The sequence below is a fragment of the Salvia hispanica genome, chromosome 3 (assembly GCF_029641045.1).
Source record: "Salvia hispanica isolate PSC_SH4W2 chromosome 3, Shi_PSC_v1, whole genome shotgun sequence".
Classification (NCBI taxonomy): Eukaryota; Viridiplantae; Streptophyta; class Magnoliopsida; order Lamiales; family Lamiaceae; genus Salvia; species Salvia hispanica.
In genome coordinates this window covers 24,345,112-24,397,668 of record NC_142694.1, presented here as the reverse complement: position 1 = coordinate 24,397,668, position 52,557 = coordinate 24,345,112, and the positions used below count along the sequence as shown (strand labels likewise).

The 52,557-nt window shown below is 36.4% G+C and overlaps 7 protein-coding genes, 1 long non-coding RNA gene, 3 other non-coding genes and 1 pseudogene across 12 annotated transcripts; 8 read left to right on the top strand and 4 right to left on the bottom strand.

The window, feature by feature from the left end:
* The first annotated feature begins 1,403 nt into the window (after positions 1-1,403).
* LOC125215541 (Glycosyl hydrolase family 47 protein) lies at positions 1,404-6,943 on the top strand. Its single transcript, XM_048116980.2, has 15 exons — positions 1,404-1,708; positions 2,662-2,704; positions 2,800-2,865; positions 2,943-3,004; positions 3,143-3,242; positions 3,467-3,649; positions 3,930-3,978; positions 4,064-4,243; positions 4,378-4,498; positions 4,845-4,926; positions 5,014-5,099; positions 5,190-5,290; positions 5,644-5,785; positions 5,941-6,091; positions 6,504-6,943. The coding sequence occupies exons 1-15, from the start codon at positions 1,572-1,574 to the stop codon at positions 6,723-6,725; spliced, it is 1,725 nt and encodes a 574-aa protein (XP_047972937.1). The 5' UTR covers positions 1,404-1,571; the 3' UTR covers positions 6,726-6,943.
* Positions 6,944-7,807: 864 nt separating this feature from the next.
* LOC125209036 (uncharacterized) lies at positions 7,808-10,079 on the top strand. Its single transcript, XM_089066463.1, has 2 exons — positions 7,808-7,918; positions 8,105-10,079. The coding sequence occupies exons 1-2, from the start codon at positions 7,808-7,810 to the stop codon at positions 9,995-9,997; spliced, it is 2,004 nt and encodes a 667-aa protein (XP_088922589.1). The 3' UTR covers positions 9,998-10,079.
* Positions 10,080-20,371: 10,292 nt separating this feature from the next.
* LOC148930413 (calmodulin-binding protein 60 B-like) lies at positions 20,372-22,473 on the top strand. The gene is made up of 6 exons (XM_089066462.1): positions 20,372-20,395; positions 20,492-20,544; positions 20,669-21,102; positions 21,181-21,341; positions 21,701-21,895; positions 21,985-22,473. The coding sequence occupies exons 1-6, from the start codon at positions 20,372-20,374 to the stop codon at positions 22,471-22,473; spliced, it is 1,356 nt and encodes a 451-aa protein (XP_088922588.1).
* Positions 22,474-23,203: 730 nt separating this feature from the next.
* On the top strand, positions 23,204-23,323 carry LOC125217297 (U5 spliceosomal RNA). The gene has a single exon (XR_007175709.1). It is a non-coding gene; the product is annotated as a U5 spliceosomal RNA (small nuclear RNA).
* A 793-nt stretch (positions 23,324-24,116) lies between these two features.
* LOC125217302 (U6 spliceosomal RNA) lies at positions 24,117-24,219 on the bottom strand. Its single transcript, XR_007175715.2, has one exon. It is a non-coding gene; the product is annotated as a U6 spliceosomal RNA (small nuclear RNA).
* Positions 24,220-26,568: 2,349 nt separating this feature from the next.
* Positions 26,569-28,797, top strand: LOC125212175 (calmodulin-binding protein 60 C-like). Of its 2 annotated transcripts, none has more exons than XM_048112266.2 (6): positions 26,569-26,702; positions 26,771-26,822; positions 26,901-27,331; positions 27,408-27,568; positions 27,877-28,071; positions 28,150-28,797. In XM_048112266.2, exons 3-6 carry the CDS (start codon positions 26,923-26,925, stop codon positions 28,546-28,548), a joined length of 1,164 nt encoding a protein of 387 aa, XP_047968223.2. In that variant the 5' UTR covers positions 26,569-26,702; positions 26,771-26,822; positions 26,901-26,922; the 3' UTR covers positions 28,549-28,797. The 2 variants fall into 2 exon arrangements, with proteins under 2 accessions (XP_047968223.2, XP_047968221.2); XM_048112264.2 differs by having other exon boundaries at positions 26,771-26,826.
* A 7,025-nt stretch (positions 28,798-35,822) lies between these two features.
* On the bottom strand, positions 35,823-37,205 carry LOC125204466 (uncharacterized). The gene is made up of 2 exons (XR_007173574.2): positions 36,726-37,205; positions 35,823-36,416 (listed from the first exon to the last, which is right to left on the bottom strand). It is a non-coding gene; the product is annotated as an uncharacterized LOC125204466 (long non-coding RNA).
* A 1,890-nt stretch (positions 37,206-39,095) lies between these two features.
* On the top strand, positions 39,096-42,851 carry LOC125204461 (calmodulin-binding protein 60 A-like). The gene is made up of 9 exons (XM_048103126.2): positions 39,096-39,254; positions 39,854-39,977; positions 40,289-40,344; positions 40,465-40,934; positions 41,087-41,250; positions 41,483-41,683; positions 41,760-42,060; positions 42,145-42,212; positions 42,294-42,851. The coding sequence occupies exons 1-9, from the start codon at positions 39,121-39,123 to the stop codon at positions 42,678-42,680; spliced, it is 1,905 nt and encodes a 634-aa protein (XP_047959083.2). The 5' UTR covers positions 39,096-39,120; the 3' UTR covers positions 42,681-42,851.
* A 116-nt stretch (positions 42,852-42,967) lies between these two features.
* On the bottom strand, positions 42,968-43,052 carry TRNAM-CAU (transfer RNA methionine (anticodon CAU)). Its single transcript is given in 2 exon segments — positions 42,968-43,003; positions 43,015-43,052. It is a non-coding gene; the product is annotated as a tRNA-Met (tRNA).
* A 1,163-nt stretch (positions 43,053-44,215) lies between these two features.
* LOC125204463 (LIM domain-containing protein WLIM1-like) lies at positions 44,216-45,785 on the top strand. Its single transcript, XM_048103128.2, has 4 exons — positions 44,216-44,545; positions 45,004-45,100; positions 45,187-45,308; positions 45,382-45,785. The coding sequence occupies exons 1-4, from the start codon at positions 44,408-44,410 to the stop codon at positions 45,649-45,651; spliced, it is 627 nt and encodes a 208-aa protein (XP_047959085.1). The 5' UTR covers positions 44,216-44,407; the 3' UTR covers positions 45,652-45,785.
* Positions 45,786-46,040: 255 nt separating this feature from the next.
* Positions 46,041-48,540, top strand: LOC125212874 (pentatricopeptide repeat-containing protein At5g66520 pseudogene; annotated as a pseudogene).
* Positions 48,541-49,918: 1,378 nt separating this feature from the next.
* On the bottom strand, positions 49,919-51,061 carry LOC125216951 (uncharacterized). Its single transcript, XM_048118742.2, has 3 exons — positions 50,682-51,061; positions 50,501-50,595; positions 49,919-50,240 (listed from the first exon to the last, which is right to left on the bottom strand). Exons 1-3 carry the CDS (start codon positions 50,965-50,967, stop codon positions 50,142-50,144), a joined length of 480 nt encoding a protein of 159 aa, XP_047974699.2. The 5' UTR covers positions 50,968-51,061; the 3' UTR covers positions 49,919-50,141.
* Between the last annotated feature and the right edge of the window lie 1,496 nt (positions 51,062-52,557).

Here is a 52,557-nt window from a genome sequence, read left to right as displayed (position 1 = left end):
CACGCATAAACAACTCTCTCCGCATTCTAAAACGCCGCCTGAACATGTTGGCGGAAAACCGCGGGTTCTCTGAGAAGTAGTCGTCAAATAGCCGCTGATGTGCAGCTACGTGATCTCGATCAATCACTGCTCGACGGTGGACAACGGGAGGAGGGCGAGGTACCGCCTGCTGTTCGACCATTCGCATGTACCGCTCTAGCTCGCGGTTCATGTAGGCCTCCATAGCCTAGTTCATCTGTCGTTCGTACTCCTCAGTATCCCCACCACTACCACCACTGCTACCACTCGCGTTACTCATCGCTCGATGTTGCTCTTGTACAGAAATTTAGAGAGAGAGAAAACTCGTTAAAACAAGTGGTGCATATGAAAATGAAACTAAAATCGCGTATATATAAGTTTTCAAAAAAAAAATTTTAAAAAATGAAAATTGGGGACTGGCCGATCGGCACGCCACAATGGCGGCCAACGCACTCAAATCGGCTAGCCCACGCCGATTTATTCGCCGATTCGCGGCTGGCCGTTTCCAATAGTTCGGCTAGCCGCTATTGGAGATACTCCAAGCAGAACTCGGATTTTGAAGCTTGAAATCGATAGTTATTTATCACACCTCAAATAAAATATTCTAGAATTTTGAGCTAACCGCTTCAGGTATTCAATAAAAAAAAAATTAGATGAAACATCAGATGCACGAATTCACCCTTTTTCGGAGTACCCAATTTGACATACCAACTTTTCAAACCTATTTTTGGATACGGGAATCCAATTTTTTAAGTTGGATATCAAAACAATTCCAAATTCCAAATTTTCAAGCTAAAAATCATTTGCATACAGAAAAGGGCGTTCTCATTTAACACATGTAAAATGTATTCTCATTCAATACATTGACATTCCACATATTATGATATTTTGACGAATTAACGATGAAATTCCGATGGTTGACTCTCTTATACTTATATCAAAATCGAAGGGAAATAAACCTAAATGCTTATTTTTTTTATTACCAACAACAAAAGGAAAATAAAACTAAATTCACATATTTTATGCCAAAACATATTTAGATTTAGATATTTTTACTCGAATTGAAATATGAGGTATTACATATCTTAATCTTATCTATTCAATTAATAATGGATTAAACGATTTGCTATACGCATTACTCATTCAATTTATGTGGTTTATCGTTTTCCGGATTTGTTATACTACTATTATGTGTTTCTAACTTTTTCATAAGAAAATGCAAATAATATTTAAAATAACCATCTGTAATTTGACGCAATTTTTTATAAGATGGCGATTTTTTACGAACAAAATCAATTATTTGTTTCTTAATATATTTCTGTAAAAAAAAAAAGAAAAAAAAAACACCTTGAATAGTTTTTAAAGCGAAAAAAAGTTTTTTTTCTGAAAAAGAGAGATGAACTCAAAACCAAACAAAAAAAATCTAAAAAGCCCTACCGCAACACCTTGAATCCCCCAAATTCATATTAATCGTAACTTCCAATTGCAATTTGGAAGTCCCTTTTGCTCAAATACTATTCTGGGCTTCCGATTTATGCGCAAACGGATAATCTATGTTGCTTGGAAAGAGATGGGCATCGTTTCTCATATTTATGCTGATTTTTTCCACATTTTACTCCCAAATCGCTTCCTCAAAGTCTGACCCTTATGCTGCTAAGAAGAAGCGGATGAGCCAAAAAGTCCGCCAGATGTAATTTTCTATCTCTTCTAAATTCTATCTTTCAATTGGGATTACAAATACTAGAACCGAGCAATTCATCCAGCTGATTGTTAGTTAAACTGATTCATGTCTTGTTTGGGGAGTTTTTTAGTTTTTAATTTGTTTTGCTGTTTTTGATATGTGATGTGTGTTTGCCTTGCTTCCGGATTTGATCACTTGCTATATGCTGCATTGAGTAATTGATTAATTGGGCGTTGATTTGCTCAGTTTTAGATAGGGCATTTGGAGGTAATAGATTTTCAGTTTGATTTGAGTGTTTGAGAAAGGGGAAATGATGATGTTGTTGTCATGAATTTGTTAGATTCACAACTTTTATATGTTGAGAGCAGTGAGCACCGGTGGACTAGAAATGTGTGCTAGAGCTACACCACTCCCGTGTGATTGTATGTTTATGAAAGGCACTCATAGAGATGGACCTGCACCTTCACGATTTTCATAACGACCAAATTATCCCATATAGTTCGATATCCATATTCTCAATTTAGTACTCCTACTAAGTATTTAGAATAGAATTGCACCTTTAGTTTTCCGATGCATGACAGGTTATGTAAGGTGTATTTCGGGTCTTGTTTACTTCTATGCATGTATAGTTTAGTGGATATGTGGTAGGATATACTAATAAAAAAGATACATTCCTTGGTTACTTTGACGTTTTGAGAAGAAAGAGAAGGACAGTTACAAACCATATCCCACATAGATATTTTTCATTTAGTCTTCCATTTAAAATGAAGGAAAGTAAACAATGGATGGGGTTGGATTTTAGTAATCAACGCTAATCCACTAAGGTAAACAAGGCTTTATGATATTGGAACATGCTTAAGGAACAAAGTAAGTTTACTGAACCTGAAATTAGTTTGAGAAAAGATAAGTAACCAAGGCATGTATTGTGTAGTGTATACTCACTCATCTCATCTCCATAACAGGTTTTACCATGCCTATGACAACTATATGACGTATGCTTTCCCGGTTAGTCTTTGATTATATGATAATTACAGATTCTGTGAGATTACTCTACTATTCAGCATGGCTCAAAAATTTAATTCAGATGACTTGTGTTTCAGCATGATGAATTGAAGCCTCTGACAAAATCATTCACGAATTCTCTAAGTGAGCTTGGAAATCTGAAGGTAAGTATTATTCTTGGAGAAGTATATATTAATATAAAGTCCTATTAAAATAACACTGAATTCTTTCTGAGTTTTAGCTTGAACGTCTGCCACAAGAATATAATGGTTCAGCACTCACTCTCATTGAATCTCTGTCCAGGTTCGATGTGCACCTTTAACTTAATCTGGCTTTAAAGTTTAAACCAATTCTGGTTATCTCGTCCTGGTATCATTTTAGTGGTGACATCATATTGTCTTGGAAATGGTTGATGGTTCTGATGTCCTCTTTTACTTTCAGCCTTGTAATTCTGGGAAACAATACCGAGTTTGAGAAGGGAGTTCTTTGGTTATCTGAGAATCTTACATTTGATGTTGATGCCAGGATAAACCTCTTTGAGGTAATGAATTAATTTTTCGGTTTTGTGTATTTGAATATAATCTTGGTCTTACTGCTTAAAACCTTATCTGTTGAGGCTTTTTCTTGTTGTACAACCATTATTATTGAATTTTAGTGGCTATATCTAATATGACCATAGCACACTGTAGAAATAACATTTCCATCATTGATTGTGCTTTTGGGCGTTTTAATCATATTCTTTGCCTTTTGCTTGATATCATGTAGTGCAACATAAGAGTACTTGGAGGACTTGTGTCTGCTCATATTCTTGCAACTGATTCTACAAACAGGTTAACTAAAGGAACTTATTGTAATCAACTTCTTGTCCTCGCTGAGGAGCTAGGAAGACGTTTTTTACCTGCATTTGATACCCCCACTGGACTGCCTTACGCATGGATCAACTTGAAGGTAACTGATTGAATTGTGCATTAAATAGCTGAATACTAACTTTAGTTTATGTAATGAAATTGTGAACCTTAACCTCAAGACAGTAACTTTGATTGTAGAAGTGCATGAACCATGAATATGTAAATGGTTGAAATTACGTTTGTTTTTTGAACATAAGAAGGTTCTTCTCTAGTGTAGTTTTGATATTACTTATAGCATGATTACCGATTAGTGTGTATATATTACACACTTGCACTTATATTGTTTCTCATATTGTATATGAACAAAATTGTGTGTGCAGCACGGTGTGATGGAGAACGAGATAACAGAAACAAGCACATCTGGTTGTGGTATGAACTCCCTCGGAGAAACCCTTTCAAATTTGGTGCTTATACGATATCGTGTTAGATGCTAATTTCCTTTGTTTGGTACTAGGTTCTCTAATTCTTGAAATGGGAGCACTGTCACGTTTAACCGGTGACCCAAGATTTGAGTCTGCTGCTTTACGTGCTCTGCGCAAGTTATGGAGCATGAGGAGCTCTTTAAATCTCATGGGAACAACACTTGATGTAGAAACTGGGGAATGGATAGAGTTTTCTTCTGGAATTGGAGCTGGTATGGTTCTTTGCAGCCCATATTCGGACTACCTCGGAACACACATTACCTTTTTTCAGAAGCTATTGCTTAAAATCAAGTAATCAAAGCATCATTTCTTTACGCAATTCTAAACCACTTTCTTGTCCTTCAAGGTGTTGATTCGTTCTACGAGTATCTAGTTAAAGCTCACATTTTATTCGGAAGGGATGAATTCTGGAGGATGTTTCAGCCTGCTTACACTGCTGTGCAAAAATACTTTCGACATGGTCCTTGGTAAACCCTTCAGTCCAAAAGTGTTTATTCCGTACATATCTGCTTCACATTTCTTCATTGTTTGAGGTTTGAAATTTCCCCTTCCCCTAATCTGCAATCATCTGAATGAATAAAAGAAAGTCTGAAAGGGTTCTCTTCCTACTTATTCTTTTACCTTTTTTGGGATGCTATTTTTCTCTTTATTCTTCAGTATTTCACCCTTGTACGTTTTGTACCCCCACCAACTTTAAATGTTGGTATGGCGGTTATCTTGCTATCATTTCTGTCCCATTATTGTTTATTAGGCAGAGATATTTTACTGTATTATGCTTTGAAGAAGTTTTACTAAGTATTTACCTGTCACTAGGTACCATGAAGCTGATATGAGGACAGGAAGAGCAACGTACTGGCAACTTACGAGCCTACAAGCATTTTGGCCTGGCCTTCAGGTATATATTAGCAAATCGTAGATTCGTAGGATTTCCTCACCAATTTTAATGTGGAAGTTCATTCTTGATTTTTGTTGTGGTAGCTAGGTTCTTGTTGGGGATATCACTGCCGCTAACTCGTCACATCGCGAATTTTTCTATGTATGGCAGAAGTTTGGAGTAATACCAGAGAGGTATTGCTTTTTGTTCTACTTCTATACTATTTGTTGTTCTTTTCTTCCTGCATATTTGTACTTATTTTTTTGAGGTTTTCTGCTATTCAGATATCTCCTGGATCATCAAATGCTGCATCCTACTGAGAAATACTATCCCTTACGCCCAGAGTTGGCAGAATCGACATTTTACCTGTATCAAGCAACCAAAGGTAAACTATTGCAGTGGTATTTACATTCAAAGTTTATATTTTACAAAGCATTACTTATAGAGCTAAATTGATCTTAAATGAGCTTGACAAGTTATATATTGTTAAATTATGTTATTTGTTGTTAAACAAGATCAACACTAGTGTTCGAGTCAAACTGATCTTAAACAAGCTTTGATAGTTATATTAGACAAGGTAAATTTGATATTCTAAAAAACGTACAGTATATCTAAGCAAAGCAACGAGTTTTGTTCTAAAAAATAAATTTAATATGTTATATAATTGGCATAGGTAAAAGTACCTGCACCATATTCGTCATCAAGCTAATATAAAGCCACCTGCACCATATTTGTCAGATCCGTGGTATCTACAAGTGGGGGAGTCAATAGTGGATTCTATCAATTTGCACACACGAGTCGAAGGTGGCTTTGCCAGCATTAGAGATGTAACAACCATGGAGCTGGAAGATCATCAGCACAGCTTTTTCCTCGCTGAGACGTGAGTACTCTAATCATCGATGGATACTGCCAGTTTGTTATAACCTTTTCTTTCTAGCATTTTATATAGTCACAGAATTTTTACAAATATTTTCATTAGTAACTCCAGCATTTGTGAATACTCTGAGATGCATCTGATCTTTTGTCGTTGTGTAGGTGCAAATACCTCTATCTTCTGTTTGACGATTCATTTTTGGTCAACCGAAATTATGTATTTACAACTGAAGGCCACCCACTGCCTATTTTAAGCTCTTGGCATGAGAGACTTCCGGAGGCATATATTCCCAGTAATTGGACATCAGTTAAGGTATTGCTTACTTTCTGTGCCTTTGGATTACTTGATAATTTTCTTCCATTTTTCATATTTGCTCATACCAAATAGTAATATTTTGATATCTAGTTGTTAGTCCTTGAGAGTTGGAGATGTTCATCTTTATCTTTCATTGGACTTATATATGTAAATATGGCCCAGAAGGAAAGCCACACACTGTGAGCAGAATTTTGTGTAAAATGATCGGACATGCCATTTGTGACAGGCTTGAATCCCCAGATTTGACACGTGTGATGGATGTTCTGCCATCAGATTATCTTACAGAAGTCTTTTGTATTTGGTTATTAAGTTTGGTTGAATGCAGTGAGTTAACCATTGGCTGCAGATGTGTAAAACCAACACTGTCCACTAATCACAAGATCTGAAACGGTTCTCAACTTATTTGCAGAGCGAGGAGTGCCGAAAACGAGCCAGTGCAATGTCACAACGGATATGTCCAGCATCGCCAAACTGCAGGCACGACCACGAGCAGCTCGAAAGTGTTTGTCACATCCCAGACACTCGTGCTGATTACAGATGTCTCACTGATGACGACTGTGGTGTCGATTCTATGTCGTGCAGGCGAAGATCGTGCAGCGTGGCTGGTTACTGCGGTCTGTGGCTCTCGTGAGAGCGCCCCGCAACAAATTCTTTTGTTTGTGACAGGAAATAACAGACGCCCGTTTCTGGGAACCACAGGCTTAAACTCACTCACACAAACATTAGTAGGGAAAAGGAAAAAAGCAAGACTAAACACATGTATCTCAATTCTCACACATATTGTAGCATATAACTGTATCATATTTATTTGTAGATGATTGTGCTTCAAAAAAGTTATTGATTACCATACACTGAGGCATTGATTCTTACAGATGAAGTTTGTATTTGTTGAAATTATAGTCCCTTTGTCTATGAAGGATAGTCTTGTAGTAGATTTTTATTATTATCTATTTATAATAAATTTTCTTTCTAATAAGGTGTATTTTATTTTTCACTACCAACATACCAACCACTTTTCTTTGTCTCTTTTTTATTTTATTAATTTTGCATTAAAGCATGTCTTCCATAACTAAGATTATTTTTTTAAACGGGAGTAATATTATACTTTTCGTTCCATATCCCACAAAATAGTCCATTTTTATTTGTTCTTTATTAATAATATTCTAATCAAATTTTTTTGGTCTCTTTCCTATTTTATCAACTATGAATTTGATCAACAAAAGTGTATTTTTATAGGACTACCACACTTATCTAATTTTGGGATTTCTAGGACAATCATCAGTTACTAATAAAATAGAATGTAGTAATTGACAGAACAAAAATACTACAAGATATAAATAGGGGATGCAATGGCGTGTTGCTTATAAATTGACGTTACTAGATTTAGGAGTATAGAAATAAGATTAATCGAGCATGGGCAATTGCTTCAAAGATTTGCTACCAATATAATGGAAGTAGCAATTAATTACTCGTGTGGGGGATTTGTAATGCTTGGGAGTTTAAAGGTCGATGAAGCATCATCGTCCCTATTAATAAGGTTGTAACAGCCTCTCTTTCTTTTTCTGGTTTTAATGCAAACCAAAAAAAACACCACAGAAAGAGACAACAATTACGTTTCACCACTCCCATCTCCACCACCACGGCCACCACCACCTCCTCCGTCGTGAATGGTGTGAAGAGAATAATCGTGACCGAATCGGGAGGTGAGTGATCATGGCGGACATAGTGAAGCAGATCCTCACAAAGCCGATCCAATACGCAGATGAGGTGATCAAGCTCGCGGATCAGGCTAATTTCATGAAAAGCGACTGCAGCGAGATCAAGGTGAGCATCGACAGATCCTCCCATTCTTCGCCTTTATATATTGAGCGATTTCAGAAAAACAGATTACATTCGCTGACCTTTCGTAATTTGGGATTAAAATCGCTGTTTATTACAAATTTTCAGATATATATGGTATAAAATTATACCAAATGCGCCTTCTCAAATATATAAAATTTTTGTTTATATAATGAAATCCTAGCTACGTCCTTGAAGGTGAGAACGGAGAAGCTTGCGGTCCTCCTCCGCCAGGCCGCTCGCGCGAGCGGGGACCTCTACGAGCGCCCCACGCGCCGCATCATCGAGGACACAGAGCAGGTCCTCGACAAGGCCCTCACCCTCGTCTTCAAGTGCCGCTCCAACGGCCTCCGCCGCATCTTCATCATCACCCCTGCCGCTGCCTTCAAGAAGGTCCACCAGCAGCTCGACAACTCCATCGGCGACGTCTCCTGGCTCCTCCGCGTCTCAGCCCCTGCAGACGACCGCGACGACGAGTACCTCGGCCTCCCCCCCATCGCCGCCAACGAGCCCATTTTATGCCTCATTTGGGAGCAGATCGCCATCCTCTGCTCCGGCAGTTTGGATGACCGCGCTGACGCCGCTGCCTCTCTAGTCTCCCTCGCCCGCGACAACGACCGCTACGGCAGCCTGATTATCGAGGAGAGCGGCGTGGTGCCGCTGCTGAAGCTGCTCAAGGAAGGCCGGATGGAGGGGCAGGAACACGCGGCCCGGGCTATCGGGTTGCTCGGGAGGGATCCGGAGAGTGTGGAGATCATCGTCAACGCCGGCGTGTGTGGGGTAGTGGCGAAGATTTTAAAAGAAGGCCACATGAAGGTGCAGATTGTGGTGGCGTGGGCGCTGTCGGAGCTCGCCGCGAACCACCGGAAATGCCAGGATCCTTTCGCACAGCACAACGTCATCCGCCTCCTCGTCAGCCACCTCGCCTTCGAAACCATCCCCGAGCACAGCAAATACGCCATCGCCACCAACAAACAATCGATCCACTCGCTTGTAATGGCGAATTCAAACCCTAACCCTAACCATAAAAGCAACGAAACAGAGGAAAAGCACCACGGCGTCGCCGATCACCCCATGGACAATCAAATGCCTAGCCAAATGCACAATATCGTCACCAACACCTTGGCTATGAAATCAACAATGTTGCCGGTGCCGCACAAATCCGCCGCATCTCCATCTCCGATCAGCCACTCCGACATCGGCGAAAAAAGCGGAAAAACGAATAAACAACAGAGTCACCAGTTCATCAAACAAAACAAAGGCAATGGATTACCAGGATCCAGCATCAAACGCAGAGAATTCGAAGATCCGGCTACAAAAGCAGAGATGAAAGCGATGGCAGCCAGAGCCCTACGCTACCTCTGCGCAGGAAACGTATCCGTATGCAAAAGCATAACAGAGTCACGCGCTCTGCTCTGCCTCGCCGTACTCCTAGAAAAGGGGGAAACCGAAGTGAAGTACAATTCCGCCATGGCGTTGATGGAAATCACCGCCGTGGCCGAGCAGGACTCAGATCTGAGGCGATCGGCGTTCAAACCAACCGCTCCGGTGGCGAGAGCGGTGGTGGATCAGTTCCTCCGAATCGTGGAAAAGGCAGATTGCGAGCTCCTGATCCCTAGCATAATGTCAATTGGAAACCTAGCGAGAACGTTCAGAGCAACGGAGACGAGATTCATACCGGCATTGGTGAATCTGCTGGACGACAGGGAGCCGGAGGTGAGCTGCGAGGCGGCGGCGGCGCTGAACAAGTTCGTGTGCTCGGAGAATTTCCTGCACGAGACGCACAGCAAGGCGATCATCAATAGCGGAGGGCACAGGCATCTGATCCCGCTGATCTACTTCGGGGAGCAGATGGTGCAGATTCCGTCGTTCATACTGCTGTGCTATCTGGCGATGCACGTGCCGGATAGCGAGACGCTGGCGCAGGAAGACGTGTTGATAGCGCTGGAGTGGTCGACGAAGCAGCAGCATCTGATGCAGGATGAGGGCATTGTTACGCTCGTTTATGAAGCTAAGAAGAGATTCGAGCTCTATCAATCTAGAGTCTCCAAACAGTACCACTGATTTTAAGTTTGTGTGTAAATATATATGGGCGTTTGGTTTGATGGATTAGATTACATTATTCTAATGATATGTTGTTTATCAACACGGATTTGGCCCGAGACTCTATCTAACGTGACAAAATTAATTTCGGGTGATACCGGATAAATTTAATTCCATCATACACTCTCGGATTAATTTAATCTCAAATAAACCACTGCTAAATTAAGAATCAAAATAGTGTTTTGGCCTACTGGTAGAGTTACTACTTACTAGTATGACGTTAATATTGCCCACCATTTTTTGTATTTAAACAGTACGTGGGATCCAAAATAGTTACTCACTTTTTAACTACAACAAAGTTATTAATTATACATGTGATACAAACATTCATATTAAGTTGATTAGATTGCAACTTAGCAAGTCCTAATCCAACTAGAAGTCAATACGGAAATGGATCCCCTTGAAATCAACAGAACCTCATGCGGTGCATGAAACGCAAACATCTATTCATCAACCGATAAGTAAGAGCATCCACATCCGTGCTCTTAGCTAAGAGCACGGAAGTGGGTCCGGATCCACTTTTACAGTTTGTCCTTAGCTAAGAGCACAACACCCACATCCGTGTTCTTAGCTAAGGACAAGCTCAAGAGTCCCACCATTCTATTATTCAATTTAAATAAAAACATTTCCACAATATTATAATGCATTAAAAATACTCGAAATACTATTACAAATTACAAAATAATTAAAAATTACATAATTAAAATCCTAAAAATTAAAAATTACATAATTAAAATCCTAAAAATTAAAAATTACATAATTAAAATCTGAAAAATTAAAAATTACACTACTCGTTGCCGAATTTCGCCCAAATGTGATTGATTAGATCTTTTTGTAGCTCAGTGTGGGCTCTTGTATCGCGCATTGTGTGTCTTCTTTCCATCCTCTCGTTCACCGTCGTATGCACACCTCGGCGTGGGGAGACCTCGCGGTTGAACTTCCGGCTTCATCCTCGTCGTAAAAGTTAGTCGTCATCGGTCCTTCGTCAGCTATAATCATGTTGTGCAAGATAATACACGTGTACATGATGTCGGCGATATTCTTAACGTACCAAAGCCGAGAAGGGGACTTCACAATGTTGAATCGGCCTTGAAGGACACCAAAAGCTCTTTCGACGTCTTTCCGAGCAGACTCTTGACGCTGCGCAAAAAGAATCCGTCTTTGCTCTTGTGGATTGCTGAACGACTTCACAAAAGTCGACCACCTTGGGTAGATACCATCGGCGAGATAGTAACCCATGTGGTATGCATTTCCGTTGACGGTGAAGTCGATCGCTGGTGCTACACCATTCAAAACATCATCGAAGAGTGGTGAAGAATATAACACGTTCAAGTCGTTGTTGGATCCGGCAACACCGAAATATGTATGCCAAATCCATAGGCGGTAGTCGGCGACCGCTTCAAGGATAAGCGTTGGGCCGCCACCTTTGTGGCCGCTTAAGTGTTGCCCCCTCCAAGCAGTCGGGCAATTCTTCCACTTCCAATACATGCAGTCAATGCTGCCTAGCATACCGGAAAAACCGTGGACTGTTTCGTGAAGACGAAGCAACCGTTGACAATCATCGGTGGTGGGTGCTCGAAGGAATTCTTCACCGAAAGCAGAACGAACGCCGTCGCAAAAATTCTTGAGGCATAGGATTCCAGTTGACTCACCGACATGCAAATACTCGTCGAAGAGGTCAGCCGTTTGCCCAGTAGCAAGTTGTCGGATGGCACAAGTACACTTTTGCAACGCCGTGAGACTTTGCTGACCGGTTGCGTCTGCACCTTCTTGAAAATATTCAACGCGGGTGGACAATGTGTTGACAATACGCATAAACAATCGTTTTGACATGCGAAAACGGCGCCGAAAGTAATCTTCTGGATACCGCGGCTGGTCGGAAAAATAGTCGGCAAAGAGCCTTTCATGGGCTCCCTGTCGATCACGAGGGATGTAGCGACGTTTTGCTCTAGTTGGTTGAGGAGGAGGGGCGTTGACATAGGCTTCATAGGCGGCACGATATTGTTCATAATATTCTTGTTCTTCGCGCTCCGCTTCCGCAATGAGATTGGTGAAATCCATTTTTGAATTTTTTAGAGAGAGTTTGGGTGAGAGAGGAAGATGTAGATGATTTAGTATGAAAAAGTATGAATGAGAGATAATTTGATGTGAAAAGTGGATGATGAATGTGTGTATTTATAGATGATTTTGGGATAAAAAAATTCACAAAAATCCAAAAAAAACGTCTATAAACGGCTCTATTTTTTTGGGAATCCAAAAATATTTTTTTTATTTTTTGGTATTATTTTAAATTATTTATGAATTTTAAAAAAAATAAAAATAAAAATCGAATTTGCCAACGGCTATGCCGTTGGCCAATAAGAAGACGCCACGTATGGCTGCTCAGCGGCACGGACGTGCTCTTAGCTAAGAGCAGCGCCGTGCCGCTGGCACGGACGGACAGCTCGCAGCGACAGACGGATGAGCTCGTGCTCAGCGGCACGGACGGACGGACAGCAAAACTCCACCGCTGCGGATGCTCTAATTAGTTGGCACAATTGCATTTAACTTGGTTAGATTTTATATTTGATTTTAACATTGTTAATTAATATTTCTCTATGTTTATTTTGTCATGATTAAGGAGTACACCATTTAGTGATACTAGTATATACTACCTCCGTTTTTTAAAAATAGCAATTATTTCTTTTTTAGTCCGTTCTTTAAAAATAACAATTTTCAAACTTTCTATTTTAGGAAATCTATACACTCCTATACATCAATTTATTTACCACTTATACCACTACAAGTAACAACTTAAAGTGGATCTCATGATCCATTGACATTAATTTCATTACTTTTTTCTCTCCCTCTCTCTTACTATACCAATTTTTCTCTCATTCTTTCTTACTTTACCAATTTTTCTCTTCATCTTTCTTCTTTACCAAATTATGTATTAAAACCCGTGCCGTTTCAAACCTCCCTATTTTTAAAAAACGAAGAGAGTATTTAATTTTTAATATCTATTTTATTAATAATCAATTTTAAGTCATTTATAATTGAATTGATAGTATTAATACTAAATAACAATACAAGTGTAGTAAATTAAATACAATTGTGCCAACTAATTATCTATCATTTGATGAGTAGATGTTTGCGTTTCATGCACCGCGTGAGGTGCTGTGGATTTCCCCACTGCAGGGGATCCATTCCCAGGCCAATACACATGTGATTATGATATGTTGTTGGATCTGATAAACTAGGAGCTTCTTGGTATGATGAAATAGAATGAGAACGGAATGGAATGGAGATGAGAATGGAATGAGGATGGAAATGGAATGGGGCATTCTTGTGCTTGGTGAATGTAAGGTTTATAGATGGATTGGAATTGTTAATCCTTGGTTGATTTCATTCCTAAGCTTGGTAACTACAAATAATATAAGAATGGAATGAAATGAAATATGAATAATTAATATGTTAATTTTATAAAAAAATATTTATTTTTAATTATTATTGTCAAATATTTGGATCATATTAATTTGAACCATACACGTAAATGAGCGTGTGCATATATAGTGTATGTGGTGTTGACGAGTGTGTATGTATGTGCTGGTGTGTCTGTGTGTACACATATATGCGCATGTGTTGCCATAGGTATGTGTGTGTGTGCACATATATGTGCATGTGTTGCCATAGGTATGTGTTGCTATGTGCGTGAGTTTGTGCTGCTGTGTGTGCGCGTATGTGTTTCTGTGTGTGTGGATTTCTTTTTCAATTATTAAAAATTTTAAAATTTAATTTTATCATAACATTGAGATGATATTAAATTCAAATATAATATAAAATCATATTTATATAATTTTGTTAAAATTTAAAATAAGAATAAAAGAAAAATAAAATGGAATGGAATAATGTCCATTCCTTAGCTAAATGAAAGGAATGGATATTTCCATGTAGAATGGAATGGTGATTTCTGGGAAAGAAAATATCAAGCAAAGGAATGAAATGGAGATATAAATGTTATTTTTATTTCCTCATTCCATTCCACCATACCAAGTAGCCCCTAAAGTCTACAACCCAATAATTTGAAAATGTTTGCAGAAAGAAACTAAGAAAAAGTGAAAATCATCAAAGCATCTGTAACTATCGGCAAACTATGCTATACGAGAAATAGTTTTGAGTCTTGTTGATAATATTGTTTGAGATGATTTTTTTTTCTTATTTCATGGGTGAATTTGGAATTAGAGTTTCATCACGAATTTGTATTGAAATCAATATGCGACTTTTATAGCAGTAGTACTTTTTCAGGGACATAAAATTTGAAACGCAATTACTATGTTTGAAAATTTTAAAAATAATACTCCCTCCGTCCCTGATTAGGAGTCACAGTTTGACCGAACACAGATTTTAAGAAATGTAAAGAAAAATTGGTTGAATAAGTTAGTGGAACCTGAGACCCATCTTTTTATATTGGTTTTATAATAAAATGTGTGTGAAGTGAGTTAGTGGAATGTGGGACCTACTTACCATTTATGGTAAAAATGAAGTGTGACTCTTAATTGGGGACGGACCGAAATGAAAAAATGTGACTCTTAATGGGGTACGGAGGGAGTAATAATTAAGAACGCAAATTAAGAAAGTGCTCTTAAATTAGTGATAAATTAACTTAAATTTTTTGTCTTTTTAGGACGCTTTTATTTGCGTCCTTTAATTTTAGTTGGGACACCAATAAAGATATTTTTTTAAGCGTTGGTGGTATATTTAGAAATACGAACTAACATCCTTAAATGCTTTAAAAAACGTTCTTAAATGAGTTTTTTTTGTTGTAGTGTATGCTAATTAATAGTAGTATTCCTTAGATTGTTCAGTTATTTAATTTTTTTGTAGCTATATGAATTTTTTGTTCAGTTATGCGTAGTGAATTTAATTACTTGCTTTATGTTTCCAAGATTAAAATGTTAGCTCCATGATAATATTGTTCATTGGGAAAGAAGATTGATGCTCAAAGATTTGGTATTAGAATTTCTCAATAAAAGAACTTGTATCTGGATGGGGGGCAAAAAAATTTCTCGACCATTTCTCGATTTATAAAATGGAACCATATTGTGTCGCAGAGGTACCATGCCAATAACACAACTAAAATGTCTTTATTTCGAGTAGAAATTATCTTCATGCTTTCAACTTTTAAAGATACAATATATAACTTTTAAATGATACAATAACATATCCGTTAGTACATTTTGTAATTTATTTTCTTAAAAGTTTTGTACATTCATTTAATTAAAATCTAATCGTGCAAGTTAAAATAATAATAATAAAAATAATAACAAATCATATATAGATAATATAGAGGAGATTAAAATTCTACCAAAACTAACATAATTTCGACAATTGAAGCATAAAATCATAATAGTGGAGTAGAAGTTTAAAATAGTCAGATGCTACCAAAAATGATACTAGTAACATATAGGAACTTGAATCTTAATTGGTCGTAGGCTATAAATGAACCTAGTATCATTTCTAATTGTCTATTTACAATTGATTATTAGATTCCATTTATTATTAATTATACAAGACAATTGTTCATTCGAATAACATATACATCGATATAGCTAGCCTAATTACGTTCATTTCATAAAGAATTAGATTTCTTGTATTTATGTTATTATTAGGAGCCGTAGTGCAGCTTCCTCGTGATTTCATTGGAATTTCAGTCTTTGACTTTAACAACCATCATCCTTCCAGTGACGGCCCTACATATTGGGAGGGTGTTGGAACCCCCAATAATTTTGATTATCCCAAATTTATGTTTCACAGTATTAGCATAACTGATAATTTTGATTATCCCAAATTTATGTTTCATAGTATTAGCATAACGTCTTGAAATATGTCGTAAAATGATAAAACATGACTATTGTTATGAGATAAATGGAGTATTATACATATATATTATATATATATTATAATTATTCATTGTTTCGATCCCACGAGTAGTAAAAAATAAGAGTGAATAGTTTGAGGCCAATGATGTAATTTGAGTTAGTTATCATGGTTATATTTTCAATGTAAATTAATTAACTGAAATTTACTAGGTTATTTTTGAAGTACTTATTTTATTTACTAACATTTTACCAAATTACCAACCACTAATGTCAATCTATTCATATAAATTAAATAACTTATCTTATTTATTAACTAAAATAGTACTACTAATTCTGCTTGGGATCTAAATATCTTGAGCTGAAGTATAGCGTCTCCTCCTCCTTATAGGAGATAGATTTGTGGATAATGTTGTATGTTGAAGAATATTGCTGGGGACAAATATTTTGTGCCAACTCTTTCTCGGATGGGGGCAGCAAAAATAATTTGGACCAATCTCTGGTTTGCTCCTTATTTAAAAATTAAGTAAGTATATTGTGTCCTAGGAGGGATGTGATTTCTCTCCTTCGTCCACCATTTAAATAATTCTTTTGACTTGGCACATATTTTAAGAAATTAATTACTTTTATAAAGAAAAATATAGGAAGAAATTGTGTGGAATGTGGACATTAGAATGTATAGAAGTAATTAAAAGTATTAAGATTCTCAGTAATAGTTAGAGAATGAAGCATTATATTCTGATGCTCAGAAGAAACAGAATAGCTAGAGAATGAAGCATTAGAATGTATATAAGTAATTAAAAGTATTAAGATTCTATAATTGATGTACATAAAGAAAGAAAAAGAATAACTTGAAAAATTCTATTTGTAGGCAATACATACACATTTTTTATTTAGTCTATTTCCAATTGATTGTTGTTGCCCTTATTATTTATAGAACTCACAATAGACGTGACATATGTTTAATTCGGAATAAGTCAGCGATTTACTTAGTTGAATGCATCCACTATACAATATTTGCAGTTCTCCTGACATTACTAAAATCATGTTGTGTGGTCAAAAGTGGTGCAGCGATATCAAATCAATAGTGATACGCTTTTGCAGTTTTGGGGTAGTCGATTGTGAGAGACGGCCTAGATTGGGAGGTATGGACACACACTAGATAATTTTGTGGTAGGTTTTACACTTTTTAGTATATTCCTCTCATTATTAATATGGTGGAAATGCAGCACAAACCATGGTTTCATTGGCCGATTGTGGGATACGAGGTTGATGCTAGGGTACCATTTAAAAATCTAATCGGGCAAGTAAAAATAAAACAAATTATTGGTACATAATACAGAAAAGATTACAGTTCTACATTCAAATCTAGCATAGAAGTTAAATTATTGAGATGTTCAATAGTTTTATGTAACAAGAAAGATAAAAAGAAATTACGAAAACCAATTTTGAAAGTTTCTATTTTAGAGCAACCACCTCTAGCATTGTGATTTTAATATTACAATTGTCATCACTAGATCTCACATTTGCTTTTGGAAAATGTTGTACCCTTGTCGGTAGTATGAAGTCAGTTTGAGGATGTTGATGATAAATTGTCACTTCCTCATTAATTGTCATCCAACTTTAATTGCCATCCCATCCATCTTTTTAAACTTATGAGAAGTCCTTTCTTCGATTCCAATTAAGTTAGAGTTTATCTTTTCTAAAAATATTCCAACTAAATTAAATCATTTTATTTTTTATTATAAAACAAAATATTTAATTATCTTATAGTATTAGTTTAGCATTTACTTTACTCTCTTTTATCCCTAATACTATATTTATTTCTCGTATTTTATTCTATTTTTATTTAATTCAATCAACACATTGTCTTAATTTTCGTGCCCACGGAAGGAGTACTCAATAAGAAAGTGAGTGTAAAAGTTAGTAAATTATGATTAAATGGAATGAGTTAATGGAATATATATATATGATTTGTTATTAAAATTAGTAAAAATAAGTGTGACAAATATTAATGGATAAATTGAAAAAGAAATTAATGATAAATACGAGCATCTCCAATGCAAATAGGTCAGCCATATGTCAGCCACTCTCCCTCCCTGCCACGTCAGCAGCACTAAAAATTCACCTGCCACATCAAATTTAGGCCAACCGCAATAAAAATAATTCAAAAAATACTACATTTATGGAATTAAAATAACGATTAAATTACGGAATTAAATTTACGACACAGATACGGGAAAATTAATTCATTTCATTAAAAAAAGTACAAAGATTAAAAAAAAATACATGATTTTTTTTAAAAAAAAAGGGCTTCCACACACGAGCCCTCTCTACTCCTCGTCGCCGTCGCCGCCGCCGCCCGGGGTATCTGAGCCACGTCGGAACCCCCCATATGTGCCCTCGCGGCATCCAAATCAACTTGCATGCTCTCGAGCATCGAGTGAAGAAACATCTTCTCCGTGGGGTCAGTGGCGGTCCTCCAATCTTGGAAGACCTTGTACATCTGCTCCCGCGTTTTTTGACGCGAGAAGAAGGTGTACTCGCGTGGGGGGGGGGGGTGCCGAGACGACCTCCTGGGGCGATAGGGGGGATCCTCCCCTCGCTGCCCGTTGCGCCCGCTTTTGTCTAACCGGGCGAGGGCGACGAGCATAGGATGGAGGGGCCGGAAACTCCTCAGCATCCGGGGAAAGGTCGTGGGATCCGCCGCTGCTGCCGCTGTAGTCGCCGGAATAGTTCAGCCTCTGCTTCTTCGGCCACCCAGCGTCGCACCCCGCCCGGAACTTCTCGGAGTTCTTCAGCAACTCATAGCATTCCCAGAAGTGGAAATCGATGTACTTCCCCTCCAAGGGGAACTGACTCTCGGCTATCCTCCGGGCCTCCTCCTCATTCTGCCCACTAGTGAGCTGACGGAGGGCGTTGGCGTACAACGCCGAAAAATGGCCGACCGCGGCCCTGATGCGCGCCCACCCCTTCCGGACCTCCTCCCCGCTGAAGTCCTTCCCACCCGTGCAGTTCCTCCTGTAGGCAGCTCTAATCTTCGCCCACATGTTGACGACCCGCTGGTTGTTCGCAACCAGAGGATCGTCGCACACCTCCAACCACCCCCTGGCCACCCCGGCGTACCCATCCTCCGTCCACTTCCTCCGGGCGGGGGTGTCGTCAACAGCGAGCTGCGACGACTCACCTACCGCCTTGGCCTTCCCCTTCGTCTTCTTCTTCTTCGCCGCGGCCCGCCCCGCTAGAACGAGAGTGTCCGGATCCCCGAGATCGATCCCCATGTCATGCAATGACAAAAGGTCATCGCCAATGAACTGCGTCTCCACCTGGATCGACGTGTGAGACTAAGCCGTCAAAAAATCCAGAGAGGGACGATAGACCGTGTCCCTCCCCCCCCCCCCCCCCCCCCCGTTGACCCCTGCAGCCCGGGATGCATACCCATCATCTGCTGCATCATCTGCTACTGCATCTGGGGCATACCTCCTCACCCCTGCCCCTCGCTGGCCTCTCCGCCACCCGGCATACCCCACGGCATCCCTCCCTAGTTCCCGCCCCCCTGCGCTCCGGCCATCATCCCCATCAGCTGATTCCAAGGGACGTTAAACCCTGGGCCCATCTGGCCCCATCCAGATCCCACGGGTACCATGGGAGTTTGAGATCCACTCGTCGCTGGACTGGACTCGTTGTTGTGATCCATCGCTCGATGATGCTCTTGTACAGAAATTTAGAGAGAGAGAAAACTCGTTAAAACAAGTGGTGCAAATGAAAATGAAACTAAAATCGCGTTTATATAGGTTTTAAAAAAAAAATAAAATCGAAATACGGCGTTGGCCGATCGGCACGCCACAATGGCGGCCAGCGCCACGCGATCGGCCAGCCTACGCCGCTTTTTTCGCCGATTTGGCGCTGGCCTGCTCCAATGGTTCGGCTAGCCGACCGGCTAGCCACGCGAATCCGGCTAGTCGGCATTGGAGATGCTCTAATAGCAGAAGGAGGAGTACATTACATACGAAATTTATTGACTAAATAATTAATCTTAACGATGCAATGACACAACGTTTTTGGATCTGAATGCATGTACACTAAAATAAAATGTAGTAACACATTAATAGAAAGAGAAAATTAGAAGCACTGAAAATCTCCAAACTAATGACTAAATAATTGAGATCTTAGTGTTGAGATAAAAATCTACAGATTCGACCACGCACTATACGTTGATGAGTTATCATACCATATTAAACGAAACATTATCTTTAACACAGGACCTAATGTCGTATCCCTCTGTATCACATCAGCTCTTTGTTCCTAAACCCTAAACCCTAATACTTACACAAGCTCTAGATACTTACACAAGATACTTACACATACTTACACAAGCTCTAGTTTCGTGTGGCATGACCCTATTCTTGGACCACAAACTTTGGCTCTGTATATAGAAATAGCAAAGGTTTACAGGAGTGTTGAAGCGTAGTTGGAATCGATGGATGATCAACATATGCAAATTGTAAGTACTTATCTGAACAATCTTAGTATGCACTTATCTATTTTAAACAATCTGAATTGTTTCATTTAATACATATCTCATGAATCTGCTGCTCAGGTGAAAGAGGAATGGGAGTTAGTGAAGCAGAGCATTTTAGCTATGGCCACAAAGTTTATTGAATCGACAGAACGAAGGATATATGCTACAATGAAGATGTGGGAGGAAATAAATTTTGTTTCTTGATCAAGACTAGATTCCATTACTGAATTAGTGTGCTTTGTTTGAAATGATCAGATATTCGAAAGATGGGAGCATGATGACTCTGCAGCTGAGGCACGGCATTGCTCCAACGATCTTGACCGGAGAGGAGATCAAAGGAGAAGGAGGTGTTCCTATTGAGGTTGCTCTTGTTGATGATGTGACAGGAGATGTTGTAGTTGATGAACCTGAGGCCTCTGCAAAAGTCGAGTTCTATCTTATCAATGTTTCTGGAGCTGAAGAATCGATAGTCCCTCAAGAGGAAGGTAAACTCCCTATTCTTGAAGGAAATGTACCTCTGCAGCTACACAGAGGCGTTGCTAAAGTCAATAACCTCAAGATCAGAAACTGGGCCACCATGATTAAGCCACAGGTGTTCAAGCTAGGCGCGAGGGCTGTTGGTGCTTATCGACATCGTATCAAGGAAGCCATGACAGAGGCCTTCGCCCTCAAAGATTATCGCACCAAATATAACTCTCCTTCATTCTGATTCTATGCTTAATCACCAATGACACGTTTTTTTACTACTTTTTCCACTCCATCTTCAGACTTCAAGAAATCTGAGAATCCATTGCTATCTGATCAAGTATCGCGATTGGTTTGTGTTGTCAAAGGTGGTGTTATCCACAAACGTCTTCAAGAAAACAACATCTTTACAGTGGAGGATTTTCTAATTCGACTTCTCATAGATCCTCAAGGCCTCAAGAGTGTAACTTCTTTTTTTTTCTTGATTTGTATTATACTATTCCTCTCTGATTCATATTAAGTAGGAGTGAGTATTAAACTAGTTGATTTAAAGTGTGTGTGATTTAGCCAAGAGGTAATGCATGAATATATATTGAGTAATCTCCAAATTTATCCTGCCTCACCAGATGCCAATCGATCTCCTCATCGAACTAAGAATGTTCTCTTAATATTTGAAGGTTTGCAATAAAGCTTTTGTAATCCTACCGTTGATTGAAAAAGTTTATTAGCATCCAGTCTTGACAAAATTATTTGAAGATTTTGGGCTGAAATTGAGTTTAAAATGTGTATATTTAAGTTAGTCATGGTTGGCTTATTATATAGATTGTGAACACCCAAGCAAAGATGTGGAAGGCCATTGTCGACAATGCTAAAGCATGCCAAGACGGCGACAGGGTGTTCTGTTACATAGAACCGAACCAGAAGATAGGAGTCGTCTTCAACATCCTAGGACGTGTGCTAGGATTATGTTCGGGAAGCCACTGCTCTCAGGTAAACACGCTGTCTGAAAAACACAAGGCATATTTCAGATGAACAGAGCTTCTCCTAGCTCCCTATTTTTAGGATATTGACTAGATTTGCTTACTAAATCAAGATGTAGATAAGAGGTTGATGCTGCTGAGGCACTATTGGCATCAGCTTACCGCAACTGGAAGGAGGTGAAGGACTTTGATGATCTGATTTCTCTCCATCAGCATTTATATTCTATGAAGGGGGCGGCAATGGCATATCCCGACGACCTTAAGAGAAAACCAGATCCTCCTTATAGCTCCTCTGACTGCATTGATGGCAGAGTCATTCCAAACAACCGCAACCGCCCCCTCCTACCTAGATCCACCACCACCGACTGCATTGGTGGCAGAAACATTCCAAACAGCATCTTCCTTCCCCCACCTAGAACAACCGATGAGTGCATTGGTGGCACAATCATTTCAAACAATGGCAACGTCCATGGGTGGGAGAACCATTCCAAACAACAAACTCGTTTTGGGAAAATTTTTGTTGGGATCCACCGCAGCCTCAAAATGTGGCAGAATCATTCCAAACAACGAACTCGTTATGGGAACATTTTAATAAATTCACGGATGATGGAATAACCACTATATATGATGCTACCGTGAATAGGATGACTAACTCAAATGACGATCAGTGATGGACACGCCTCAGCGCATCAAATCTTTTATGAGTTTTTAGATTTCATTCTGTCTTATGAGTTTTCTTTCCAAATAGTATAACGTTTGTAGATTCGAGGGGAAGAATTTTAAAAATAAAAAAGACTCATATTGTGGAACCCACACTCTTTTGGTTTAGTGATAAATAACATACTAGAAGTTAAAGTATTCAGATGCAATGTAACGATGAAAGACAAAAAATTACAAAAAGGAACTTGATAGTTTCTAGTTTGTAGGCTATACATGAACCTATATTTAATTTAGTCTATTCACAATTGACAGTTAGATTGCTTTTATCATTATACAACACGACTAACTAACGTGTGTTCAATCACTAGATCACATGGGAGAAAATGGCAGGGAACTAGATTTTCCCCAACCTTCTTCATCACTTTGCAACCTATCTCAAACCATCACAACTTCATAGAGCAATCGGCAGAATCTCCTCTCCACCTTGGAAATCTTAGCCGGTGGCTCTCGCGGTCGGGATTAGGCCAAATTTGGATTTGCAGGAGGGATGAAAGGAGAGGGCAGAGAATGCGCCCAGTTTCTGGAGTTTGAATAAGTTATATTTCCCACATCGACAGCTACACACACAAGAATACCAAAGTGCCACTATATAATAAGGGCAGCATTTTTACATTTAAAATCATGCAGTCGCGCGTTGAGCACATAGCGAACTATTCTTTCGCCTTTTACTAAAGAATACCGTGTGCTCGTCGCTTATAAGCGGCATACACCACTTTTTGGAGGGGTGTCTTCTTTCGAGGAGGCCCTCTACAATATTTATGTTTAAATTTTTTTTTATCAAATATTCCCACTGTCCTGTAAAATATGGATATTTGGGATATATATATTGCCAACATATGATACAAATCAAGTGCTAAATTATTTTTTATACAACCAACTTTTAAGTTTTGCAATTATATTTTCTTAACGTTCCCGAAAGCCCACAAATAGATTATCCAACTAGAGGCCCAATACGCATGTGGTTAGGAAAGAAATGTAGATAGAAACCAAAATCTACGTATATGCAGATAGAAACTAAGAAAAACTGAAAATTTATCTGTAAAAGATTTTTAATTATCTGCAAACCAGAATATAGGAAAAAATGTCTCTTATTGCTAATTTATTTCTCATTTCATTGGATATCACAGATTTGTATTGAAAATCAATATTTGACTTATGCTAATTGAAACTAGTATCTTTACACTGTTCATATATTTTAATTTTTTTGTAGCTATTTGAATTTTTGTTTAGTTATGTATAGTGAATTAACTTGCTTTATTTTTCCAAGATAAGATAACTGTAATTAATTACTAAAAATCATTAGCAAGGCATATTAGAAAAGAAATGTAGTCACAAGTACTCATTCATAAGGGATACCAATTCAAACGTTTGAGGAAGGAAAGAGTCACTACCGTGGACGATTTGAGAAAGTCAGGGCACTACTCTTACAACTGTAGACGTTTTGTTGGAGATCATCTGCATCTTCATGGGATGAGATTTTACAAGAAGGTATGAGAGACTCTGAATAAAGGAGCTTTTATCCGGATGGGGGAAGGAAAAAAAATTTGAACCATTTCTCGATTTGTGCGTGTCATCCTTGCGCAGGGGCCATGCTAATCTTCTCTGTATCGTTCCAATTTTATCGGATGTCCCCGAAGGGACAATTTATAATGCTTTGCTGCTTATTATAAATGGCAGTATATTGTGTTTCAGGGGCGATGTGGGATAGTTGAGCATGTACTAATTTGCCTTTTCGTTTTCAACTTTTTCTTCAATGTTCTAACGCTATGCCAATAACACAACACATTTTTGAAAATTTCTTTATTTCGTCTAGAAATTATTTCAGATTTTTAACTTTTAAATGCTTTAGATTGGAAAGAATTTTCTTACAGATGAATTGACAAAAGATGGAAAAAAAGCGAGTTTTAAAATGGACAATTGTTATCTATTGTATTTTTTAAATTGATTTTTCTAAAAGTTTTATCCTTTCTTAGTAAAAATAAAACAAATTATTAGTAGATAATACAGAACTTAAAAGATCACAGTTCTACTATAAAGTTAAAACATTCGTAACAACAGTGATATAAAGAAAGATAAAAAGAATTACAAAAAGTAGCTTGAAAGTGTTTAGTTTGTAGGCAACATGTGCAAATTTATCATTTTGAATTTAGTTTATTGACAATTAATTATAAGTTTTGCCTTTACTATTTTTATATAATACAAATAACGTGCATGTGTTTAATAATCACTAGATCACATAAGGAACTAGATTTTCTTGTAAATCTTGTAATTATATTTTTATATATGCTTGAGAATATTCGTCTCTTTCTTTTACTTATATTCATTAAATAAGGACAATATTAATTCAGGTTAATTGCTTTTGCTGCTTATTTTGATCACTTAGAATTAAGAAGCTGCTGCGAAGCTCCCTTGTCATTTCTGTTATAATCAAATTCCAATCTTTTAAACTATAAACACAATCGTAATCCTAACTAGATTTTGCATTTCTAATAATTTCATGATTTTGCCATAGTTGGCACATTTATGTTGTAGGAAATGAGACGGCTATTCCTAGGAAAGTGCAATCTATCTAGATTATTAATGATGAGATAAAACTAATTAACGACAAAAGAAAACAAACCAAGATTTGATTATGCCAAATGTGGGACGATGTCGGTGCTACACGTCGACAAGAAACAAAATAGTCAGACAATGATGTCGAAGTTGATGTTGTTGATAGTTCTAGTTGGTAGCCTCAATTATTTTAGTACTTATTTTATAAAACTCGTTTTGGTATATCTTTCTTTTTCTTCTTTTTTTTGGCTCAATAGTTTATGTAATAAAGAAAAAATTAAAAATTACAAAAAAGGGAACTTGAAAGTCTATAGTTTAATTGTAGGCTAATCATATTTAATTTAGTCTATTTGCAATGGATTATAAGATTGCATTTATTATTTATTCTATACAAATACAACTAGCATCTGTGTCAATCACTAGATCACATGGAAATAAATGGATTTTCTTGAATTTGTATCATTATGCTTGAGAATATTCATCTGTTTATGGAAGAAGTACTATTTTTGTTCACTTGAATGGTCAATATTCAGGTTGCTCTTGGCACATGCTAAACTGATTTTGACTTATTAATTAAGAAGCTGCTGCGAAGCTCTGCTCACTTGTCATTTCTTTTACAAGAAAAATTCCAAAATTTGACTTTAACACAACCGTCACCGATCACCGTAATCAGATTGCAGTAGTAAATAGTAATCATTTCTTGATTTTGCCATATTTTGGCACTTTTGTTTTTTGCAGGAAATTCTGGGAAAGTGGCCAAACGTGGTACGATTTCGGCGCTACCGCACACCACACGCTGTGGCTACTACCTATATTTATTTACAAAAGTTTCATGCTATAATTGCCATTGTTTCACGCTGTGGCTACTATTTACTGAAACAAAAATTATAGCTTTATTGATTCTAATTCTGATTATAATAAAATTGCTGTTGGTTTGATAGCTATATTTTGCTACAACATCCTAGGTCTAGCTGTTGTTTGGTATCTGTACTTAAAGTTAAATTATTTAATTTTTCGTGTTATTTCATCGGCTTGCCTTATTTTCTATATTTTGAGGTGTTAAATAAATTCACTAAATAAGTGATTTAATTAATTTACATTGAAAATATAACCATGATAACTGACTCAAATTACATCATTGGCCTCAAACCGTTCACTTTTATAAGTACTACTATGAGATTATTTTGAAGTAGTTATTTATTTATTTAACATACCAAATTACCAATCACTAATGTCAATCTATTCATATAAAATTAAATAACTTATCTTATTTATGAACTAAAATAGTACTACTAATTCTGCTTGAGAGCTAATTAATATGTTGAGCTGAAGCACAGCGTCTCCTCCTTCTTCATAGTCAATATTTCACACCAAAACACAATTGTGTTGCTTGTTCCAATCCACTATTAATCTTGGACCCACACGCTTTTGACTCGGATATACAGCTTTATATAATCCCCCCGCTTTATCATCTCATTTGAAATAACAAAAAAGGCTTGATTTTGAAATAACAAAAAAGGCTTGATTTTCAAGCCATGTTAAGACCAATGGAAGATGAATATATGAAAATTGTAAGTATATAAACAATCTGAATTGTGTGTTTAGATATCTATCATTTGTCTTAATCAGTGCTGCTCAGGTGGAAGAGGAATTGGAGCTGGCCAAAAGAAGGATAGATGCCAGAATGAAGAGTAGGTGAGAGGAAATGCTGTAAAAAAAATTTCTTTGATCAAGATTCATTACTGAATATCCTTTTATATGATTTTCAGCTGTTGGAATGATGCGAGCACGATGAAGCTGGAGTTTAGGAACAGGATTGCTCGAATGATCTTGACCAGAGAGGAGATCAAAGGAGAAGGAGATGTTCCTATAGAGGTGGCTCTTGTTGATGATGTGACAGGAGATGTTGTAGTTGATGAACCTGAGGCCTCTGCCAAAGTCGAATTCTATCTTCTCAATGTTTCTGGAGCTGAAGAATCGATAGTCCCTCCAGAGGAAGGTAAAAAGGCTATTCTTGCAGGAAATGAACCTCTGCAGCTACACAGAGGCGTTGCTAAAATCAACAACCTCAAGATCAGAAACAAGGCCACCAAGATTAAGCCACCCGTGTTCAAGCTAGGCGCCAGGGTTGTTGGTGCTTCTGTTCGTGTCAAGGAAGCCAAGACAGAGGCCTTCACCCTCAAAGATTTTCGCATCAAATGTAGCTTTCCTTCATACTGACTTGTACTTTTATACTATGTTCAATGACTAATGACACATTTTTTGATGATCTTCAGATTTCAAGAAGCACAAGAATCCATCTCTATCTGATGAAGTATCGCGTTTGGTGTTTATTCGCAGAGGTGGTAAGATCAACGAACGTCTTCAAGACAACAACATCTACACCGTGGAGGAGTTTCTGATTCGACTTCTCATAGATCCTCAAAGCCTCAAGAGTGTAACTTTTTCTCTTTTTCTTGATTTGTACATTATACTATAAAGATAAATAACTCATCATATATGATGAGTTATTTATTTATTGAGTAATCTCCAAATCCATCCTTCCTCACCAGATGCCAAATCAATCACCTCCATCGAACTAAGAACGTTCTCCTAATCATCTAAGGTTCGATATAAAGCTTTGTAATTTGCAGTCCAAAGCTGATCTTGCCTTTCTACCACTAGGCTTGATTATTTGCAAAAAAGGGCTTGGAATAGGTATGTATATATGTGTACAACTTAACTTAGTTTGTTGGTTGATTGTAGATTGTGAAGACCCAAGCAAAGAAGTGGAAGGCCATTGTGAACAATGCTCAAGCATGCCTAAGCAGTGAAAGGGTGTACTGTTACATAGACCCGAAGCAGAAGACAGGTGTCGTCTTCAACATTCTAGGACGCGTGCAAGGATTATGTTGGGGCAGCCACTACTCTCAGACAAGCACGCTCTCTGAAAAACATAAGGCATATATCATATAATCTGAGCTTTTTTCCCCTTGCTCCCTATTTTGAGCATATTTACTAAATCTGTTGAATTAACAGGTTGATGCTGAGAAACTGTTAGCCTCTGCTTACCAAAACTGGAATGAAGTGAAGGGCTTCGATGATCAGAATTCTGTCCAACAACATTTACATGAGTTAGTTGAAATGGTGGGGGAATCGACCTCAGCAATGAACTCGTGCGGGGAAGATGTAGTTGATGAAATAGACGTTGTATATGATGCTGCGTTGCAATTACTTCACGCCTGGCCTTGCAGTCCGAGCCTCTTTGAAGGCTTGAGGAGCGAGTCGAATGGTGATGAGCCTCGGATTGTTGATGGTAGTGGCAATTCACCAAGAATGTGGAGAAAAGTGGTGTGTGTATCCAAATGGTTATCTCTGAGGAGAAGAGTGGCCTTGTTGCATCCTACCCCGACTCCAAAGAAGCAGAGGATCGTTTAACGACACGTATTTTATATACGAGGCTGGTTAGCTGCCCGGTGAAAACTGTGCGCAGGACGAGTAACATTTATACACCACAAATTTTTTTCTTCTTTTTTAGGCTCCCAAAATGGGATTTTTTTTTATTTTTTTTTTCGGATTTGGTAATCCCGAGTTTGGGAAACTAGGCTTTAAAGCCAAGTTTCTTTAAGTTTGAAGTTTAATGAATATCCAAGCAATACAAACGCATTGGGCAAAAATTTATTTATTTGTACTAAAATTTTATCTAAATTTTTTGATTGTCTTCATTAACAAGCACTACTAAGATTCATATCTCTCATCAACAGATTTATTATTTATTTTATATGTGTACAATCGTGTTCTTCGTGTTTTTTTTTCTTGTATTCCTATTGTTTTAATTCATGAAGAATTTGAGAAATATGTTCTCCAATCAATTGCGACGAATCCATAGAGACGATGGCTGAAAGTTGGTCGTTATTGTGATTGCCATTCTAGATTCTATTTTATGAAAAATATTTGATTCCAATTCACTACTCATTTTCTTTTCCTTTTTAGTTTATTTGGTTGATCATTCATCAACATTTGGGATATCCGATTGTGATTCTGCACAATAATTTGATTTAAGTTTGGTTTGAAAATTGTTGATCTATTATAAGTTGATGATTGGTAGGTGTAATCAGTGTTTATTGGTTGAGTTTTAAACTAAACACAAAATTTAGAATCTTGGAATTTTCCCAAAGTACATTAAGTTTCTAAGAAGAATCCTAAAAACCATTTTTCTAGAAATTATAATTTCCATGTCAATTTTATTTTTCCACCAAACAAACATGGTTTGCCCGTTATTAATGGAGTAACTGATTTGTAAGCTGAACAATTTTTTTATTTTTTTTTCAAATCAAGTTAGAAAAAATGGGCCAATTTTGTTTAAAAAACATAAAGCGTAAATCCACATTATATATGCACTTTTTCCACACGCTGCTGATTAAAAAACATTCCGTTAATGGCAGTGGGTGAGAAGCCAATCATAACCGTACAGAAAAGATACTTCCAGTTATCCAATAACGAAATTTTTGCTATTTATAAATTATAACCATAAGCCAATCATCGTAACACACTACTTATTTTATCTGCACCCCAAATTTAAGGGCACGCGTTTACGAGCGCGTGAATCAGTTACTCGTACGGGACGTGTATGAATTTTTAAATTCATTGATAATGGACGGTCCCGATTGGCTGAAATGGTCAAACTTTTCGGCAATGTAGTTTTATATACTCTCTCCATCAATAAAGATAGTCAACTTTCTTGGACATGACATGATTTTATATAACTTTATTTTGTATTTTCTCCTAAAAAAGTTGAGACAAAATTTTTAAGTGCGGAGGTTAAGAATTTATATTAAATAAATAAGAGAGATGAAAAAAGTAGGAAAGATAAGAAAGAGTAAAGTAAATGATGGAATAAAAAAAAGAGTGATTAGATGTTTTGTTTTTTGTTAAAAAAGGAAATGACTCAACTTTGTTGGGACAGACTAAAAAGGAATACAACTCAACTCTTTTGAGACAGAGGGAGTATGTAAAATGAAGAGAGTTAAATAAGAGATAGTGAATAAAGTTGAGATAAATATATTTCTAATTTTAGTAATGGACCATCTTTGTTGGGACAACTAAAAAGGAAAGTGAGTTATCTTCAGTGGTACGGAGGAGTATTACTCCTTCCGTATCACAATAAAAGTCACATTTCACTTTTATCATAAATGTTTAGTAGGTCTCACGTTCCATTAACCCACTTCACTAACATTTTAATTTAATATCAATAAAAAAGTGGACCTCATATTAAACTAATTTTTCCAACTCATTATTCTTTATACTCCCTCCGTCCAACAATAGGAGTCCCGTTTTTCCGTTTTAGGACGTCCGAGAATAGGAGTCCCGGTTCTCCTTACCATATTTGGACAATCTAATTACCCTACTTATTCACTTAAATTTCAAAATTGCCATTAAAAAACCCCCAAATTCACCCCCTCCCCAATCTAATTTCCCTCATTTACGAGAATTCTCTTTCTCTCTCTATCCCATTCTCTCTCGGAAAACCGCCGCCTCCACCGCCTCCACCGCTTTCACCACGCTGCCTCCACCGCGCCGCCGCCATCGCTTCCTTATCGCCCGTCGCCTGCACCACGCTGCCTCTACCACACCGCCTCCGCCGTCTCCTTATCACCGACCGCCTCCACCGCGCCGCCTCCATCACCCCATATCAAACCCTAATCGGTCGTCTCCTCTCTTTCTCTGAAATGGAATACAGTCCAAACATTTTCCCTTATTTCTCTCTCTCTCACGGCGAACCCTAATCCCCATCCTCTTCTTGAAATTAATTGTTGTGTAAAGTGTAATTAGTATTTTTCGACTGGTTGTGTGCCTGATTTGGACTACGATCCAAAACTTTGTTGTATCGGAGTATTAATTTCATAAAATTTTGTTCTTGAAAAATCTGTTTTTGTGCGGTTTTTGATATTTGATTTAAGTTTGGTGCTTGATTTGATTCATTAATCTTATCTTTTGAATTGATTCACATTGGGTTTGTATTAAAGTGTGGATTTTGCAGTGTGAATTGACTAGAGCTGTTCTTGGTGTTTAAATCTTCAGATTGTGCAGATTGTGACTGCAATTAGCGAGAGCTTTGTGTTTATCTTGATTGTGGGATATTTGGAATTGGGATATTTGGAATAAAAAATAGTGATACAATGAAAACTAAAATCAGAAAATTATTGTGCTATAAAAGATGAATTTATAAATTAAACATTTTAAGTGGGCCCAAAATTCCACTATCATACACCATTTATTACACACTCTACAATTTCTTAAAACCCGTGCCCTCTAGAAATGGGACTGCTATTGTTGGACGGAGGGAGTATTTCTTAAAATTTGTACTCAAATCAGACGTGACTCTGAATCCTTTTATTAGACGAAGAGAGTAAAAATTACGTGCTTATCTATTTATATATATATATATATATATATATATATATATATAGGGTTGCATTATACTCCTTATCACCCCTTAGTATAAAACATAGGACTAATGTAATCCCTTGGATCTATAAATCTGATTGCTTTGATTAAATATCAGTCGGTACATTATAATAGGGTTTTCGTACATTAAAGGGCAAAATTGGATACAAACAATTATATAATTCAGTTTTTAAACTGCAACTCCATGATTTCAGCGAGACATTATGATTCTGATTCTTAATATGGATTGACACCATTCTCTCTCTCTCTCTCATTTCATCTCTCACGTCTCCCTCAATTCTACTCTCCACCAAAACCCTAGCCGCCCTAAATTGACAAAGAAAAACAGTTTTCTCCTCCATTTGTCGCCGTCAAGATGAAGTGAAATACACAGTAGGCGGCACAATCGTCCAGTCTTTTCTGTAGACGGCGAAAGTAGGTAATTTTCACTCTAATCACTCTATCAATTTTTTGATTTTCAATCTACTCCACTTGTTCCTTAAATCGAGATTTCACTACTCACGATTGGGCTTCTGTTAATTAATGTTTTTTCTGCAATTTGAAGCTTTTCTTAATTGATGTTGTAGTACAATTCCCGTTTTGATTTCGTTCCTTTTTGCATTTTTTTGGGATACGAGTATTTTTAATTTGGCGTGGATTTGATTTTACAGTTGGGATTCGTCATTGAAAATTCCTTCATTCTATGCTCTGTTTTTTCCCCTCTTGTTTTCGTATATTGCATTGATACAGTATCATATTCAACATGTTACATCATGTAGGCAGTTTAGTACATGAATAGCTTCTATTATATGGAGTATCTTTTTGTGCTACATCATGGTGGTTTACGAATACATCATTAGTTAATACATTATTCTTTGATAAATGTACATTATTGTAAACCAAACTGTTAATTTATTCCTGCTCTCACTGTACATTATTCTATGCAGTATTTTGATTATAAAGCTTCATTTCGTGGTTGTATTTGTACATTATTTCAATAGGAAACAATGCTACATTATACATGCATAGTGGTACATGACTTACACATAATTTACTGTTACAACATTGAGATAGATAAGTACATCAATCGATGCTGATTTTATGTATAATGTTCTGTTACATCATGTACCTAGATCTGTACATCATGTTCTATTACATTGTTTAGCTGTAGATGTACATTAACTGATATTTTATTGTATGTGTTTATAATAGGTTCAACGAGTGCAAGAATCAATTTCGAGGATGACTTTGACGGTGACATGCCCATTACTTTAGCGCAATGACTGGCTTTAAAGATGTTTAAAGATGTGCTACATTATTATTTTGTTGTAGATTATAATGTACGAAAAATTGTAATTTAATGTATATGTCACCTACTAAGTAATGTAGATTATAATTTGTTTGATGAAGGGCAGAAGTTATATCCAATCCCCAAGGGTTTAGTAGTCCATGGGGCTAGGGTGTAGTACAAACCCACTAGCACAACGTTCACTAAGGGAAAAGAGTTAGAGTTGTTCTCGTAGGGTTCAATTATTTATTGTTTGGTGTAGTAGTCATTGTTGTACTCTTAAACTTATTAGGTTACATTATACATGTTAATTGTTACATTATTTGCTACTGATGTATTGTACATTAAAATCATAAATATGTTACATTATATATGCATACTTGTACATGACTTCAAACTTTCTTTACTGTACATAATGTTGTATTACATTATTCTGTCATATTCCATGTACATTAATGTGTGAGATTCATACATTTAAATATCATTTTCATACATTAACATTCATATGAAACAAAAACCCAACAATAAAAATACAAATTATATGAAAGTGTTGGTAATATGCCCTAGCCTAATGGATTGATAAATCCTTGGGGAAAGGATTCATCTCTCTGGCCTTGGTGAAGTTTTCGTTTGACAGTCGGTACTACAACCTAGCTCGATGGATTGATAAACCCGAAGGGCATGGATTCAAATAGACTCAAACATTAACCTACTTCTTTCGTACATTACTCAGAGAATGCATATACATTACAAAACCGTCTTCGTACATTACTCAGAGAGCACATTTACATTACAAAACTATCTTCGTACATCAAGGATTATATGAAACCAAAAATAAAGAGTAAAAACATAATTCTAGGAAAATGATGGTAATATGCCATAACCAAATGGATTACTAAACCCTTGGGGAAATGATTCATCTCTCTGGCTCTGTACATTAATGGATGTGAGTCAGACAATCAAATACCATTTTCATACAATAACATTTGTATGAAACCAAACCCCACCAATTAAAACACAAATTATAGGAAAGTATTGGTAATATGCCCTAGCCAAATGGATTGCTAAACCCTTGGGAAAAGGATTCATCTCTCTGGCCTTGGTGATGTTTTCGTTTGATAGTCGGTACTACAACCTAGCCCGATGAATTGCTAAACCCAAGGGGCATGAATTCAAATAGACCCAAACATTAAACTAGTTTTTTCGTACATTACTCAGACGCATATACATTACAAAGTCATTTTCGTACATCAAAATCAAAGAGTAAAAATATTATATTTTTATAATAATAAATTAACAAGTGAGCGAAATTTATGGTAAATTTTTTTACGAGAAATCAAACTAAGATATTGTAATCTTTATAGATTAGTCTAAGTAAATTAAAGATTGACTATTCAATGTGGCTTGATAAAGTGGCGTGATTTTAGGTAATGAAAAAACTGATGAAATATTGACTTCCAATACTAACCTTTTCGATTTTTTTATTAATTATTTTAATTACAAGTGGCTTACATATTAACCATCAGATTGCACTAATCAATGGATGAGATTAGTTTTCCTTTTTAACAGGTTTTTACACATTAATCTGAATACATCCCTATATATATATATATATATATATATATATATATATATATATATATATATATATATATATATATATATATATATACATCCCTATATATATATATATATATATATATATATATATAGGGTCTTGTTAGGATGAGATTTTTTGGCATAATTGAGAAATGAGATGCAATCTCAGCCACTAATTCACAAGATTAACTTAATGTCAACAACTATCACATTATGTCAACACGGGGGTATAATTGTCTTTTCATTAAATTGTGTTTGAAATCATTTTCTAAAATCCTCTCTAAAACTCTAGCTGCAAAGTCTTCAAATATTCAAATCTTCAAATCTTCAAATCTTCAACAGTCAAATCTTCAAATCTTCAAATCTTCAATATTCAAATCTTCAACATTCAAATCTTCAAATCTTCAACAATCAATAAAATAACACTTATTAAAATTTTAACAACTAAAAAATAACACTTATAATTCACATATCAATACCGAGAATATCGAATGTCAACAACTCGTATTAAAATGTCAACAACTAACAAATAATACTTACTATTCACATATCAATATCGAGAATATCGAATGTCAACAACTCGTATTAAAATGTCAACAACTAACAAATAACACTTACAATTCACATATCAATATCGAGAATATCGAATGTCAACAACTCGTATTAAAATGTCAACAACTAAAAAATAACACTTACAATTCACATATCAATACCGAGAATATCGAATGTCAACAACTCGTATTAAAATGTCAACAACTAACAAATAAACTTTACAATTCACATATCAATACCGAGAATATCGAATGTCAACAACCCGTATTAAAATGTCAACAACTAACAAATAATACTTATAATTCACATATCAATATCGAGAATATCGAATGTCAACAACTCCTATTAAAATGTCAACAACTAACAAATAACACTTATAATTTACATATCAATACCGAGAAAATCGAATGTCAACAACTCGTATTAAATTGTCAACAACTAACAAATAACACTTACAATTCACTTATCAACTACGATGTCAAAAGCAAATATTATTCATGTCAACTATGATGTCAACAACAAACATTATTCATGTCAACTACGATGTCAACAACAAACGTTATTTATGTCAACTATTATGTCAACAACAACATTTTACAAATAATTAATGTCAATAACAAATATTTTCATGTCTAACGTTCTATATTATTTATGTCAACAACAACGTATTACATATAATAGTTGACATTATATGTATGTAGTTGACATGAATTGTAACTAACTATTAGCAACTAATTTCCAACTGGAGAATTTCACCAAACACCTAGAGTGCATCATGATTAAGCTTGATTCTCCAATCCAGCTCACATCCCAATTTCCACAAATATAAACTCAAATCTCAATCTTAATTTCAATTTCAAACTCAATCGAAGAATTAGCCCCAGAATTAACTAGAATTGTCAAATATCCCAACCATGTCTTCGTCGCGAAGTTCTCTCTATCCTGAAATTTATCAAACAAATCCAAAATCCAACTCTCAATTCATCCCCAAAAATTCATCCTCATCCACCAAACTTAGCAGCTCGATGAGGAGACGCAGCCTGAATAGCTGCTCTAAAATTGCAGAATCTCAACGCGCCGCCGCAGACAAATTCCAACGCCGAAACCACCGCTGATTTTGCCTTCACCGGTGCCTTCTTCAGCTTCCGACTCCTCAGCAGCTTCTCGCCATCGGAATAGCCTAATTTGTAAGTATGCAGAAAAAATTCGCCTCTTTCTCTCCCGATCGAGGCGGTAGCTCCATGAAGTCATTAGATTCTGGCCGCTCCGCCGCGTCGAGAAGATTCTCCAGCCTCCGCCGCCGCTTCTCGTTCCAGATTCTATCCTGCCGCCGCTTCTCCAACCATGTCGGAATATCTCACAGTATTGCCGCTCATAACCTTCAAATACTTGACTCATCCTTTAACTCCTCATCAATCTCCTGCAATCCTCAACAACAATTCTCAATTCTAAAATTAATTAAATAATCCTAAACACTACAGATTCTCATTTCTCAAATTTTATTCGTCGCCAGAGATCCGATCAAATTTTAAACTACCAGCCGATTCTAGTTTCTTAAAATCATACACCATACTCATTCCGTCAACACCGGTATCTACCAATCCAAATAGATATTAAAGCACTGATTCGATAAATAGAAGCTATTAATCACCGGAACTCAATGAAATTCGAGAATGTGAATTGTGAAATGAGGAGAGCTTGAATTTTGATCAATTGATACGATTTTTACCTTCAATTGCTCAGATCGGCGCGGGAAATTAACAGGCAATGATCGGAGAATGCACTCTGGAATGATCGGAGAACGCACTCTGTCCGATTTCGCGCATGATTTGCTAGCGCCACTTATCGGCCTCTGCCAGATCGCGACACTCTGATGCCAGGTAAGGGCGGCGCTACTTAGGCGGCTTCTTCTCCTCTTTCATGGTGATGAAACGATTCAGGATGGACTGCGCTTTCTATTCGTTGCCATGGCGGAAAAATTGGGGAGGAATTAGGATTTTTGGTGGAAGGAGTTGTGTGTGGGAGATTGGGAATTGCGGTTATATTGTTTAAATTACCATTTTGTCCTTTCATAATTAATTAATCTAAAACTATTTTCCAAGTGGCAAATTTTGGACCACCCATTTAATAAAAATAAGTGGCTGAAAATGAATCTCAATTCTCAATTAAGCTAAAAGTTCTCAATTGATCACAACCCTATATATATATATATATATATATATATATATATATATATATATATATAGTACAAGAGGCTGTGGATACACTTCTTGATAATGGAATCCGTGGGCAACCAATGAGGGACGGTCATAATAAAGTTTACAAGTCATTTTCAGATGTAATTGAAGGCAAAGAGGGAAGATTTCGCGAGACTCTACTTGGCAAACGGGTCGATTATTCAGGGCGTTCCGTCATTGTCGTAGGCCCTTCACTTTCATTACACCGGTGTGGATTGCCGCGCGAAATAGCAATAGAGCTTTTCCAGACATTTGTAATTCGTGGTCTAATTAGACACCATGTTGCTTCGAACATAGGAGTTGCTAAGAGTAAAATTCGTGGAAAAGAACGGATTGTATGGGAAATACTGCAGGAAGTTATGCAGGGGCATCCTGTATTGCTGAATAGAGCTCCCACTCTGCATAAATTGGGGATACAGGCATTCCAGCCCGTTTTAGTGGAGGGGCGTGCTATTTGTTTACATCCATTAGTTTGTAAAGGATTCAATGCAGATTTTGATGAGGATCAAATGGCTGTTCATGTACCCTTATCTTTGGAGGCTCAAGCGGAGGCCCGTTTACTTATGTTTTCTCATATGAATCTTTTGTCTCCAGCTATTGGAGATCCCATTTCCGTACCAACCCAAGATATGCTTATTGGACTCTATGTATTAACGAGCGGGAATCGTCAAGGTATTTGTGTAAATAGGTATAATCCATGGAATCACAAAAACTGTCAAAATAAAAGAAGTGACAATAATAAATATAAGCATATGAAAGAAGCTTTTTTTTCTAATTCCTATGATGCAATTGGAGCTTATCGGCAAAAACGAATCAATTTAGATAGCCCTTTGTGGATATATATATATATATATATATATATATATATATATATATATATATATATATATATATCTCGATCAAGTAATTGGGTTTGTATGGAAGTTTTTTTTTAACATATTACAATATTTTTAATAAAATATCTAGCTTACTTAAATCTAACACCAGCAGATATCACTAATCACCACACCTTAGTACAGCCTAAATTAATGATATTGTCATATTGACAAGATAAAGCTGTTTTCACCGTGATGATTAAATTCAATATTCTTCCATTCTATTCAAATTGGTTTGATTGGATTGAATTTCATTAAATTCGGTTAAAATGCACTATGTTTTTTTTTCTTACAAGGATAGCTAAAATCTACTATTTGACATTTATTATTGGCAAGAGTTGGACAAAATAAATGCATATATTTTTGCTCATTTAAGAAATGAAAAAGACTCATTATTACTGCCTACGTCCATGCACTTATATGCAAAACGGTCCCTAAATTAGTTATATCCACCGAATTGGAATGTACTCCTTCCGTTCCCTGATAGTTGAGGTGGAACTTTTCGGCACGGAGTTTAAGAAATGAATGTTGAGTGTGTTAAATAAATAGATAAAAAAGTAAGAAAGAGAAAAAGGTAGAGAGAATAAAGTAAAAAGTGAATAAAGTAGAGAGAATAAAGTAAGAGAGAGTAAAGTAAGAAAGAGGAAAAAGTTACTATATATGGAAATGACTCAACTATGAGGGAACTTCTTAAAATGAAAAAATGACTCAACTATGAAGGAACGGAGGGAATAGTACTATAGTTTTCTTTTCAAAATTACTACAATTCCCTTTCGTTTTATGTTAAAAGAGTTACTTTACTATTTTAAGAAATTTCAAATTCGTAAAAAAGTATATCTCTCTTGCTTTATTTAGCGTGCAGTTGGCATCCTATTATTAAACTACGAGTAATTCATAAATTTACTGCCAAGTGAAGTTGTAAAATTACACGTAGGCCTCAACAATCCCAATGTACTCGAGTGTAGGTAGACGTATCACTCAATTCAACGCGTTTAGGCCGCCACTTTCCAACATGTATAAACACTTCCAAGATCAAAGCCATTTGTTGTTAGTAGTTGCCAATTTTGTGGAGATGGAGAGTGATGAATTCGAAAATGGTGGTTCATCAGAGCAGCTTGGGCAAGCTCTTGATCAAACCATTAAAAGGTAAGTCGATTCTGAGCTAACATTCCTCTTTGATTTGGGTGTTTCTTACTGATTTACTTCTGCTTACTTCATTTCTTCTTTTTTTGTGAAGTTGATTCATGAATTCAGAACTTACATGAACTTGTGTTTTTATCTGTATATAGCCGTTGACTTACCTTTTGCTTAGCTCCGAATCTTCAATTTATGGGTTCTTGATCTTAATTTAGTAGTACCATTGTGTGTGTGTTTTTGAATTGTACAAGTGATTTGGGCTCAGCTTATTAAAGGAGAATTGTTGTTATCATCACTTTAGAATTTAGACTAAATTCCCTTTTTCTTTTTTAGTTTCCCTTTCTGATAAGTATATGTTTAGATACTATTACAACTTTCTGATTTATCATACTTTTGAGGATCTAAAAGAACCTCATGTGGATTCAGATGCTGCCCAATTTTGGCTTTTAGAAAGTGTATATTCTCCTCCTTGTGTTTATTTAATGATTTGTTCAATCTTTAGGTAAATAGAAAGCTGGAAGTTGTCATAGTTGGGAATCTTTCATGTATTCATTCTTGATCTTATTGTTACTACTTTTTTACCTTGCTCGGTACTCCCTTTATGATAGGATAATGGAGAAACATATTAAACCTATGGTGTTACCAATGGTTATACAACAAGTAAGGTCAATGGTCATCACTATCCTTCAACAAGAGATAGTGCCGGTTGCTGAGGATCTAATTCATAAAGTAGTGAGTTTCACATCTTCTTTTCCGAGTCTGTTTAGTGCTATATTTCCATTTTGTAGAGATGTCTCAACATCATGATTTGGTTATTACTCCTTGTTACAAAAGATATCACTTCAGGAGAGTCGGCCTAAGGTATCCCTTAGCCTGGCTTGAGTCACGTCTCAACCTTTGCCGACTGTCCCATCTCAAATTTCTTTTTTACATTAGATTGGTACAGTTGAGATTCATGAATCAGAGCCTATTGTATCTCAATGTATAGATAGCTTTCTTGAAATCATCAAGTTGTTATGAAGCTCAATGTTTCTTTGTTTTAGGTACAAGAGGTTCTTAAAGAGCATGTTGAAGAGAGGCCTTCGAATGGAGGGACACGGTGAGAATTTACGCTATTGGTTATCTCTTATATTCCAATCAACAGCACTGACAAGATCAAGAAAAAGGCCCATACTTGTGATTGATAACGAATTCTTGTATCGTTTCAATGTGCTCGTAGGAATGACTTGCCAGAGGAAAGGAGTTTCCAGCTGAAGTTCTTATATGATAAAGTATCCAACACTGTGACAGGCGAGGAGCTTAAAGGAATAAACGACGAATGCCTGAAGGTGGCTCTGGTTGATTCAGATGGGAATATCGTGACCTGTGGCAGTGGATCTGATGCAAAGGTGGAGATACTACTTCTTGACGTCAATGAAAATGGTGGTGAAGAAAACATGAGTCTTGAAAATTTCGAAAGACGCATCATTCAGACGGGAGAAAAGAAGAAGCCTCACTTTGCTAAAAGTGTCTATAAATCTCTCAAGGAGGGCGTTGCAGATTTGAATGGTCTCAAACTGGGACATGACAAAGACCGGATTAAGAAGTACAGCTGCAGGCTTGGGGCGAGGATCGTGCAGAACCTTGACAGAACTACAGTGCTAGAGGCATGGACCGCACCATTTATGGTCGTAGATAAGCATGACACATGTAAGTCGTCCCCACTCACTGTTGCATTTTCTGCTCTTACAAAGTTTCTGCAACAAGTAATAACTGTTTTATTTATAGATTATGTAAAGATCAAGGCATTAAAATTTACTCTTAAAGAAGATATCCATATAACATCTGGTTTCATTTTGCAGACAATGACAAATTTCCCTGTCCATCTCTTTCTTCTGAGGTTTGGAGATTGGAGGGAATCGGCAGGAATGGCAAACCATGTGGTCGCCTGAAAAAGGAAAGCATCAAGACTATGCAAGATTTTCTGTTTTGGCTCCATGTTAATCCTGAGAAGCTCCAAAATGAAGTAATAGTCCTCGTCTACTATATACTCGTTCGATATACCAACTGTTGAAACCATATTTTGCTTGTTTGTCGCTCGTGCTATTGTTTTAGCTTCAGAATTCATAGTCTGTCAGTAGCTTCTAAAGCCTACTTGAAATTTATGCCAAAAAGAAAAAATTCTTCTCACTTAGAGTGCATTCGATATTAAAAATATCTGCATGAGAAATATATAAATCTTTGTAATATGTGTACAGTTATTATGTGCTGGTGATAGCAACTGGAATAAGATAGTCGGTCATGCTCAGAAATGCAACATTGATTGTAAAAGGATGTTTTCTCACAAATCTTTGACCGAACCTCAAACATGTGTTATTTACGATGCTGTGGGGAAACTCAAGGGTGGAATCATCGAGTCCCACTTTGTTCCGATTGATGATATGTCTGCTGATGAAAAGGTGGCACCCTTTTTGTGATTAGCTTTCTTTGTGCAACTGTGGTATCTCCTACTGATGAATTGTTGAGTCCTAATAGGTTCGTGCACGTGAGTTACTCAGATCTGTGTTAGAGGAACCGTCTGCATTTGTAGAACGATACTCCTCCTCCTTGGAAGACGAAGATTCCCTCTTAAAGGAGTTTCCATACAGATCATTGCAGCACAGTGGTCTCACTGTTTCTGAAGATATGAATGGAAATCATACTTCATCGTCTCAGACCATCATCGCTGCTAATAACTTGTATGCTTCTGGGCCATCCGAGTCTCTTGGATCAATAGAAATGGGAGAGCTATCGAACCCTGCATCTCGTGCCTTTCCACCTGATCTTGACATATCAGGTCAGTTCATCACTGAATTATTATACTATAATTAGTGAGTGCCAAAACTAGTTAGATCTTTAATCTGAAGCTGTTGAATTCCAGATTATGAGCCATTATGTTTAGAGAACAATTCATCATCAATAAATATGCTGGTCTCCGGAAACGACAAGGTATGCCCTGAGATAAGCTCCCTATTTTCAACATCATGACTCATGACTGATGAGCAGTTGTTGGCATCTCCGTGTATGCAGCATACAGCCGAGATGGGTGGAGGGTCGAGCAGCGGACGCTCAAACGCCTCGTTTCAAAGTGCAAGGGGGCATTGGGTTGACGAGGAGGAGCCCTACTGTCCTGCCCCTCTCTGCCCAGAACCCATGCTTCCCGACGTCAGCAGTCACAACGTTACTGTCGGACAGTGGTTTGAAGATGAGCCCAACCGTCCTGGCTCTCTCAGCCCAGACCCCATGGACCTTTATGATGAGGACGTTGACATTCACAGCGCCCATGCCCATGGAGACGAGACGTGTGGGGCTGATCTGCCAAAGGGGCTGAAGAAATTGTCCAGGATATGGAACTCATTTAGCAAGTTGATGACCGGAGACGCCGGTCCTAGCTGCAAGAAGAGGAGAGATGCTTAACCATGTAGATAGCAGCAACTCCCACTTTCATGCTCACAGAGTTAAGCTTCATCATTTATTTATTTGTGATTCATGTTGTCATTTGATTGTGTGTAAATATGTGGTCTCCATCAAAACTTGTCTGTTTATCTGCTTTGGCAATCAATGGAAATGTTATCTGTTTTGTGGATAGTTTCTTGGTTAGATGGTCGATTTTATCCTATCGTTTAAAGCAATTACTCAAAAAATTCATACTTTAAGTGCTTAAAATAGAGTATTATTGGATTTATGGTTGGTTAAAAATTAAATGGGGTGAGAGAGACTCGAACTCTCGACCTCAGGATTTCTCTAAAGCTATGAGACCTACGCGCTAGCCAACTGCGCCACCACCCCAATATGCTATATGTATGAATACAAGTAATTTATAGACAATCAATTAATTAGGAAATTACTGTTTCCCTGCTGTTCATTTTATGCTCAAGATCGAAACACGGTTATGTGGATTAGCCATCAAAATCATAATTTTTGAAAAAATTTAAAAGATAGTTTTAACCCGGAGAAAATACACTTATTAGTATTTGGTACTAATTGCTTATACACGAGTTGGGATATTTTTGAATAATCGTCTTAAAATGATGAGATAAAATCGACATGTATTCTTTTTGTAGTTACATGACATAAGCCTCGATTTGAAAAGTATTGAAAAGCCTATTAAGCTAAACTATTTTTTTTCTCTTACATGCCATTAAGGCTTAAGCTCAACCCTTGACTTTTAATCCCATGAAAGTGATTAAAGACAATAATCAGATGAGAGACCAAATAGTTGGTAGATGATCTTTATAAAATATCAAAAGGCATGATAAAAAAAAGCAAAAAAAAAAAAAAAAAAGGCAAAAGAGAAGAATTTGATTTTAGGAATAAAAAAGTGAATTTTTATCAACCGTATGTCCGTATTAGTGGCTAACGACCTAATTATTATTTTGAATCTCTTAAACTAGCCTCGCCAGTTATCAACCAAAAAAGTTCTTCATTTAAAAATTAAAAAGGTCATAGTGTAGAGACAAATGTCTTTATCATAATCAAACTATACTTTAATTTTGATTAATTATGAAAATCTTATTGATTATCTGACAATCTAATCAAAATAAATTGTGATTTTAGAATCCAAAGCTTATTTATTGTTACTACTATATTAACTATGTATTAAAAATTTACATAATTAATTTTAGAATTCACATGAATTTCAGATCACGTATTAAAATAAGATTTCATAAAAGAAATCAATGCATAGTTTTGATATTTCACTAATGTGATTTTTTGAATAAATGTATTCAATTAAATTTGATTATCTCTATCCAAAATAAGATACTCCTATCATATAAATACATTAATTAAGATTTAAAAACCATTCTTCTTTAAAAAAATCAATATGATTAGAGAATCAAATAAATATATTCAAATCACCAATCATTCTTACAGAAAAGCTTTCCTTATGGACAGCTAAAACTAATTTGAAAATTTTCTGACCTGTACATCCATATTCTCTCTCTCCCTCTCAAAATATATATGTATATGACTCAAATGAGACTTCAATGAGATAATATATAAAAGAGGGAGAGAGAGAATTTTGAAGAATTCATTTCTCTGAATTCTGGTATTCTTTTGGTTTTTTTTATTGGTTGCTACTGCTGCAAGCATCAAGATCAAAGAATTTGGATTGATTAAGATACTGAAATAAATCAAGAAATATGGTTAGTTATGGAGAGACAACGCAGAAATGCAAGGTATGTGAAAAAAAAGTGTATTTGGTGGAAGAACTCACTGCTGACAGCAAGGTCTATCACAAGTTCTGTTTTAGATGCCACCACTGCAAAGGCACCCTCAAGGTTTGATTTTTTTCACACCCTTTTGCTGTTTTTCCATTAATTATACAAACAATCACTCTTTTTGTTGGTGTTGGTGTTGGTGTGTAAGAAAGTTGGTGTTTTTGAAGCCCTTTTGATGTTTTATGCATCATAACTCATGCTTGATTCATTCAAGAACTGTTTTTGGATAGATCATGATTTCAAAGATGATAACTTTGCTGGATTTTTTTACATTTAAGTGATCCAGTTGTTGCAATTTGGTTATATGTATAAACTCTTAAAAAATCTACATCTGATTCCGTTGTCTGAATATCAATAACTTGATTTTATATATCCAAAACAGCATGTTACTAATATCTGTCCAGCTGTACAAATTAAGGCACTTAGAAGTACTCCATATAGAATTCAATTAGCATCTTATCTTCCCTTGTGTATTTGGTATTTTGCCTTCTCATTATAGTGCACTCTCTCGTTCTCAGCTGAGTAATTACTCTTCCTATGAAGGCGTTGTGTACTGCAAACCTCATTTCGATCAGCTATTCAAGAGGACCGGCAGCTTGAGTAAGAGCTTTAAAGGTAATCAAGCCTATTTCATGCTAATTTCCACATCCAAAAATGCAATAGTTGAATGATACTTAACATTGTTTGCTTTTCTCTTACAGGAGCTCCAAGAACTGCTATAACTGACAGATCTACTGAGCTGAACACAAAAATGTCAAATTTGTTTTCAGGAACTCAAGATAAATGCATTGCTTGCGACAACAAAGTATACCCTCTGGAAAAGGTATTAATTGTTATCATTTATCAATGGTTTTCATCCAAAAAATGTTGATGGATTTATGTGTCATGTTGTGTAGGTAGCAGTTGATGAGAAGCTGTACCACAAGGCTTGTTTCAAGTGCAGCCACGGCAGGTGTGTGATAAGCCCTTCGAACTACGTTGCACACGAGCAACGCATCTACTGCAGGCATCACCACGCGCAGCTCTTCATGCAGAAGGGCAACTTCAGCAAATTGGACAGATACGATCCATCTACCGCGGTAAATGGGACGCAACCGAGCTTGCTTCACGACGTCGTCCAGACTGAAGCTACACCAATGGCCTTAGATCAAGAAACTCTTCCATGAGGCATTTGCTTGTGGTTTTTTTGCATTATATCCTACAAAATTTTTCTTAGTAAGAATTGGCTTCTTGTGTGGGATCTCAGAGTTCATTTAAACTACATTAAATAGTTAGCACATTCATGACACTTTGCTGTTTAGACATACATGTACTATTTCTTTTATGTTTAATTACTACTACTATTTGTTAATTAAACTCATTGAAAATAAGATTTTTATTGAAATAAGAATGATACAACTAAATTGAAAATTACATCAAAATGTTAGATTACATACTTAAAACTGAAATTTACACAATTAAAATCTCATGATTGAATTGAATTTTCGAATTTAATTAAAAAATTAAATCTTCAGATTAAATAAAAAAATGAATTTCGAATTTAGTTAAATTTGAATAGGGGTTCTCGGTGGTTCCGGCAGCGGAAAATCGTCGGCGAAATCCATCGCTACCGAATTCAGCGAAATTGGGAACTAGGGTTCCATCTTCTCTTAGTTGGGACCAAAATTAAAGTGGGTTTCTTGATGCAATCGAGCACAATTTTCCCGCCATTCCGAAATCAATTAGATGCAACCCTTTGCAGTCTCTCACATCTCCGGAAGATTCATCTCTCAGCTACTAAGCAAACGCCCCGGAATCTCTCAAATTAAGCAGATTCACGCGCAGATCATCCTCCAATCACTTGCATCGACGCGCCTCTCTTTGATTGATTCGCTCATTCACTGCTATCTTCACTCCAAGAGCCTCAGCTCCGCGAGAATCTTATTCGATAACCATCGGTCTTCACCGCCCCCGCCGGTTCTGCTATGGAATCTCGTGATGCGCGCTTACTCGAAGCTCCGGAACTCTTCAGAGCCCATCAATCTTTTGCGTCGAATGATAGACGCTCAAGCGAAACCAGACGAGTACACATTCACTTTCGTGATCACTTCCTGCGCTCATCAAGATACGGTTTTGTGTGGCCAGGTCGTTCATGGAATGGCGGCAAAGAATGGGAATTTATTGAACTTATACGTGGCTAACTCTTTGATTGGTATGTATGCTGCTTTTGCTAGGGTGGATGATGCGTGTGAGGTGTTCGACGGAATGTCTAAAAGAGACGTGTTTTCATGGACTAGTTTAGTGTCTGCGTATGCTAAGAATGGAGATATGTTTAAAGCAGGTGAGGCTTTTCGGAGAATGCCGTTGAGAAATGATGTTTCTTGGGCTGTAATGATTTCGGGTTTCGTTAGCTCTGGAATGTACACTGAGGCCCTCGGATATTTTCATGACATGTTTCGTGAATCCAACCCTAACGAATCTGTTATCGTCTGTGCTCTCTCTGCCTGTGCTAATCTCGGGGCTTTCGATCAAGGGAAGTGGATCCATGGCTATATCGATAGTAATCGGGCTTTGCAAAGTTCTAAGACTATGACAGCACTCATTGATATGTATGCCAAGTGTGGGAGGATAGATTGTGCGTATCTTGTTTTCGACAAGATCACGAAACGAGACATTCACAACTACACTAGTATGATATCGGGTTTGTCTATCCATGGGCGTGGCGAGGAAGCTGTACGCGTGTTTCAGCGAATGTTATCTGAGAAGCTGAAACCTAACGATATCACTATTTTGGGGGTTCTCAATGGATGCAGCCATTCAGGCCTTGTGCAGCATGGCTCGTTGATATTTTACAGCATGGAGAGTTCGTGGGGGGTCGTGCCAAAGATTGAGCACTATGGTTGCTATGTCGATCTGCTTGGCCGTGCTGGCTATCTGGCTAAGGCGTTTGGAATAGTCAAGCCCATGCCTATTAATCCCGATGTGGTTGTATGGAGGGCTTTACTCAGTGCCTGCAGAATCCATTCGAATCTGAGTTTTGGAGAGCGCGTAATCAGTTATTTAGAGCAACTCGACTGTGGTAGTTACTCTGGGACTAAAGTGCTGCTTTCAAACTTGTATGCTTCTCTTGGTAAATGGGGAAAAGTCTCTCAAGTTCGGAAGATGATGGGAAGGCAGAAGAATCCAGCAGATATCGGATGTAGTTGGATAGAGGTGGACGGTGTTGTGCATGAGTTCCGAGTTTCTGATGTGCTTCATCCTCAGATAGCTGAGATTCGGGAGAAGTTGGGTGAGATATTGAAAAGAGTTGGTTATGCTGCTGATGCCACACGTGTCTCGTTTGATCTAAGTGAGGAGGATAGAGAGCAAGCGGTGGCTTGGCATAGTGAGAAGCTAGCAATTGCTTATGGGCTGATGAATACTGCTTCTGGTGCTTCGATTCGAATAATGAAGAATCTGAGGACATGTGAGGACTGCCATGCTCTTCTGAAGGCCATCTCCAAAGTTTATTACAGAGAAATCATAGTTAGAGATCGTGCTCGTTTCCATACCTTTAGACAAGGCAAGTGTTCGTGCAACGACTACTGGTAGTACTCGGTTATCTAACATCAGAAATGGAGAATTATTGCACTTCAGCAAGATTGGTGACTGGGAAAACTTTCCTAATTGGTGATAAGTTATTAATGTTTATCTTGTGGAGTGACGAACAATATTCGTGATCTGGGCTTCATAGATGATGCTATGAGTTGTTTGGCACGTTTACAACGACGGTCAGTGAATCGAGAAAAGGGCATCTTGTGCAGTAACCAAAGGTAGATTGAAAAACATTATCACTGCATTAAGCTTGCTCTTGAAATTTTGTGCTTTTCCACTGAAGAATGTTATGACAAGAAACACATTCTGCTCTTTGTGGATGAACTCAATGTAGATTAATGTTTTAAGTAATTCTTAAAAGATTTTGAGAGGCAGAGTTTATATATGTACATAAGCTGTTTTAAATTCTTTATCTTGTTTGGCAAATTAATTGTTTTGCTAGTAATATCATATCAATCAACAGGGTGAGTGTCCATTGGATTCCAACTTTATGAAATATTTTCGGCAAAACATATTCTCAGGTCCTTATACTTTAATCAAAATGTTCATTAGGTCCTCATACAATTTTTTCGTTTTAATAGGTCCTTATACCTTTCTCATAAATTTCATCACATCCTCGTACAATTTTTTCGTTTTAGTAGGTCCTTATACTTTAATTATAACTTTTATTAGGTCCTTATACAATTTTTTATTTTAAGATATTCTTTTACTTTTATCTTAGATAATAATTTATATTTAATTAAATTTAATGAACCTTTTAATTTTATCATTTAACTTATCTTATAATTATAAATATTCAGGAAACGTATCTTTCAATATAAATATAAATAATCAATTGAAAATTCGGATAGTTATTCTAAAAAAACTTCGATTTTAATCTTCAATCATCACGGTTAATCTTTTTATTATTCTCTACAACTTATTGAGATTATTGGATAACAAGATGATATTATATTTATAGATTATGCTAAGTTAAATAATGAAATATTAAAAAGTTCATTAAGTTTAATTAAATTTAGATTATTATCCAAGATAAATGTAAAAAAATCCCTAAAATAAAAAGATTGTACAAGGACCTAATGAAAGTTATGATAAAAGTACAAGGACCTACTAAAACGAAAAATTGTACGAGGACCTGATAAAAATATTGTGAAAAGTATAAGGACCTATTAAAACAAAAAAATTGTACAAGGACCTAATGAACATTTTGACTAAAGTATAAGGACCTAAGTATGTATTTTGCCAAATATTTTCTGTGTTAAATGTATTTTGCTAAGTTTTCTCTGTTATCCATCCATTTTTTTGTGTAATATCTATATATTTATATTGCATATTTGGATCGGTTATGAAAGATTACATTTTTTATTGATAAATGAATAGAAATTTAAACAATTTATTGCCTTCCCATTTTTAATACTATTTTAGTATTTCCTCATTTCACAAATTTAAAAGGACGTCCCACCTGAAAAAAATGAGATTCTCCGACTTTGGACATAAATAAATAATCATAAACTGAATTTCTTTATAAAGGACTCTTCTACTCTCCTTTATTTACGTTTTATTTAGTTTGTTGATATTATATTCCTACATATTTATATTTTAAACTGAAATCAGTGAGGAAGCACCATACCAACAGGCAAGAGGTAGGCAGTCCGCGATTAATTAGTTCAGCTAATATATTGTCAATTAATAAAAAATAATTACTAAGAAATCATTAACTTAATTATATGGAGTAGTATTAATCATTCTATAGAATAATACAATCTCAATCTTGAACTGATAATTTGATTCTGTGTATATGTAAGAAAAGAACAGTAATTAAGCAGTTAATATTGGTAACATTAACTTATTTCTGCCAGAAATCTAATTCTTCTTATTTAAAATAGGAAGATCGAATTAAAGTTAAACAGAAGGAAATTAGAGAGAGTTGTATATACACAGAAGGTAGCTATTCATTGAATTAACCTTTCAAAACTAAGCCTCTTGAATTTGCCTGTTTTGAACTACTATTAATCTTCAATCCAACATCAGGCCAAAAAAATAATAATAATAATAATAATAAAGGAGAAAAATAAAAAACACTTCAGCTTCCAGCTTCAGAAATTGCTTTTAATGATGGTTGCCAGCCTCTAGATCTTGATACTGCTGTATTATTTCTTGATCTCTGTTTTTCTTGCTTCACCTGAAATAAATCATAAAAAAATATTTATTAAAATTATTGGAAACATTAGCTGTATATCTTGAAACTATCTGGCAGGTTCCTAATATAAATTTGATGGCCAGTTAATATCACTGTCTTTTGTCATCTTAATTATCACTTTGTTGAACTGTATGTGTACTAATCCCCTCTTTCTTTAATCATCCAATAATACATATTCATAATCTAACTCATTATAATAGAGTAAATGAATCTTGTAATTAATTACTTGAAGAAATAATTACCTCAGTTTCAAATTGTGGGCTTAATTTCTCTATTTTGTCAGCACCCTCTGATTTCAACTTGGCTTGTTTCTTAGCCAACAGCCCTTTCATCACTTCTGCAAGAACAAAAAAGAGAAAAAATTAAATAAAATGGATCAAGAAAAGCAAAAAATTAAAAAGAATTACTAGCAAATTAATTAACCTTTAGATGCAACAAGTCTGTAGACATGGCCAAGAGCAAGAGTGTCAGTTGGCCTAAGAAGTTTGATCCTCGTTATCCGAAGAGGGGTATTTTTGTCATTTACACTAGTGGCGGCGGCCGCGTTGGAGGAGGAGTACAAGGTGGTGGTGAGGAGGAGGGCGACGTAGTGGCCGGGATTCATCTTCATTATTTCATTTGCAGAGACAGTAGAATAAAGCTTGTCTACTCTTCCATTTGGATGTTGTATCAAAATAGTTGCACTATCAATGGCTTGACAGTTGCCCATTTTTCTTGAGAAATTGTTTTTATTTGTGTGAGTTGTTGAGGAAGAAGAATTGAAGAAGAATAGAGGAAGAATGAAGGGAGGGAGATGTGAAAATTCATTCATCAAGGCTCTACCTCTTTATAGGAGAGCACTAATCATGAGCATGACCTCACCTCTTGATATATTATTGGCTAAATTACCAAAACAAAAAAGTTGGTCAAATATAATTTGTCAACTTTAAAATTCAATTAGAAAAAATGAAATATCACGAAATTTTGATTTATTCGCAATTGTCTTAGGGCGATTTTTTTAATGGTAGTATCTGATATGACAATCAAGAAATCATACGAGGACGTCAATGATCATAAACAGCAGTGCTTACTTGAAAACTTGAAAATTTATACGTATACAACTGGAATTTTCATCATAGGATAATTACTAACAAAACGTTGTGGTTTTTCCATCTAATTTTCAAACGTGATGAATTAGATTGATCAAATTTCTCAGTCACATTTACATAGCCCCTACCCCTTTGGTTCTAGATTAATAGCCACGTGCAGGTGTTGATGTTATTGACTTCACCCTATTCAAGGAGTATGTAGGAAAAACTAGTGGCATGTTTATATATTTTATAGTTTTCAATATAGTAAAATACAAAAAATTATAATTAAAATCTTGAAAAAAAAATGAAATTTTTATTTGTGGGGTATGTTTTGTCTTCTTGTAGTTGCTTTAGTTGATTTTCTGCTCTAATTTGGACTCTTGATTTGCTATCCTTTCTTCCTTGAGCATGGTCAATGCAATTTGTATAATTATACTATTATAGATCTATGTTTACTCACGAGATCACGTTATGTCATAAAATGGGGGTGCTTGGACTATATTTTAATATAAAATGCAAAAGGAAACAAAAACATGTAAGAAGATGTTCATTTAGTGTCTCTTCGTTAAGTCAATGATGCCTTTGTTTGGACCACTTAGTAGTAAATGATGAATCTGCAAACCCTTTTCCTTTCACATGCTAAAAATATTTTTGTTAATGTTAAAATCATGCGAGTCATAATGTTTTTATGTCACACTATTTACTTTTTTAGTTAAAATCATTTATCTTTTCTATGCAGCAAGTTAAAACTTTATACAAACAAGTTGGTGTGTTAATGAAAGCATCTAACAAATTAATCTGATTTTAATATACCATTATATCTTATAAACATATCTACATATATATATATATGCACGCTTAGACTTTGATCAATTTGATTGTTATTTATTGATTAATAAATTTATACTTGTCGGTAAATTGACTGCATCATATATATTTGGTCTTTATTCTAGAGTATAGTTGGTAGTACTTGGTAGTGATGTTTGTATTTATTTATTTTTTGTGTGTGGTCCTATTATATTATCTTTGGTTATATTTGTATAACTAGGTCATATTCGGAAGCCTTTTTAAAAAGGACCCAAATTGTGAGTAAATCAAACTTTTGAGGGCCATTTTTTTTTTATATTTAAAAAATATAAAAGGGTCCAAATCTCAAAGTTTGCACGCTCATTTCTCTCTTTGTCCCTCTCCTTTCTTGAATCAATAAATTTATACTAAATTCTTTTTTC

Excerpts from the sequence above, each read along its gene's own strand:
- LOC125215541 (XM_048116980.2), top strand. The coding sequence starts at position 1,572 with ATGTTGCTTGGAAAGAGATGGGCATCGTTTCTCATATTTATGCTGATT. Across the intron at positions 3,005-3,142 it reads CTCATTGAATCTCTGTCCAG|CCTTGTAATTCTGGGAAACA; the intron begins GTTCGATGTGCA and ends TTTTACTTTCAG. Across the intron at positions 5,786-5,940 it reads AGCTTTTTCCTCGCTGAGAC|GTGCAAATACCTCTATCTTC; the intron begins GTGAGTACTCTA and ends GTCGTTGTGTAG.
- LOC125216951 (XM_048118742.2), bottom strand. The coding sequence starts at position 50,967 with ATGGGCAACTGTCAAGCCATTGATAGTGCAACTATTTTGATACAACAT. Across the intron at positions 50,596-50,681 it reads CAGACTTGTTGCATCTAAAG|AAGTGATGAAAGGGCTGTTG; the intron begins GTTAATTAATTT and ends TTGTTCTTGCAG. Across the intron at positions 50,241-50,500 it reads GCCCACAATTTGAAACTGAG|GTGAAGCAAGAAAAACAGAG; the intron begins GTAATTATTTCT and ends GATTTATTTCAG.
- LOC125204463 (XM_048103128.2), top strand. The coding sequence starts at position 44,408 with ATGGTTAGTTATGGAGAGACAACGCAGAAATGCAAGGTATGTGAAAAA. Across the intron at positions 44,546-45,003 it reads ACTGCAAAGGCACCCTCAAG|CTGAGTAATTACTCTTCCTA; the intron begins GTTTGATTTTTT and ends TCTCGTTCTCAG. Across the intron at positions 45,101-45,186 it reads CTTGAGTAAGAGCTTTAAAG|GAGCTCCAAGAACTGCTATA; the intron begins GTAATCAAGCCT and ends TTTCTCTTACAG.
- LOC148930413 (XM_089066462.1), top strand. The coding sequence starts at position 20,372 with ATGGATGATCAACATATGCAAATT. Across the intron at positions 20,545-20,668 it reads ATTTTAGCTATGGCCACAAA|ATATTCGAAAGATGGGAGCA; the intron begins GTTTATTGAATC and ends TGAAATGATCAG. Across the intron at positions 21,896-21,984 it reads CGCTGTCTGAAAAACACAAG|GTTGATGCTGCTGAGGCACT; the intron begins GCATATTTCAGA and ends TGTAGATAAGAG.
- LOC125209036 (XM_089066463.1), top strand. The coding sequence starts at position 7,808 with ATGGCGGACATAGTGAAGCAGATCCTCACAAAGCCGATCCAATACGCA. Across the intron at positions 7,919-8,104 it reads GCGACTGCAGCGAGATCAAG|AATGAAATCCTAGCTACGTC; the intron begins GTGAGCATCGAC and ends TTTTGTTTATAT.
- LOC125204461 (XM_048103126.2), top strand. The coding sequence starts at position 39,121 with ATGTATAAACACTTCCAAGATCAAAGCCATTTGTTGTTAGTAGTTGCC. Across the intron at positions 39,255-39,853 it reads CTTGATCAAACCATTAAAAG|GATAATGGAGAAACATATTA; the intron begins GTAAGTCGATTC and ends CCTTTATGATAG. Across the intron at positions 40,345-40,464 it reads CCTTCGAATGGAGGGACACG|GAATGACTTGCCAGAGGAAA; the intron begins GTGAGAATTTAC and ends ATGTGCTCGTAG.
- LOC125212175 (XM_048112264.2), top strand. The coding sequence starts at position 26,667 with ATGTTAAGACCAATGGAAGATGAATATATGAAAATT. Across the intron at positions 26,703-26,770 it reads AAGATGAATATATGAAAATT|GTGGAAGAGGAATTGGAGCT; the intron begins GTAAGTATATAA and ends AGTGCTGCTCAG. Across the intron at positions 28,072-28,149 it reads CGCTCTCTGAAAAACATAAG|GTTGATGCTGAGAAACTGTT; the intron begins GCATATATCATA and ends TTGAATTAACAG.